The sequence below is a fragment of the Panicum virgatum genome, chromosome 2N, assembly GCF_016808335.1.
Source record: "Panicum virgatum strain AP13 chromosome 2N, P.virgatum_v5, whole genome shotgun sequence".
NCBI lineage: Eukaryota > Viridiplantae > Streptophyta > Magnoliopsida > Poales > Poaceae > Panicum > Panicum virgatum.
In genome coordinates this window covers 61,580,541-61,647,138 of record NC_053146.1, presented here as the reverse complement: position 1 = coordinate 61,647,138, position 66,598 = coordinate 61,580,541, and the positions used below count along the sequence as shown (strand labels likewise).

Below are 66,598 nucleotides of genomic sequence, written 5' to 3'. Positions count from 1 at the left end.
GGCTTATCCCTGATGAAGTATATATCCAGAGACCATTCACTAGGTACATCCTGTACCTTCTCATAATCATTGTGATGATTCACATGATTGGCTGGCTTGAGATAAAGTGGGCAGGGATCACATGGCTGGACTACTGGCTCAATGAGCAGTTCTTCATGATCAGCTCAACAAGCGCATACCCGGCAGCAGTGCTGCACATGGCGGTGAACCTCCTCACAAAGAAGGGCATACACTTCAGGGTCACTTCCAAGCAAACAACTGCTGACACCAATGACAAGTATGCCGACTTGTATGACTTTCTATGGGTGCCAATGCTCATCCCGACAATGGCGGTTCTGATTTGCAATGTTGGTGCCATTGGTGTAGCCCTAGGTAAAACCATAGTATACATTGGAACATGGACAGTGTCAAAGAAAATGCACGCAGCGCGCTGGGTCTGCTGTTCAACTTATGGATCATGTTTCTGTTGAATTCTTTATGACCTCTAGGAGTAGATCGGCGGGATTTTCTATACTGAGAGACATACCTTTCACTGTTATTGTCGTCCACGATTCCGGCGCGACCTCGTCCGGCGATGGAGGCTGCGCACAGGCAGCGACGGGTGGTGCAGTACAGCGACGGGTGGTGCAGTACGGGGACGACGGCGTCGTGGTGCTGTGGCGGCGGCTTCCCGTCGCTTCCAGCGCCTCCCTCTAGATTGGGTTAGGGTATAGGACGGTGGGAGCTATAGCGGCGGCGAACCTCATATCACATGCCGCATTCCCCACCTCCTCTATATATGGCACTACGCGACGGGGGCCCACCAGCTGCCTATTGGGCTGGGCGTCCCCGATCAGGACGCGAGTCAAGGGCCCAGTTCGCCGTTGGGCCAACTGGTGGAGATCAATACTAACATTCTCCCCCTTGATCTCACCTTACACTTTTAAACTTCTCAACTTGAACTTAACTTAACTCTTTACTTTCTCTTTAGTTACTTTGCTATTGGCCTCATCTCATTGCATATCAGTACGTAGAGCGTGCCTCATCATGACAGTTATTAGTTATCGTCAGACTTAACAGCCACAATGTACCTTTCTGTATTGAAACAAGACCTTAACCTTTCTTTGGGCCCTTTAGTAATCCAGAAATCATAGGCTTCCCGTAAAACCCATGTCGACTTGGGCGGTATGCCTTTTGGTAAGCGGATCCGCAAACACTTGTTTGATACTTTGGTGCTCCATGATTACATATGATTCTGGATTTTCTCCTTTGCAACATATAAGCCATTGTCAATGTGTTTGGCAGCACACTTAACATGTTGCCATAGGAGTGAAAACATTCGAATGGTATATTGCTGTTGTCTACCATTATCAATTCCGGGTAATGGTTTTCTTAACCATGTTGCCTGTCCTGTAGCCACATATCATGCTAAACTTTGGGTACACAACCCATGAACCACAACTATTTTGCTTTGGAGCTTTTCCACAATAAAACTCCAAGCGCGAGTGTTAGCTACTACTGTGGGCTTCACTAAACATCTCGCCAAAACCTAATTCTTTTTACTCACAACCTTTTGAGAGTACATGTTCCTTTCTTACTTAGCATGAGGCTGACAATATTTTGCAAAATTGCAAAACATTCTATAACTCCATTCCAGTGATCTATTGCTGACTGGACTTCTGCCAAAATGTCCCGGATACTTGCGCTATGTTAGGGTAAATTCTTTTGAGCACTAATTTTGCTTCCAACAGCTGAAGCACATGGAACCTTTTTTCTTTTGATCGATCATATAACGGTTCCTGGAAACCTAAAAATTCCAAAACTATTACCCTTGACAATAGGACAGGCGTAGGTTACTCGCATGCATACTATATATCTTTAGAACTCTTTTCTTAGTATGCTCTCTGCGATAGTCCTGATACCCCTTTTTTCTTTTATCTCAGTAAATTTCCATTCCTAGAACGAATGGTTCTTCACCGAGATTATCTAATCAGAACTAGAGATCATAATAACCTTCTTTGAACTTTGCGGGAAAAGAATTTCCCATCTTTGAACTTTGCACATTCGCGATTTGTCATCTTTACTTAAAACCCAAAACTTTCCTTTGTTCTCACAAAACTTTTGATACACTGTTCTGTGATCTGATTTCATCAGGTGGTATCACAATGTTCTTTTCTTTCCACAATGAAACCATTTGATTATGTCAGGTACATACTTTCTCGTACAAATCTATGTTAGGAGATGTTGCTCCAACATCCATCTGATCAATTGTCAAATTAGTATGCACCAATGCCATTATGATTCTAAAAGAATCCTTTCATGAGACTGAATAAAATTCCTTTCATGAGACTGAATAAAATGTCTCGTTATAACTTATTCTTTTCTTTGCACAAAACTTTTGCCATAAGTCGCGCTTAGCAACTTTTCATGTTCCCTCTGGAGTCACGTTTTAATCTTGTAGACCCACTATAGCCTACTGTCTTGACTCCATTAAGAACTTATTCTATGTTCCAAAATAAATTTGGAACTTTTAGGTCTCATGATATCTTTCATGGCTTCTTGCCACATTGATGAATGAGACACCTCAATTTCTGCCATTCATACAATGCCAACACATATGTTGAGACAATTGAGTGCTTGAATTATGGGAGTGAACGTACAATCTCACTTCTCTTCTAGCTTTAGTTGACAGCATATTTTACTCCCCAGATTATCTCATCTATCGTAAAGATGAAATATCTCCAAGCTTTTATTTGGGTTTAATCTTTACTAGTCTCATAAGGTGCTATCAGCATCATCTTTTCTTTCAGTTGCTTTGAGACTCGACTATTTTTTTCTTCCTATTTGGAGCTGAAAAAACTACAAGAATTTCACTTATTTCTGTAATTGGGGTATCAATGTTTGGGGTATCATTGTTATGACCGTTGTACTCCCTTTTCGGTTATATTCTTCTTTAATAGATCATTCTTGCTTTAAAAATGCATCACATTTAACTTTGCGGGGAAATTCTCTCTCTCTAAATCTTAATCTTTCTTATCTTTTAATCTTTCTCCCCCTCGAAATATGGCACAACCTTTGCTGCCATAATTTCGAAACTATTTGTAACACTTGTGAACGAGGAGCCTTTATTACTTAATTTATTCACATGATCAAGTCATGCAAAACAATGGGAGTACCATTTCCTCATTCCATTTCAAGAGCTCCTCAGAGTTCTTAATTTGTTGCACTTTCAAGAACTCATCAAGTTCTTCATTTTGCTAAACTTTTGCAAATCATTCTTGCAATATTGGTTAGCATACAACTTTCTTTTGTCCTTCGATTCTTTTCAAGTCACTATCCAACATGTCACTATAGTAGTGCATAGGAATTGTTGGAATAACTTTAAAAGCTCCCCTAGATTTCTTCACTTTTATGTGATACTCATGTCGCACGTGAGTCATCACAAAAACTTTCCCTGTCATGCAGGATATGAATTGCACAAGTGCCAAAACTTTTCCGACTTGCGGTAATAAATTTTAAATGCATTGGTAACACATGTTTAATTCAACGTTGGTCAAATTGAACATGCATCAAACTCATTTCAACCATTATCTTTACTGTTGTTGAAGGACGAGATAACACTTTATAGTGATAAAATTTTAGTCACAATGACTAAAACATGTGCATATACTTTCTTTTCTGATTAAATCTTCCCGTTGGTTCCAATTTAATCAGTAAATCTAACGACAGTAAAACTTTAGTGAGAGAAACCAAAAACTTCTCGAAAACAGTTGCATCTCTTTCCATATCAACTAAAAGTCAGAATGGAACCAGCACTTTTCTTTCTTAACCTCAACTCTACAGCTGAGTAACCTCAAAACTTTATCTGTGGCTTTGATCGGAATCAACTTTTGTCTGTTAATTTCTCTCTACTTGGGAAGAATTGTATGTCTTAATTTAACGTTGGTCAAAATTAAAACATACAACTTTCCTTTACTTTCAATTCTACATCACCGTTGGGCAGAAATAGAACACATGACTGGAATAAAAAATTATAATATTGCCATCATCAACTTTGGTCAGAAAATGACAATATCATAATAAACTTTAAATTTCTTTTCTTTTAAGAGCAAGCTAATGCTCAACTTGATACTTACAATGGCAAAATGGTGCCAAAACATTCTTTCTTTGACATACAACAGCGGAACCTTTTCTTAACCTTAAACATAGAGACTCCTTTTTCGCACAGGGAAAAACTCATCTGAGTCTATCTTTCTTTATTGCAGCGGAAAACTTTTCTTTCTTTTCAGAAACAATTCTTTGTCTTTCTCTTTTCTCTGAAAAAATGATCATTCTGATGCCAAAAATCAGAGATTAATCATTGAACTTAAAATTATAATATTGTTATCATTAACGTTGGTCAGAAAATAACAATATCATAAATTAACTTTAAACAAATATCTTTCTACTCCTCTATTTAAATTTTCCTGTTGGTTCCAATTTAAATAGAGGATGAGACTTTTACTTTGCAGCGGAAACAAGACAAAGATTCTATGTCCAGAGGCATCACTATACTCTTTTATTCTCCTAAGCAATATACACGTAGGTGCAAAATTGAATGGAGAACAAACTATGAACATAACCATAAAAAAAACATTCAAAATACCTCTAAAAAAAACGTTCACTGTGAATTTGGTCCAGCAGGGAAAACAGCCCGTGTAGCTTGGCTCGCTGGGTCACCTTCACGCGGCCCATCTCGCCAGCGGTTCAGCCCGCTTCGGCCCCGCCTCCTGGACCGGCGGCCCAACTCTTTGCTCCATCCCCTTCCCCGGCCCGCCTGATCGCAGACGTCCGATCTGGATCGAACGGAGGAGCGTGGTTCTCGAAGGTATAAAACCGCCAGTGCATTCCCTTGGAACCCTAACGCCCCCCTGCCTTCTCTCCCGGTCTGAGCCGGCGGCGGCGGCGGCACCGGCGGCTCTCCCTCGCCGGCGTGCCTCCAGGGTTGGCCGCCGCGCCATGGCCGCGCCATGGCTGCGCGCAGACCTGGGCTTCCCTTCTCTGATTTCTTTCACTCCCTTTCTTTTCCTCTGCGAGCACACCGAAAACGGCGGTGGCGGCGGGGTGGCCTGGCCCGCCACGGCTCGCGGCCGCAGTCCTCCCCCTTGGCTCTACACGGAGCGCGGCACCAAGGAGAGAAGGCGGCGACGGCAAGGGGTGGTGGCGCCGCTGCGTATCCTCTCGCCGGCGTGTGCGCTCACACGAGGGTGAGCACGGAGCAGTGCGCCGGCGCCTCTGTTCGTCTTTCCCGCACGGCGTCGAGCGACCGGCGGCGCGAGTCCCATCTAGATCCCGCCAGTCCTTTTCTTCAGTAGGGTTAGGGTACGGGTCTTTTCTTTTCTTCTTTCAACATCGATTCTAGATCGAATTGCTTTCTTTTGTTTCTGTTTCTTTCGATTCGCGAACAAATCCTTTTTCCCATGTCGATCTACTCTCTAGAGAAGGCTCTTGATACCATTGTTGAATTCTTTATGACCTCTAGGAGTAGATCGGCGGGATTTTCTATACTGAGAGACATACCTTTCACTGTTATTGTCGTCCACGATTCCGGCGCGACCTCGTCCGGCGATGGAGGCTGCGCACAGGCAGCGACGGGTGGTGCAGTACAGCGACGGGTGGTGCAGTACGGGGACGACGGCGTCGTGGTGCTGTGGCGGCGGCTTCCCGTCGCTTCCAGCGCCTCCCTCTAGATCGGGTTAGGGTTTAGGACGGTGGGAACTGTAGCGGCGGCGAACCTCATATCACATGCCGCATTCCCCATCTCCTCTATATATGGCACTGCGCGACGGGCTATTGGGCTGGGCGTCCCCACCAGCCGCCTATTGGGCTGGGCGTCCCCGATCAGGACGCGAGTCAAGGGCCCAGTTCGCCGTTGGGCCAACTGGTGGAGATCAATACTAACAGTTTCTACTCTACCCATTTGCACTAGCAAACATGGGACGGTGGGCAAAGAGGCCGATCATCCTTGTAGACTTGTTACCGTTTATTTTTGTACTTGTTGCCCTATTGTATGTAGGTCTCCATATCTTACTTTCCAGTGTTATCCCATTCTAGGTGGTACAGTAAAAACAATGTAATTTCTTGTGTAGTTACAAAGGGACCAATTATGTCCCATTGTATCAAATAAATTGATGCATTCTTACTAGGTAATAATGAAAAATGGTACTAATTTGAATGCAGACCATTTGAATTTCAGCCTCATACAGCCCTGTTCATCGACGGCAGGGCAAATGTATGTTTGGCAGCTAATGTTAGCAGTTGTTTTTGCTTTGAACTAGGCATAATTTATTTGCTACCTGATATAACTGGATATATACTGTATAGGTCTCAATTCATCCATACTATTGCTCTAGTACCAAGCTGTTCATAATTCACTTTTCTTCGCAACCTACTTAATAAGCCCTATATATCCTTTGTAATGCCAAGAATACATGACCTATAGATTCCACAAAATGGGACAGAACTTCTCAAACTGAATTTCAGCCAAGAACAGACAGCAAGACGGAGGGAACACGTGGATGTCTAGCACCAGGTATCTAGAATGGAGCCAAACTAGATAAATAGAGAACTAACACGAGTTCTGACGTTCTAGTGGGAAAACACACCACCAGTTCATGCAGGCATTTGATCGAACAGAGGATACAGCACGGGACAGCAGGATCTCACTCGGACCAAGCATTGATTTCATTCAACTAGAGGCGGAGGATGCAGAGGGTTACTCGTGGAAGGAGAAGACGGAATGCAATGTAGACGTCAGGGGCAAGGGATCGGATAGCGGCCGTGCCGGCGGCGACGTTGCCGGAGACGAACGCCACAAGCTCTCTCTACGTGCGTAATGAACGCTTCAGAGCCAGATGCGCGGCCACTTTTGGCATCGGGCAACGGCTTCGTGGGCTTGATTGTTGTGAGAATTTGAAACAGATCTCTACGTTGATAGGCTTTCAGATCAGATGCTTCTTCTTCATAGGCTTTCATTGTTTTCAAGATATTTTTGAGGGGCCTTGTACGTTAGTGGCCCGAGTGGCCTTGGACGACGACCGGCCCGGCTGACACCAGCAACTGGGCTCCCAATGGGCTGTACAAAGAAAGGATAGTCTATGCCTCGTATTTTAGGCCCAAGCTGGACTAAGCATATTCTATATCTTTTTCTTTCCTTTTAAAGAGAGAAGCGTGGAAGTTGACCAACTGTATATGCAAAAAAAGGGTCTAGATTCTTATGCTGAATTGCTGATTACTTTATCTGTTCAGAGTTTCTTGAGGTGCATCTGATCACACTATTTGATATAAGCGATTGTAGTCATAAAATATCTCACAAGAAACTTTTTTTTTTGAAAAAGGAGTAGAAGTGGCAATAGTAATTTCTGTTGAATCTACTAATACTATCGCATTTAGGAGATTGCGTAAAAGATATTCACGCCTCAAAACTAAGGTCTACATTGGACTAGGTATATAGACTAAAATACAACAAGTGTATACCAAATTGAACAAAACATAACAAAAATACCAGTAAGGCAGAAACATACAAGGCAGAATACCAGATAGTAAACAACTAACGTAAATGAAATGGAATACCAGGTCTAGATTCTAAAAATTTAGCTACAATCTTTGTAAAATTAACTAATATTCCTTGCATCGCTATTTTCCTACTTCAAGAAATTCTATCGTTGATTTCTAGTCTTTTTTAATAATTTTCTAAGAGTATATTGTTGAATTTGAATTAATAATAGATTGTTGGATTTCACGGAGTATTGTTTTTCCTTTTGAGGGTTAAGCTGTGTTGACTTGAGGGAAAGTTGATTTTTGATCCATAAGCTCTTTGTGATAGTAAGATTACTATCTAACACGTATATTTTTCTTATGCAAATTATTAGTACAGGCAGAAAGTAGGCACTCATTTTGCTACTATGAAAGTGAATGTCACATTGTAAATATGCTCTCTTCATTTTTCTTAAAAAACATTGCGATGATTCCAGATTGAGCGCTACATCAAACTGAGCGCTACATCAAATGTGCCAATATGCTTTTATAATATGGTGGGATTTCCAAACTAAAGGCAAGATATTAAGCTTAGAGCTATATTGTCATATGCGAGGCCCTGTATTTTTTTTAATATTACAGAAGGTCCCCAACTTACAAGTTACATGAGTTTTTCTTGAGAAATTCTTAAGATTTATTTAACCTTTTAGTTGATTAGTTGATATCATTCTATAGATAACCCCACTCATTTTCATATAGTAGCTGGTTGCTGGTGCTTTGAAAGGAGACTGATAAGAGTATATGAACAAGAACCAATATTTTTGTTGATTAGTACATGGGCGTAAATAATTGGCACTAGTCATCCGTGATAGCTACTTCTGCGTTGTTTCTTCTCTGCAGATCACCAATTACCTTTGAATATTGTTGCGAGGTGTTTGGAGTAGTAGTGTAGAATGGAGATATTGAAGGCTAAATCTTTCTGAACAATATAATGCAGATCACTATTATATTCGTTATTGTCCTATATTACTTTGAAAGAACTGAAAGATGTACACAACCTCGTGATTGCAGAGAACAATAATAAAGTAATCATGCAATGTCTGTTTACATGATATCAAACCACAGTAACTATTGTGAGAGGAAAATAATTCTTCTCCTCTGTTCTAATATTATTTGTGATTTACTCATATATATGTGTATGGTATCATTGAATGATTTTTTTATTTTGCTTGACTTTATTGACTAAATTTTTATAAAGATAAAGGTTTCTAAAACACGTGCATGTAGCACGTGCATCTGCACTAGTAACGAAAATACCAGAAAGGCAGAAACATACTAGGAGGAATACCAGATAGTAAACAATTAACGTAAATGTAACCATGCATGCCCTTTACTAACGGCCGACTACAAAGACGCAAGACCCATTCACGATAAATCAACGCCAGTCACCAGCCACCAGCCAATCAACAGTATTTTTCTCACAACAAATTAGCACTAGCCATCAGCCACAGCCAGCCGAACAGTGTGACACTGCTTCCTCTTCATTCTAAAAGGACAATATGAAAAATTTGGACCTAGGTATACTGGGAAGGACAAGCTGAAAGTGAGAGTTTAGAGATTTGCCAAGTTTGCAGACACTAGAATTTCTACTTCAAGTACAGGGACTCCAGATCAGTCTACTCTTATTTCTTCCAATTATTATCTGACAAACTTAATTTTTTCAACAAATATGATTGGTCAAATGAAAAAGATTCAGGGGCATTTTTTTCCTTGCGGTGACAATCAAACAAAAAGTACAGAGATTTTCTGCCTGATTGTACTTCTTTTTTAGGCAACATTCTTCAGAAAGACTTCACAAGCCAAGGTGCACTGAAATATCAGTGGGCGAGCTGAGCTGGTGTTGGATACATGGAGACCGCAGCCGTTGGTTGGGCGGTTGGGCCGCTGGTTTCACCATTCTCTATCGAGAGTTGGGCAGTCCGCCACTCCCAACAGTGCTCCGAAACCGATTCACCACTTCGCCTGACGCCGGAATCTTGTGCTTCTCAAAGTTCTCACACCCACAGCGAGTCAAGAACAGTACCATCCACAGGAGACTTGGTAAAAGAAGTCCAAGAACTTGCTGTTCACTGCACAATTGAGCGGCACAATGCGTTCTCCCGTGGCTTTCAGCCCAGCTGAGCTGTAGGCACATCGATCAAAACAACAAGCTAATAACCCTTGGGTAGAGTGCACGTTTGTGCAAAGATGTCACATCCATCCGTGTGGAAAATTTCCAAAGACGCGAGCCGAATAACATTTTTATTTAGCAAGAAGGTGACTTTTGGCCTGTAGATTTTGATGGGTCAGAAGCTAACTGATTGCTGTAGTGCACTAGATAGGCTGGTCTGAAGAATGGAAAACAATAAAGGCAGCAGTTGCTGTATTTTGACCATGACAAAGAACAAAAATGATACTCCTCTCCGCCTACGAACTTCGCTTTCCCGCCCTATATAAACCCCAGGCGGCAAGCACCAACTTGACACGCACTAGGAGAGCTTCACCGTCCGAGATGGCGGCAGCAGTGGCAGTGACTCGCCGGATCAATGCCAGCCTCCACGTCGAGACAACCGGCAATGGCGCAGCCGACGGGGAGAGCCGGCGTGACAGCGCTGCAGCTTACTCGCCCGCGGCCAAGCGGATCAACGACGCCAAGGACAGTGATGTCTGGGTGGCCGTCCAGGAGGGAGACATGCCTGGCGACTCTACCCAGGCCCTGCTGTTCCGGACCATGAAGATCAAGGGCAGCATCCTGCATCCTTACAGGTTGATTTGGCCATCCATCGTGGACTGTCTCTAGCACAAACTTTGCATCAATGATCTCCTAATTAACTGGCTAACTCGATAGCAAAACTTGCCACCATTATTACATGCTCTTGTGAAACTAACTGTTATCAAAGTTGTCTGTGACTTTGCCCGCGGCTAGATATACTGATGTCTGCCCGTTATCTGTCAGGTTCGTGATTCTTCTGCGGTTGATCGCGGTCATCGCATTCTTCATATGGCGCATTCGGCACAGGAACCATGACGGGGTGTGGCTCTGGTTCATGTCCATGGTTGGGGACGTCTGGTTCGGCTTCTCATGGGTTCTCAACCAGCTCCCGAAGCTCAACCCCATGAAGCGTGTTCCAGACATCACTGCCATCAGAGATCAGTACGAATGCTCCACCTCCGGCGAATCCAAGCTGCCTGGCATTGATGTCTTTGTCACCACCGTCGACCCGGTGGATGAGCCTATACTTTACACGGTGAACTCCATCCTCTCCATCCTTGCCACTGATTACCCAGTGGAGAAGTATGCCTGCTACCTTTCAGATGATGGTGGAACGTTAATCCACTATGAGGCAATGTTTGAAGTTGCAAATTTTGCTAAGTTGTGGGTTCCCTTTTGCCGGAAGCATTGCATAGAGCCAAGAGCCCCAGAGAACTACTTTGGGGTGAAGAAGCAACCATACATGGGAAGTATGCAAGAAGAGTTCATGAGTGATCACAGGCGTGTGCGCAGAGAATACGAAGAATTCAAGGTGAGGATAGACTCTCTTTTTAACACCATCTACCAAAGATCTGAGGCATACAACAGCAAGAATACCAAACAAGATGGTGTCAAGGCAACTTGGATGGCTGATGGAACACAATGGCCTGGCACATGGATTGAGCAAGCTGAGAACCATAGAAAAGGACAACATGCTGGAATTGTAAAGGTATAAGCTGCACTTTTTCATAATGATTTTATTAAATGGAATTTCCACTAGATATTGGGAATTAACATGCTCTTTGACAGGTCATACTAAACCATCCAAGCCATAAGAAACAACTCGGACCGCCAGCAAGCATTGACAATCCATTTGACTTTAGCAACGTTGACATGCGCCTCCCCATGCTTGTCTATTTATCCCGCGAAAAGCGCCCTGGCTATAACCACCAAAAGAAGGCTGGTGCCATGGATGCGATGCTCCGTGTCTCTGCCTTGCTCTCCAACGCACCCTTTCTCATCAACTTCGACTGTGATCACTATATCAACAATTCACAAGCTTTTCGAGCCGCCATGTGCTTTATGCTTGACCCCCGTGATGGCCAAAACACCGCCTTTGTCCAATTTCCACAACGCTTTGATGATGTCGACCCAACAGACCGGTATGCCAACCACAACCGTGTCTTCTTTGATGGCACCATGCTCTCCCTCAATGGTCTACAAGGGCCTTCCTACCTTGGCACTGGAACTATGTTCCGTCGTGCTGCACTCTACGGCATGGAGCCACCACGATGGAGAGCAGACACCATCAAGGTAATAAGCAAGGCCAAAGAATTTGGCCAATCAACATTATTCATAAACTCAATGATAGATGGTGTGAACCAAGAACTGTCTATCACACCAATATTCCTTGAAGAGTCGGTCAACAATGAGTTGAGTACCCTGATGACATGTGCTTATGAGGATGGGACTCCATGGGGGAGAGATGTTGGATGGGTGTACAACATCGCAACGGAGGATGTGGTGACAGGATTTCGCATGCACCGGCAAGGTTGGCGCTCCATCTACTGCTCCATAGAACCAGCTGCATTCCGTGGCACTGCTCCAATCAACCTCACTGAGCGTCTCCTCCAAGTATTACGCTGGTCAGGTGGCTCCCTTGAAATGTTCTTCTCCCATAGCAATGCATTCCTTGCTGGTCCTCGGATGCAGCACCTGCAGCGCATTGCATACCTGAACATGTCAACCTATCCAATCGTCACAATATTCATCCTAGCCTACAACCTATTTCCCGTTATGTGGCTCATCTCTGAGCAATTCTACATCCAAAGGCCCTTCGGCCCATATATCTTATACCTCGTAATAATCATTGCAATGATCCATGTGATCGGCATGTTCGAGGTGAAATGGGCAGGCATCACCTTGCTGGACTGGTGCCGCAACGAGCAGTTTTACATGATTGGCGCAACTGGTGTGTACCCGACAGCAGTGTTTTACATGGTGTTGAAGCTCATCACAGGGAAGGGTATTCACTTCAGGCTCACATCGAAGCAGACAGAAGCTTGCTCCAATGATAATTTTGCTGACTTGTACGTCGTGAGGTGGGTGCCGTTGTTAATCCCAACCATTGCAGTTCTGGTTGTGAATGTCGCAGCTGTTGGAGTGGCAATAGGTAAGGCCGCAACCTGGGGGCTGTTCACAGAACAGGCACAGCACGCAATGCTTGGAATGGTGTTCAACGTGTGGATCCTTGTGCTTCTATACCCATTTGCACTCGGGATCATGGGACAGTGGGGGAAGAAACCTGCCATCCTGTTTATTCTGCAGCTGATGTCCATTTGTTCAGTCGCTATCATGTATATCACTTTCCGCGTGCCAAATACCCTTCAGACTGGTCAGAAATTGCAACTTCTTTTGGTAAAGCGGAATTAATGACTGGATCATCTATGGTGGAATAATTTGGAAGCTTTCATCTATGGTTTTAGATCAATCAAGGGCTGTATTATCCATCGTGACATGTTGACATGAAAACTTTCAAGATTTTTCTTGTCCTTGCTTTGTATTCTAACTTATGTGTATGTGATATCAGATCAAACTAGACCCGTGAGGCTGTAGCCTAGCAACATCTCTGCCACTTGTTAAGTCCTCTGCACAATTAATTAACCACACGCCTAATCATGATTGAAATATTAATTTAATCGCTCCAGTAGCATTTGGCAATAAGATGACCTCCCAAAAGTTTTCATTAGCTTGAGAAGATTTATTCTGTAGGCTTTTGCACTTGCAGTTGCAGAACAGCTTAATTAGAGTAATTAAAAAGCAAGCACGAATAAAGTATAACGTAGAGTAACTCTAACACTGTATCTACAATATTCGACCATAGCTGCATCTAGTTTCCACAGCATATTGCTAGTCCCTTGCTCTTGTAAATAATATCTATACTAGTTGCAATTGGTTTCAGATGTTGGCAAGAGTAAATGCATTATGTGACGGTGTTTTCAGGGAAATATGCACAGCAATTAAGAGTAGAGAAAATCAACATGAATTTTGAAATCGGTTTTGTGAACAGAGTAAATTTACTGAGTTAGAGGAGTTATACCACTTACCGCTTATGAAACCGCAACAGCAATGATCGGGGGCACAACTGAGACTGAGGTACTCGTCCACTTAGCAGTCCAAAAGGCGATGTCAGGAATCCTTCTCCTCACTGCACGTGCTGTGCCATGACCTTGACGGCTTAACCACTTCACCTTCGCAGCACCAGCTCTTTACGTTATAGTAATCCATGCAGCTCTCAAGCTTTTTGCTTCACAAAGACGCATGACGCTCGTATCAGCCTTCTGTTAGGCAAAACAACAAACAGCATGGGCGCGTGCATGACTGCAGAGTGCAGAGGAAGGGCGATCGTAGTGTCGTACCATGGGGCCGGTGGCCGGTGGCCGGCGGCGGGAGTCAAGCTACGGGCACGCCGGCCACCAGATCAGAGGCTCACGGGAAACCAAACCGGAGGCTATACTGCGCGTGCTGGTGCGGGCGCCGCGCGCGGCCAGCGTCGGAGCCGCCGAGCCAGGAGGAGAACTGGAGAAGAGCAGACGGCCCGGTCCGCACCTGGAGCTGACGAATATGCGGTTGACTGTCAGTTTCCAAACTCTACCAAACTCACGGTCGACGTGCGGCACGCTGCTTCGCATTTCTCTTTCTTGGCCCGTCGCGCACCTGGCCCAGCGGCCCATACTATTTTTCTTCTGGATCCCACTTTTATTGCCGTTGCCATCTATTTTTTTTTGCATCGCGCCCTTTTTTTTCATTAGCCGGCGCTCATTCCATTCCCCCATTTTCTGCTCGGTCGTATTCCATTGCGCCTGTTCTTCAGGTCTTTCTCCTTCCCCGCACAGTTTTTTCCCATCGCTTGCTCGCTCTCTCTCTCTCTCTCATTCTTCCTTGCTCCCCAGCGCGAGCCCTCATCCTCTCTCATGTTTGTATTTGAAGCGTATAACAGGGTTGGAGCAGTCTTCGATTTGGAATCAACATTAGTAAGAGGTTCGTGCCGATTCTCGTTTCCTTTTTATTTGATTTCGAGTTTGCGCAACTAATAACAAGGGGAGTAGTTGATTTGCGCAATTAGTAAGATGTTCGTGTCGCACCCATCATCTGCTTTGTTTAGTCCTAGTTATCGTCCTAGTGCTCCCGGTTTGACCTCTATTTTTTTCCGAATCTGAGCCTCAATCTGAGACCTAGTCGATTTAGGGAGTTGGTCGTATTCAGGTTTTATGGAACTCGCAGCCCTAGTATTTCCGCGCGATCTCGTTTAGTTTTTTGTTCGCTAGGCGCTCGATTTAGGGTTTGTACAGTTCCGCTTCGTTTGTTCGGTTTTGATTCGATTTTTTTGGTGCCTCTTTTCGATTACATGCATGTTTTGTTCGCCCCGCTGTCTTATGCTTCAACCCCATTACACCTGTTTCCAATCCTAGTGTATTTTTTTCAGTTGTATTTTTTGTTGAATCCTTTTATTTTTCTAATCAAATTTATTGCACTTTTTTTAATAGGAAAAAGCAGACGGCATGAATGTTATCAGCGAAAGCGATCCTAACGGATCAAGCAGTGAAGACAAAGCTTCTAATACTAACTCTAAGGTTGTTGATTATTTCTCCTTTTCATACTATTTTTTGTGTCACTTTTTTTTCACTACATATTTTGTTCGTGCTCAATTTTTGATATATTAATTTGCACCACATTTTTTTTCTGCTGATATACTGTTATTTTGTTCTTGTTAGGTTTAGATTCTAAGTATCTTATAATGAGTATTTTTTAAAGCGCTTGCTTCTGTTTTAAATTGTTCCTCATGTAGGATAATTAGTACTTACACAGAACTTTTTCTTACGTTTTATTTATCTTCTAAATGCCTATAACATTACAAATATTTCAGTATTCTCCTAGTGGTGGCATTTCTAAGTCTCATATGCCTATACTCATGGTTCTTTGCCTCGGAAAGCACAAGATTGACAGATTATCAGATTACCAGCTAGATTATCATGTGTGGAATTTTTGTTTTTGTGCTTATACCTTTTGCCCAGCTTATGAACCATCTATGAACCATCTGATCTCGATTTCACCAACTGGTCACACTTAATTTATTAATTAATTGGATTGCAGAAGAAAGCTTCTACAGTTTAATTCTTGCGATGCCGGCTTCTGAATGTGTCAACTCTACTTTTTTAATCAACCATTTAATTACGCTGCTACTACCTATGTGTTCTTTTACCATAGATGTAGTTGTGGTGTGGTGACATTCTACTAGGTGGCATGTGCCAAGCAATTACATAGAATTTTTCTTTTTTTTAGAGAACTGCAGTAACAGCAGCTGCTACTGCTTTTTTTAAGGTCTTAGTTATGATTAGGCTAATTTTTTTAACAAGGTCAACTTGGGGCAGTTTTTTAACACATGCAAAACCATGATATGGCTGGGCTTATATTTTTGTCTGGTACATCACATGCAGTACTTTTTTTTGTGTTATATGCATGTTCTTTTTTTTCCTTGTTTTTCAGGGGGGCACCTCAAATGGAAACGCTGATGCAAGCCACAGTGATAGCGGTGACAGTCATCTATCTCCGCCAAGCAAGCTAAAGAAATGCTCCGTATGTAATTCACCTGTGGTATTCTACTCCCCTCATACACACCTCTCTGTGTGTCGTTTTTTTATATTCTGTGTTAATTTGTTTTTTCTGCTTCCACAGAAATTTAGTTCTCAATTCAATATTGCAAAGATGGTCAAATTGATTGGAAGATTGACTGGTCCTAAAAAAAGATACAGTTACAAGCTGTGGGTTTGGTTCAATCCTCTCCCTCAAATGTACATCAATCCCAAATGCACTGGTCTTATGGATTGCCAAGCATTATGATCCAAAGAGTAGACAGTTCAAGAGTTTTGGCAGCTCATCTTTTAAGATTGATGCAGTTACTGTCCATCAGATCCTTGGTATTCCATTTGGAGGAAAGAAAGTCCCAAACAAATCATCTAGTTGTGCAAAGTCTGGCATTCTGAAAGATACAAATCAGCAAAACCAAGCTGCCAAAATTGATGACCTGATAGCTATGATCACCCCTCAGCTGAATGGTGACAAGTTTGTTAGGATTTTCTTGCTCGTAACTCTTGGCATCTTTTTGTGTCCAAAAAGTAGCGCCACAGTTAGTCATCAGTCCTATGAGAGCATATATTTTGTTAAAGGAATTAGAGATTATGATTGGTGCAGTTCTGTAGCAGATTGCTTGCACCTTGGTGTAATGAATTTCCAGAATAATGCAAGGAAAGGAAACAGTACTGCGAAGGCAACACTCGGTGGGTGTCTTTTCGTTCTTGTGGTAACTACGAACCTTTTTCTATTTAACAACTACCAGACACTCCAGCTCAATTTTTGACTGAACTTTTTTTCTCCTTTCTATTTTTTCCCCATGCAGGCTGCATATTTTGATTACTTGGTTGTGGATCGTACCATTATTCAACCAACTCTGCCCAGGATTCTTGTGTGGGATGACAATGCTATACTTAATTACAATGGTGCTCAGTCAGCAACCAAAGACATTCAGGTACCCCCTGTGTATTTTTTTTCATCATGTCAAAATTTATCTTCTATTTGTTTTTCATTCATTGTTTTTCTAAATTTTTTTTATGAATTAATGTTTTCTATAATAGTTCAAGAGAGTTGAGGACACACTATTCAATGAACACCAAATGGACCCTTCTACACTGCGTGGATTTAATGGGACAGATGTCACCAACGCTCCTCATGAACCTGGAACGCACGGTGGCAATTTTGCTACAAATGTCCAATATGGTACACACAATACCAATGAGCAACACGAGGTATATAAAAACACTAGTGACTTGTATTTCATTCAGCTATCCTTTTTTTCATATACATCATTTTTTCATTCTGATATAATAACTAATCTATACACAAACAAAAAAATAGGCAAATTCCCCAATGTCACCACTTTTAAGGCCAACCAGCTCAGTTCGTGGCCAGAGTTACACTGTTGATCTTGAGTCTGCACGTAAAGTGTTGCCAGGTGCAAGTCAGTTGTCACTGCAAGTTTTATGTGGGGAATCCATGCACCCAGATGTTGATGCATTTATAAAATCCACATTAGGCTCTGAAGCTCCTGCAGAGGTGCACATCCTTTTCTCTCCCCACCTTTCCACTTCATTCAATTCTGCCTAAAATTGTGGCTCTAGTTTTTTATTTATACATTTTTTTCTCACAGGTGCACCAGCATTTGAGGATCTTGTGCTTGAGTTTTTTCAAGGATTCTGTTCAGCAATATGTCAAATCTATCGAACCTTTGCTTGTGAGCCAGTGTTGTGATATGGTGAAATCTTTTTGTACTGGCTTGGAGCAATCAAAAACTGCTACTCAGAATGTTTCTAAGGAAGCCTCCAGAGCAGCTTTATTTCACACACCAACAGCTGATCCAAATAGTGCAAATGAAGTCCCAGCTCAGACTGACATGCATCCATGCAGTAATTCTCCCGCCCCCAAAGATTCAGCTACTGTAAATGAAGCAGCCATTAACACCACAAACAACTTGCAGCAAGCCAAGTCCTTTGCTTCCAGAACCGAAAATGGCCACAGTGATGAGCAGCAGGCACCCAGTCCTATTGTCATCAGTAAGGAAATGTCACCAGTTATCTCACCAACCTCCCAGATCATCAAAGATGTTGTTGGTGATTTATCATGCACACACGATGATGATTCCAATGCTACACGCACAAATATTGATGGTTCTGTTCTCAGGTCAACTCCTTCTTTAGCACATCCTGAACAAGTTGATACTGGTCTACTTGGAGACAAAAAGGCCATTTCTGATGTTGTTGTCAGGCAAACATCTGACGGGTCTGAGATGGAAAAGAAAGGGTCTTCAACAATGTCTCCAGCAAACCACACCACATCTGAGAGTCAAGTTGATGCTCATTCAATCAGCATTTCAGCTGGGAAATCAAAAAGGAATAGCCCCCTGGCTGCTAATATTTCTGGTACAGAGCTGTGTGGATCACCAGTCAAGAAACTAAAAGTTGCTACAACTAAGTCCTCAGATGATGGAACATCAAAAGATTCAGTAACCAGTGTGCATAGATCTGAACCAAATACAGATGTTCCAGCGACATTGACAGAGACAACACCCCTGGAGATTGTTTTACCAGAGACAAGTACAAAGACAACCATGAAGGATCTTTCTGGATTGGGCCATAAGAAACGTGCTTTGAGGATTCTGGAATCATTCCTAAAAGGTGAGAAGGCAAAGGCTCCAAAAGTTGTGCTCTCAGAGTTTGAAAAAGAAGTCTACCACATTGCCACAAAACGGATTAGGGATACAGATCCCAAGTAAGTTTCTTTTTCGGTTCCCCAATGGCATAGAATAGTTGTTATCATCATTTTTTCGCGCTGCAGAGATAAAGGCCCTAACATTTTTGTGCTACTTTTTTTCTTCAATTTTGAAAACAGTCCAGAATGTGTGCAAATTGGGCGAATGTCTATCACTGTCAGAGAGTTTGGTGATACCATGAGGCCAAAGAAATGGCTCGGTGAGGAATGTTGAGTACTCTATCCTGCCTGTGATGAGTGAATTATCAACCGTGCGGTGTGATCGTTCGCTTGGTCTTTGGTTGCAGGTACACGGGCGTCAAGTGTCGACGGAGAGCTGCTGTGGAGGAGCACAGGCCGGGCGGCAGCTGTGGCATACACTCCTAGATCGAGGGCACAAGCGACGACGGAAGGCGGGTTTCTTGGTTTGCGCCACAAAACCAAGCAAGCGGACGGTGGTTGAAGACGCCAAGTCGTGGAGGCACGGGCGTCGGTCTCGGGACTAGCGAAGGCGACGGGCGTCGACGGCATTTAGGGCCTCGCTGCGGGCGAGGAGGTGACGGGCGTCGGGCGGCGTCTAGGGCCGTCAGGAGGCCGAGGCGGGAACGGCTTCTAGGGCCACGGCGTGGAGGTGAGAATCTTCCCGCGCGTGGAGTTTTGGTGATTTTCTCAAAACCGGCCATCTACCCGGGTTTCGCGGACCCTCAAAAATTGCGGACCGGATCTTCGTCAACGTGGAGGCATCACAGGGAAGACTTCGAGTCGAAGAAAGAAACTCCACCGTTGATTGAGGACGTGTACAGGGCTGCTGCAGACCCGACCGGTCTGACCGGTCTGGCCGCAGCAGCTGGGTATAAATACCCCCACCAGCCCGTGGCTGGGTGAGTCTCTTGAGCCTTTTGAGTCATTTTCGATTTTTCCTTCCCCTCCCCCCTGCTCCAGGTTAGGGCCAAGGTCTCCAACGCAAAGGAAGGTTAGATTATAGCTAATCTCTCCAATCTAGAGGGTGGATGATGGTGTGGTAGGCTCTAGTCTTTGTATAGGTGAATTCCTCTGAGATTAATGAATGAAATTCGTTTGAGATTCACCTTTGGGCACTGAGTATCCGTCCTCCCCTTTCTCTTTTGCGTTTTGGACTTGATTTCTCCTTTTTTGGGATGTTTCGTGTTTAGAGGAATCAAGCCCGTGAATTCGTGTTTTGCCGAACTCTTTGTGATGATTCCTATGCATCTAGCCTAGTGCCAAACCCCCTGGAATTGCGAGTTCTCACGAATTGGAGTTTTTGTGTTTTTGAGAAAACCCCAATCCACTTTGATCTTCCCCCGAATTCTCAAGATCCTTTAATCTTTTGGGAGAGATCTCTTGGGGATATGTTCACGGGACAGATGTGAAGGTATCCTCCAGGTTTCATTGGATTTGGACTTCATTTGCTCGAGATTCAACATTTGAAGCTTTGTTTGCGGGCTGTCTGGGAGCAACCGGTCTGACCGGTCGGTGAAACCGGTCTGACCGGTCTGGGATTTCAATTCCAGCCCAACCAGTCTGACCGGTCTATGTAGGCGGTCTGACCGGTCTGCGTCTGCCAGGTCTGCTGATTTTCTCGTTTGCCTCCGAGTTTTCGCTCGCTCGTTCTAGGGCTTGTTTGTGATGGTTTAGCTCCTTCATAGCTATTCCAAACTTCACCTAGAACTCTTGAAGGCTTATGGTGATTTTGGGATATAGGCCGACGGATCGATTTCAGAAGAAATTTTGATCGGCTCCCATTCACCCCCCCTCTGGTCGCCGGTTTCGGTCCCTCACTCGGCACATTTGTGATGAACGTATTCACTGAAGCACTTATGCATGATCAAAGCAAAGTTTCAAAACCAAAAATAACCAAGGGCTTCTTGACATCTGCTGAAGTTGTAAGTTAATTATTCACTTTTATTTTTTCCTTTTTTTTTTCTCTTTTTTTCTTTTTGCAATGTATGATTGACTTTTAAAAATTGACAATTTTTTTACTAGGATCACATGAAAATAAATGGTCTTGACATTGAACTGCTTAAGAAGAAGCTCCATCATTCCACCATCAAATTCAGTTTGAATAAAGTTGATATGGTTTGTGTCTTTATTCCGGATCTTTTCATATTCTTTGTGAGGTCATATTTTTATCACTCATTTTTTCTATTCTGAATATTTTTGTTGTCTCCTTTTTTTTCCCAGGTTATGATTCCTGTTCTACATGGTGGCCATTGGTGGCTTCAAGTGGTAAACATGAGAGACACTCGTTTTGATGTGTTAAGCTCCACCAAATTAACTGATGAGATGAAAGAAGTTACTAGCGCTGTGGTATGCTTCCATATATTCTGTCAAACTGTATTTCTGTTGATGTATTTTTTTATACTAGAGTAATCTGATTTAGATGTCTCATATTTAGTTTGTTTTCTTTTTTCATTGCAAGTATGTATTTTTGATTAGTGAACAAATTTTGTTTTAGCATGAATTTTTGGTTCTCATAACCCCTTTTTTTATTTTCTTTCTGTGTTCAAATTTATAGAAAACAAATTTTGTAAGGGCCTTTCAAGCAATGTACGATTCAGACGGGCGCATAAACATAGCTGATTTCAGAACAGCCTACCAAGATGCACCACAGCAGAGTTCAAAGTACGCATAATATATATCTTCATATATACATCTCCTTCTTTTGTTTGTGTGGAGCTAACACACATCCCCATGTTCAAGCCTAATCCTTTTTTTCATTTCTTTTTTTTTGGCAGTTTTGACTGTGGAATTTTTGTTATGAATTTCATGAGGTCATGGAATGGGAGGAGGGCGGCTCCACTTGATAACATAATGTCTGATTTCTTTGTTTTTTGCACCCATATATTCTAAAAACATTCAATGTAATGAATTTTAATGTTTTTATATTTATGGTCAAATGTTTATGCCCACACTGCAGGAACAAATGTATAATCTCAGAGCACAAGCAGCTGTTTACATGCTTTGTCACGAGGGCAATCTTGCCATCCTTCCAAGTATCAAGAAGCTTCTCAAAAAAAAACAAAGGTAAGTATCCTGTCGTGTTTTTTTTTCACTTAAAAATTGAGCAGTACATAGCATCATCATACTCAGATATTGCATTTTTCTTTAAACACAACAATATCCTAAAAATCTATAGCTATAGACAATGTCTTCATGTTTGTATTATCAAAGAAACATCAGCATTGTTGTAGCATGTGTAGCAGCCGAGTTCACCTTCCCTTTCAGTTCAGCCTGTATATTCAAAATTTGTTTTGAAAAAAACGGTTACTTTCTATACTCATCTATTAGGACATTAGTAAAGATAGACAACAATGAAAGGAACTTCAGCATTGTTTGTAGTATCTTACTTACTTCAGCCTGCACATTCATTTTCATCTACTGTATTTCTTGTGATCAAAGGAACTTCATCATCATTGTAGTCTCTACATATTTTCAAAAAAAGCATATTAATATATATTTTGCCTCAACTGACCAAAATAATATATGGTCAACCAAAACATATAATTGTATAATCAATTTTTTGCACAATGAAATCACCTGTGGTAGCTGTAGCATCTTTCCAATTTCTAGGCATGACTTTTTGTCATGCATTGTGCTTTTACACTCACTGCACCTCTTCACTGTAGGTGCCTTTTTCACTTTATTTTTCTTTGCTTCCTATGCCCTCATCTGGTTTTCCACCTTCTCTCTAATTGGAATTTTTCTCTTTGTGTTCGACTTCTTCTTAATCACACGTGGGGGGTCTTTGTAGATTGGGGTTTCACGTGCTGGTTCGTTCTCTTGGTTGCTTCCAGCAGGGCTCCCTTGGCCTCCTATCATGTTCTCTGGGTTGGTTTGAGCATTGCCTTCAGAATTTTTTTTCATTTCTTCTGTAATTTTTTCCTTTAGTTTTTCAAACTCTGTAGCAAATAAAGTAACTGCCTTCTTGTCACCAGCAATGCTTGAACAATAGTTTGCAATGTCAACCATCATTATGCAGTATTGAATAGATTCACTTGCTTTGCTTCCGCCAACTACTAGGTCTTGACCTGTAGCTAACGAAACATCATGGTCTGCTCTTTTTGTCCACCTATACTTAACAAAGCTTTCTGGTAATACCAAAAGGTCTAACCTTTCAGCAATCTTAATAACATGACAACAATGAATGCCATCCCTATCTAGTTTCCTGCAAGTGCAACTGAACTCTTTCTTGTTATCTGCGACCTCCACAGTGAACAAATCTTTATGAAATTCAAGATCCTTGTACTCAGTTTTCCTTTTCACCTCATATAACCTTCCATTAATTATTTCTGCAACCCCATACGCTGTGCTGTTCCTGAATTCCTTTTGAATTTTCCTGAAAATTGCGTTTGTATATATCTTCGAAGCATCCTCCTCCAAACAATTGTATGACCATTGGTTGGGTTTTTTCAACTCAGAATCAAATCTGCACCTGTCCAACGATGACAAACTCTTCTCCTGTATGTTTTCATAAGCAGCAAAAAAATTTACAATTGTGTCCTTATGGGCGACATATCCTTTGAACATTGCATTTGTGCTCTCACTTCGTCCAGTAGTACTTGAAAAAGGGTAAAAACAGTCCATAAAGTATGCTGGCACCCAGTACCTCCTTATGTTATACAAGTAATTTAATCTGTTGTTGTCTGTAGCATTGTATTTTGTTAGAACTTCATGCCACCTTTGCTCAAACTCACTTGGTGTGAATGAGTCCTTCACAGCTCGTTTGATTTCTCTGTACAAACCTTTACGAGCCTTAAAGTATGCATACTGTTTCTGCTTCATTACCTTAATGATATGCCAGTAGCAGAACCTTCGTACTGAATATGGAAATTTAGAATTCAGTGCAATTGCAATTGCCTGGTCCTGGTCTGTTATTATTGTCTTTGGTATTTTGCCATCATTAGCAGCCAAGAATGTGTCAAACAACCACTCAAAACTCTCAGCTGTCTGATCTTTCAGAAGACCACATCCAAATAGAATTGTCTTGCCATGGTTGTCCACTCCCACTATTGGTGCAAATGGCATGTCATAGACGTTAGTGCTAAACGTGGTGTCAAATGATATGTACACTCCATAAACCTTGTAGTTTGACCTGCCAACTGCATCTGTCCAAAACACACTACGTACTGTTCCATCTTCATTTGTCTGCAAGCTATAGTAAAATCCTGGTATTCTCTTCTGCCTATCTTTGAACAATGTCAGCAACTCATCAACATACTTGTTCCTATGCTTCTTATTTTCTTGGCTTTTCAAATTTGTGACATCTCTTGCATCGAAACCCACAGCTCGAAGATGGATCCTCAGCATTCTGAATATGGACATTACTTTTCTTGGAGGCACCCTGCTGTTCTGCAATATTTCGATAAACTTCTTCTCAGCTGGTGTCATGCTTTTGTGGCATTTCATGAAATGAACAAGCCATTTTGATGGGGCTAGTTCATGGTTGCGCTCCAAGTTGAGACCAATAATCTTCCACTGGTTTGAATCTAGTTTCACACGCATTGAGACTTTGCATTCTGTGCGCATGACAACGTTGCTCCTTCGCTTTCTTCCTGGGTCATCATTCAGCACACCTCTGCCCTGTCTGTTGCACACAAACACCTGTCTATGTAACAATCCAGTCACTCTTGACTTGTATGTGTGTCTTTCCTGATTGCAAAACCAATCTTCCTAGCATACACTTTAAAGAAATGATATTCCTCATCTTTACTAGCAAAACACATGCCAATTTCTGGTTCTTTTGCGTTTTCTATTTCAGTCAGTGTTGGGTAGTTGGTTTCATCAAACATATTGTCCATATCTGTTTCTTCTACGGCATCATCATCTTCTTCTAAAAGTACATCTTCAGCAATGTCATTGCACCACAATTCTGTGCTAACTGCATGTATTCCACCATCATCTAGCAAATCATCAACTACTTGCACATTCATCACGTGGCCTTGTCATTCACCTTCTCCTTGCTTAAAGCCCTCACCCTCCACTGCTTGTATTACCTACAGGAAAAAATGCACTGAAACACTTTTTTTTATTTGACAGTGATTTAATTTGCACATAACTTCATTTCCAAACCTCATTCAAATCAAAATGTTTTGAGTTCAGATCAAATCCACGGTCAACTGCACGTTGCACTTCTTGAACAACTCTTTATGTAGGTCTTCCATCCTCGAGCAGCATAGCTTCGACTTGTGCCAAAGCTTCATTTCTTTCCTTCTCGCGACGATCATAAACCCGATTCGCAAAAACCTGAAAGAAGAACATTACTTATATCTAGTGTGCTGTAATCTGTGTGTTTCTTCGTGTTTATTTCCTAATCATAGAGAAACAAACCTGTACAAATTTTCGAGAAACATATTCAACATCCATATATTAGCTTCATCCATGTTTTTCACAAACACTTTTCCTGCATATGAAAATTTCACTTACAGTTCAGTTTTACCTTTTTTTCCTTAGTAAACACATGCATTTTTGATCAGTTTACGATTTTGTTTTCCACAGGTCAGAAGATCAAGTAAACAAAGGAAAAAACTACCGTATGAGAACAGCAATGCTACAGAATTAAGGATGTCTGTAAGGCTTGTAAGGTGAACAGCAATCCGGCAGTTCTACTGTTCCTTTTTAATGGATACTTTTGATGTGCTATGTGTCTTGGTGGCGTCACATGTTGTGAATAGACTAGATCCCCGGACATATGTCACAAACGAAATCATGCTTTTATCACAAGAACATAATTCTATGCCTTTGTGTTAACTAAGATTCATTTCTCTGTCAAATCTTTTATCCCGACATTTCAAAGACGTACCTGGGGCGCTCTCCTTGTGTATCAAGGGAAAATAGTAGGGGCGATCATATTTTCCTTGTGGCCGCAAGGAGAAACCGGGCAGCTGAGGGGATGTAGGATTCTTTTTTGCTGCGACGATTAGCCGCCGCAAAGGAAGCGCACGAGACTACTGCCGGCGATAGCACGACGGTTCGGGGAGGCGGCGCGGCAGGCGAGGCGGAATGGACTGGATCGATGGAGTTTTCTTAGGTTTTGGGTGTTTGTTTTTTCTGCCTCCCATGACAGAAAGAAATCATGGGCCTTACACATTTTCTTATTGACAAGCACATTTGTGAGACAAGTCTGCTCGGCCTTTTTTTTATATACAACAATTTGGGACCATCTAACTTTCCAAGTTTTCTCCATTCATTAATTTTTACGGACAAACTTTTTTTCAAAAGTTTTTTTCCGTTCAATTTTTATCACTCTTTTCCACAACAAAGTATACAATATTTTGCATCTTACCTCTTGAAATTTTTTCCTTTTCCAAAATTTCTATGTATCTTATATTTTTAATAAAATTATTCTTTGATAATTTTCTCTCTCTTATTTTTTCTACAAAATCATCAAATCAAAAATTTTAGTTTAATTAAATTTTTTTACCTCAAAAGTTTTCTAATCATCTCTTTTTTCCCTGTACGAAATGTTTTTTGTTGATAATATATGCTTGTTCAAAAAATGTTTACTTTCAAAAAAAAATTCATATTAAAATTTTCTAGTATAAAATTTTGTCCTAAACTTTTTTGTCCTGCTCTTTTTTTGTTGACAATAGTGCTTCTTTAAAGTTTACTTTAAAAAGTTTCCTTATACAATATTTTTTCATCTTACCTCTTGAAAATTTTTCTATCCAAATTTTCTATCTATCTAATTTCTTTTTTTAAAAAAAAATTCTTTGAAAAATTTTCATTCCCTAATTTTTCCTACAAAATCATAAAAATTACATTAATTATATTTTTTACCTCAAAAGTTTTGTCATCATCTCTTTTTTCCCGTACGAAATGTTTTTTTGTTGAGAATATATACTTGTTCAAAAAAAATGTGTACCTTCAAATTTTTTTCCTGATTAAAAGTTTCTAGTATAAAGTTTTTTTCCTCAATTTGTTTGTACTGCTCTTTTTTTGTTGACAATATGCTTCTTGAAAAAAGTCTAATTTAAAAATTTCCTCGTTATAATTTTCTAGAGCAAAATTTTTATATATCTTTTTTGCCCACCCTTTTTATTTGTTTCTCATCTTGTTTTTTTCAACTAATATTTTTTCTACTTATTTTTTTAGAAAAATATCTTTTCCAGATTGTTTTCATGTTATCAAAATGTTTCCTTGAAAATTTTTGTCTTAATATTTTCTCTTAATTATATTTTATACCCAAAGGTTTTGTCATCACCTTTTTTTGTTATCAAAAGTTTACATTAAATTATTTTTTCTTATCATTAAATGTTTTTGCCCAATCAATTTTATCCAACAGTACAATATTTTTGTCAACATTTTTTTGTTTTGTCTTTCTTCGTTCTTCACCAAGACCATATACTTTTGTATAATGGTTTTTTACTATATAATAAGGATGACCTGCCATACTGATTACGGTCAATTACGTCATAGTGTCATTCTCGTCCTAATTGATTAGGGCCAATCTTTTTGAACAAGACACAATCGTCCCAACTGGTAGAGTCAATCTCGTTTAACTTCTTGCCATACTCATCCTAACTGATTAGTATCAGTCACGTCATACTGTCATACCCGGCCCAACGATTTAGGGTGCTCTGGAATTTTTTTAGGGTTCGACTCCATGGCCATATACTTTTGTATAATGGGTTTTTACTATATACTAAGGATGACCTACCATACTGATTAGGGTCAGTCACATAGTACTACCATTCTCGTCCTAACTGATTATGATCAGTCACGTCATACTGTCATACTCGGCCATATACTAACAGTGACATGCTATACTGATTAGGGTTAATCACGTAGTACTGCCATTCTCGTCCTAACTGGTTAGGGTCAGTCACGTAATACTGCTATTCTCGTCCTAACTGGTTAGGGTCAGTCACGTCATATTGTCATACTCGGCCCAACGAGTTAGGGTGCGCTAGATTTTTTAGGATTCCGCTAGATTTTTTTAGGATTCTACTCCATGACCATATACTTTTTGTATAATGGGTTTTAACTATATACTAATGATGACATGCTATACTGGTTAGGGTCGGTCATGTAGTACTGCCATTCTCGTCCTAACTGGTTAGGGTCAGTCACGTAGTACTTCCATTATCGTCCTAAATGGTTAGGGTCAGTCACGTAATACTGCCATAGTCATCCTAACTGGTTAGGGTCAGTCACATCATCCTACCATACTACGACCCAACTGATTAGGGCCAATCATTTTTACACTAGCCATAATCTCCCCAACTGATTAGGCCCCACCTCGTTAACTTGCCATACTCGGCCCAACTGATTAGGGTTAATCACGTCATACTGCCGTACTTGGCCCAATGAGTTAGGGTGCATACTTTTTTGTTGACAATTCATGCTTCTTGCAAAATGTTTACTTCAAAAGTTTTTCCTTGCTAAAATTTTCTAGTGCAAAATTTTTACATATTTTCTAGTGCAAATTATTTTTCTTTTCCATTAAATATTTTAGTGCAACAATTTTTTACTAATTTTTTTTGTTTCTTTAAACTTTTTTCACGCTAATCTTTTTTTTTTGCCCAACGAATACTTTTCAACTCTACAATATTTTTATTTAAAATTTTCCCAATCAATTTTATTGAACATAGTTTTCAACTCTACAATATTTTTATTTAAAATTTTCCCAATCAATTTTAATGAACAGTACAATGTTTTCGTCAACATTTTTTCTTATATTGTTCTTATAGTAATTTGTTTCCTAATAATTTTTTTTGTTCTTATATTGTTCTTATAGTATTTTTTTCACCTGTCATAATTGTCCCAACTGATTATAGCTAATCTCGTTAACTTTTTTTTTGCCATACCCGACCCAAGTTATTAGAGTCAATCAAGTCATACTTGTGTGCAATCTTCTTTTTTATCGATTGTGTCAGAAGACTCAACCTCCTGGTGATGGTCTTGCTAGTGCGGGTCTTTTCACACAAGTGAACTTACTTGTCTGGAATCAATGGAGGCAAAGGTTAAACTTGGGCGTACATTAGATTCTTTTTCAGTTATAACTTTTTGGTCTCTTTAACTCTCTGTAAAGCAAATAGGGGGGCTTGCCCCCCCCCCCCCACACACCACCTCCCAGGAAAATGCATACCTCACAATGTCCACCAACGTGTCGTAGCATCAAAATTGAGAAGCAACTGCATTATCTGAAGATTTTATATACATGTTACCTCTGTATAATAGTAGCGGACAACCAAATGTGTGCTCATCCGCAAGCTGCTTCCCAGAAAAGATGAGCCTTTGATTAGTCCCAAATTATTTTCAACAAGCCATAATCGTCCTGGGTCAGATCACATTTCTCTTTCCCCGACTAATTAGGGCTATTTTTTTAGACAAAAAACATGATTATATTTTTTATGTCATAAATTTTTTCCTCAAAAAAAATTCTGACATAAAGTTGGTCGTCCTGGGTCAGATCACATTTCTCTTTCCCTGACTAACAACATTTCGCACCGCCTCCTGATCCGTCTCCCTCACCATTCCTGGCGACGGGGCGCGGCGGCCGCGCTGCTCCCTATAGCGTCGAATCTTCGGCAACTCCGGTAGCGGTTACTATCATTCGCGTTGTTCATGGGTAAGTCAACTCTCTAGCTGCACCTCCCCCCCTCTCCGTGTGCCTAATTTCTAGCAGGCTAGCTCTCCGCACTCCATGACTCGCCCCATATGCCGTGCGAGTGCTCCAAACTCTTGCTACTGGCTAATCCCTTTTCTTCACCTTCTTTTCATACTTTTTAGTACAATTTTTTCACACCCATCGTCGAACGAACTGATGCAAGGCTTCGAATATGACAAACCCTAAACGAATCTAGTTTGCTTGGGGGTGGCCGGGGTGGGGGTGGGGGGTTGGGTGGGGGGGTCGGGGTGGGGGATCTGGTGAATTCAACCAAATCGAGGTTCACAGCACTCCTTTTTTTTGTTTTGTCACCGTAATTAGTTTATCATCTAAATGTTGCTGTATCTAACAGTTTCCTTTCTATTAGTAACTCCAAGGGAATTTTATAGTTTTTAACTGTATGGTACTTTTTTTTTGCACATTCATTTTTTTTGCATCATCAATATCATGCAGGTAGTTACAGTTATCTTAATTTTCAATCACTGAGTTATATGTTGGTCTTTTTTTTTGACATACGGAATATCATTGAGTGATCTGACATTTCTTTTACTGCACTTGTCAAAACAATTTTTATACATTCATGCTACAACATTAGTGATTCAAATAGTATCAAATATTCTCACCTTTTTTCCCTATGATCTTCTATGTATGCTGCAACTTTAATAAATTGTTTTTCGAATCTTCCATGTATGTTCCATGTTTTTTTTACCTTATATCTTTTCATTGTTATAAAGGTCACCAAAAAATGAAGTCAGCAACAGCACAAGTTGACTGCCATACCAATGTTGATAAGAGGATTGTCGAAGATGAATTGGTACAAAAACCCACTCATATGATATTTTTTATATTCACTTTTTTTTGCATATCAAATGATTGGTTTATATTATTCAATCTTTTTCCTCTGCTATATTTATTAACAGCAATCTTTCACAACCAAGTTATCATTACAAAAGTTTCTTGAAGTTACTGCTGCACTGGATTCAAAACAGAAGGAACTTGTCAAAAGCATTGGGTTCCATCATCTACTGGACTTGGCATGCAATAGTTTGCCGAAACAAATCATCTTTTGGCTTGTCAATCATTTTGATACCCCCACAAGGACATTTTTCTTTCCTAATGGTCATAGTTTTACACTATCAAGCCAACACATACATCATGTTCTTGGGACCCCAATTGGTGGCCAACCTCTCCCCAAAATTTGCAGTGAAGATGCAAAAAATCTTGTTCAGCAGGAAACAATTTGCCAGGGAAACCATCCAACTATCAATGATCTGAAAGCATTAATCACCCCTGATCTTGCTGGTCATAAGTTTATGAGAATCTTTGCTCTTTTTGCACTAACATCTCTTCTGTGCCCAACCAGTAGTGATTGTGCAAGCCCTGAGTTTTATGAAGCTATATATGAGCCAGAAAAGATCATTTCATATGATTGGTCAACTATCATCACAGACAAGCTTGTGTCATCTATTTCCAAATTCCAGCAAGCTCGCAAACAGTGCACTACTGCTTCATTAGGGGGCTGCACAATCGCAATACTGGTATGTTGCAAAAACGTATATATGCGTTTCTTGTTTCCTTCACAATGCCCCTGATTTTTTTTGTCTCCTTCCACAGATAATATATCTTGATCTTCTTGATACCTCAGAGATAAGCCTTCCAAATTATATGCCTCGTCTAAGTATTTGGTCACCAGAAATCATTATGGCATATGTTGAGCTTGACAAAATGAATGATGATGGCACAAATTTTGGAAGAATCCCTGTATGATTTTCTTACACAGATGTCTTCAGTGCATGTTTCATCTTTGTATCAACTATTTTTCAAAGAAATTTCAGCATATGTTTTCCTCATTTTTTTGGCAGCTGAGAGATATCAGGAGGTCATGTTTTTTCACTCACTATCCCATCTCGGATGGCATTTTCATCGATACAAACAGTGACATGGAACACAAGTTGTCAATTCTTCCAGAGGACTATTACACTAAGGTCAATAGTTCACAACCCACCCCCCCCCCCCCCGTTCCTTACACACCATCTTCTTTTCTGTTCATTCTGCTCTAATGTACAATAATGCTATTCTTTTTTTTAGCTATTTATTTATGCTTTTGTTATTTTTCATAGGCAAGGAAACAGTTACACCTAATGTACAATGAATCATGGAAACATTACATCAACTCAATGAAACCATTGTTGCTCTCACAGATAAGCCAAGCTGCAAGAATTATCCGCGACACAAACAACAGCTCCATGTGCAAATTGACAAACATTTCAAATGACAAGTGTTCCACCCAGGTTCCTGTTTCTTTATCAGCAATTGAAACTAGAGCAATTAGTGCACTTGCAGTGGCATTTGATCAGTCAAATTCAACATCTGCAACAACTTTGCAGAGTAATGATCCACATGACAATGGAAAAACCAAGTTAGTTACACCCGCTGAACCTCTTGATGCTGCAGTCAATTATGAAATGGCATGTCACAATGAGCATTTGCCTTCAAAATACATGCTCCCCCCACTAGAGTTTCAAGTCCCTGAAATCATTGATGCTCAAACTGAAGCTCTAGAAATTTTTGAGAATTTCATTGATGAATTGGAGCCAATACATTCAGAGGATGCTGTTGATATTTGCTCTAGTCAAACCTCTTTTATGGCAGATCTGCAGAAACTAATTTTTGGCACTCAGCAGTTGGATCTTGCACCACAACAGGAGTCAGCCAACCTCAGTGATTTTACCTTTTCATTAGTAAAATTAAGCATGGAGTATGGTTCAGTTGATGGACATTTACCTCCTGTAGAACAGAAAGTGCAGCTTCAAGGTGACAATGTTTCATGTCGGTCATCTTCAATAAACAGTGCACCATTGAAGAAAAGACCATTACCAGCATCATTGCTCAGAATGTCTGGTAGTGGTAGTATCAAGGAAGATGAAACAAGTGTGAAAAAACTAGATTTCCATCATTAAATGATTTGCAGCTAGAAAAGATCAGCAAATTGCTTGCAGCTCGCAAGAAGAAACTTCAATTTGCGACACCTCAGCACACCCAAGTCTTGGTTGATTCTATGGATAACAAAAAATCAGATGACCACCACCTATCAGAATCAGATATTCTCATCTCTACAGATTTTGTTCACAAGCATCCCACAAATGAAGATATCCAATTGAACAACTTGAAACACAGCACTACGACACAAGCTTCTCAGCACCTATTGCTGATTTAAATATAGACACTGATGGTATGTGTTCTGATCTTGATGACATGATCTGGAATGAGGAAACTATAAGACAAGTTGATGACTCAATTGCAACATTTAGAAACTCACAACAGACTCCAACCGAAAGCATGATACCAATGAATCCTCTTGTGTACTGCCATATCTTTGTTTCAATGCCTGTTCAAAGAGCTGTACACCAACATATTGTGAGCAACATACCGCCTCCCTTCCCTGCAAGAAGATATATATATATATATATATATATATATATATATATATATATATATATATATATATATATATATATATATATATATATATATATATATATATAGCTGCAGACATGCATAATATCCCCCCCCCCCTCCCCACCAAGTGCCCTGCTGTCCCTGTTTTCTATTCATTTATGATTAACATACATCTAATATACATTTTTTTTGTTCTCTTTCTCTATTCATTACCCATATAAAGCCCAAGGATTGTCAAAATGGTTTCTGTCAATTGGGTTGATCATCGGACATTTGGTCTTTCAATGCAAGTATATGGTTCTGTATCTCATCATGTCATGAACATCATGGGTGTTGCTATCATGGAAACGCAGTACACAAAACATATTCGCGGACTCTTACACGATGATGAGTGCGGCAAGCTCATCATCCATAATGACTTAGCAGTAAGCTGACACGCTGCAGTAACAACTCTTTTTCTTTTTCTCTTTTTAATTTCTGCAAATTTTATTATGAATCAATGTATTTTTTTCACAGGTTATGCTTCAAGATACTGAATCGATACCTGCTGACATAGTTGTTAGTCTTTCAAAGAAGAAAATTGGATTCAGACTAGACAATGCGGATTTGGTGAAAATAAACACAGTTTTTAATTATTTTGTTTTCAATTTTTTTATACACCTGAAAAATAAAACAACAACTTTTCACTTTTCTTTTTATTTTTTTGTTACTGTTGGTGTTTGTGCCCCTAAGAAATACAGCTACTAGTATATTGTTGTAGCCAATTTCAGAGATGGTAGATTCGAAGTCATATGCCCTTTCAAGGATATAGCAATAATACAATCAGATGCCTTCAATGTTATTTGCAAATTCAGAAAAGTCTTCAAAGCAGTTCATTCAAGATCTACAAGGGTTGACATATACGACATGCCCACTGTTTTTGGAAGTGTCTCCAACCAGACCAACCAGTTGAGTAATTCTCCACCGCAAGTCTATTTTTTCTGCAAAACCTTTTTTTTGAGTTGCTATGAATTTTTTCTCTCCACATAACATATTAGTAACTTTTTATATATCATGTCAGCAATGACAGTGGGGTTTTTGTTCTACAACTTCTTCTAGCGTACGATGGCAAGACACATTTCCACTTCAAAGAGGTTACTTTTTTGTTGTTGTTATTGTTAAATGTCTCCATGCTTATTTTTTAATCAAAAAGCAGCACCATTCTCTAGCTCAGTTTTTTGAACCTCCCGTTCATCAACAGGAGCATGCGAAGCCATTGCGTGAATCTATAACATATTATCTATGCACTCATGAGGAGAACGAATTGATCATGCCAGAAATAAAGGACATTGCAAGACAACATATAAGACCACTTTTTATCACTCAGAAATTTTGTGGAGACCACCTTTTTTTAAATATTATTTTTGTCATAGCCAAAATTTTGATGTAGCCTTTTTTTTATAAAAATAAAATAGGGAACTGAAGTTGAGAATTACAAAGCCATGGGTAAAAGGTAAGAAACGTTTTTGTAATTCTATTATATTCACAAATTTTTTTTACTTATTTTATTTTATTTGTTCTTATTTCTTGCTGAGCAGCACAAGCAGAAAGTAACTGTTCATCTACACGGCAGTCAAGAAAAAAGTTTTTTTGTCAGCTGAAAAATTTTTAGTTCATTTTTTTAAATGTCAGCTGTATAAATATTTGCTATGCTAAACAATATTTGGAAAAGATCATATATCTTATTCATGTATTTTTTTCATAGTTTTTTTAATGATCTTTTTATATGTGTTAATAAAATTGAAACAAAACTTACTTTTATCCCCCCACCCAAAAATACACCCTCATTCCCATGTTCCCGAAATATTTAGCTTCTCAAAAGAAAATCTGGAAGCAAGAAAGAGAATGAAAACGGCCCACTGAAAACAGCCCACAGAAAATTCAATCTGGAAGCAAGAAAGAGAATGAAAACGGCCCACTTAAAGACAAATACATGGCATGTTCGGAGGTGGACGTTGGTTTGCTGCATGTCAAATTCGGAATCGCGCGGCGGGGCTCCATTCCAGATATGGAAATATGCTATGTCGGGAAATCGACCGCACGGATCCATTCCGCACGGTTAACCACAAATTAGCGGTGCCCGAGCTGACGGCGCGACGGTGGGAAGCGGTCCTGAACAGCCTCTCACTAAAGGTGTCTGCGCACGCCGCCGCATTGGCAGAATTGGTGACTGCTGAGTCGCTGTTTGGTAGAATATTGGTGGTCGAAGTTTGCGGGTCGCTCGATATGGAGAGGGTGGACGGAACCGTGGGGTTGCCTGAGGTGATGGAGGTGGTCGTCGAGAGGCCGAGGAAGGGGGGCGGAAACGCCGGACGCTTCGCTTGTGTTGCTGCCGCGCCGTCCCCGTGAGTGAGATGAAGGCAAGAAGGGTGCACCCACGGTGCGTCAACATTGAGAGGGCAGAGGAGGAAGAAGAAAGGATTCAGCAGGATGACATGCAGGTCTGTGCGATCTTTGTTCCCTTTTGCCACGTTGTTTGGGTGGCGTGGCACCACCTTTGAAATGAGTTTGGGAGTTGGAAAAGGAAAACGAATTTGTGAGTCCAAGAGAGAAAAAAACTAAATATATATGACCATATGAGAGAATAAATAATATATCTTTTTTTTCCAAACTAATGGATTGCTTGTAGTATACCGTAGTCCAGCCCAGAACCAAAATGAGAGAGGTGTAGTAATATATCATATGACTTGCCAAATGGGCTAGGTTCGATGGGCCAGCACTAGCACGGACAGAAAAAACACGCGGTTTTTTTTATATTTAAAAAAAATCAAAATTTCAAAAATATATGTCCGTTTTGAAAAATATCAAAAATACCCTCCGGTCGCGTCCCTATAGGGTGACAGGCCCTAAGTGTAATTTTTTTCAAATTCGCAACGAGGTCCCTGGCCAAAAAAAAAATGCAAGGGGGCCTGTCGCCCCCCCAACGGGCGACAGGGTCCCTCCCCTATATATAACCCCTGGCCGCCATTCCCTTGTCATTTGAGCCTAAAAATTCAGGAAAAAAGAGGGGTGAGGAGAAGAAAAGCGGCGAAGCTCTGCCGAATTCCGCACTTGTGATCTACCGGTAACTTCTGTATGAATCCGTTGATATTGTATAACAATTTTATTTAATTAGCGGATTAGCTGAATTAGATTTGGTGCTTTAGAACACTCATTTAGTATTACAATTTGAGTACTATTACAGACTTGTTTTTAAATTAATTATGCATTAGAATAGAATTGAATCCGTTGATATTGTATAACAATTTTATTTAATTAGCGGATTAGCTGAATTAGATTTGGTGTTTTAGAACACTCGTTTAGTATTACAATTTGAGTACTATTACAGACTTGTTTTTAAATTAATTATGCATTAGAATAGAATTATTGTAAGGATCACCGGGGTGTCCGACCCTAGAGGGGGAGGGGGTGAATAGGGTCGCTAATCGCTTTTTAACCTAGGGCTCAAACTACTTGCATAAGATAAACCTAACACGTCCTACGCATGCTAGTTATGACTAAGGTTTATCTATGCTACTCTCTACTTACCCCTAAAAAGACTTGCAACCTAGCTAATCCTAATCAAACTAACTAGGAAAGTAAAGGTATGCAAGGTAGAGTAAGTGCGGAAACGTAATGCGGTAAGTAAAGAGGTAAGTGCAAGAGGGATGCAAACTCCCGAGTAGACACGGTCATGTAACGTGGTTCGGCATAAACGCCTACGTCCACGGGACACCGAGGCTCTTCCGATCACCGTCTTGCACTACGCCACCAATGGCGATGCCGGCAAGCAAAGGCAAGTGCCCACAAGACACCGAGTCTCGTGCACCGCCACCGTCTCTCTCGGTCACCCGGCCGAAATCCACTACGGAGCTTCTCCACCAAGGAGGGGGCCTCCTCTTCCCCCGCACAAAGTGTCGTTGCCACTCCACACCAAGACGGAGGGTCACACGACGGATCACAAGTTGCTTGCCGCAGCAAGACTTCTCTCAAGGGAGCTCTCGCAAGAACTAATCCCTAAACAAGCACTAAGCACTCTCACAAGTGTGCTTAAGCCTATATGATGTACAATGAAGCTCTATGGTGGTTGGAGATGTTCTTGGGTGTGTTTGGGATGTTCAGCAACTCCAGCACACTTCAAATGGACGGGGTGAGGCGTATATATAGGCCACCAAGTCTTGTAGCCGTTGCTCCAACGGTCAGCTGAAAAACTGCGTATCACCGGAAGAACCGATGCCTCTTGGTGGGGTAGCGTCGGTTCATCCGGTCACTCACAACATGAAGTAGCCGTTGAAGTCCTGACAGCAGACGCAGAGACCACCGGTTGAACCGATGCAATGCACCGATGCCTCACCGGTTCAACCGGTGCTGAAAGAATCTTCTCCTGGACGTTGACGTCATTACACCGGTGGTATGCACCGATGCACAGTCGGTTGAACCGGTGCTGAAGAAACTTCTCCTGGGCACTTGACATCGTCTCTGGTACAAAGGACGGCCAATGCACCGACGGTATGCTCCGATGCACCGTCGGTTGAACCGGTGCTGAAGAAACTTCTCCTGGGCGCTTGACATCGTCTCTGGTACATAGGACGCCCAATGCACCGATGCCCTATTTTGGACCGTCGGTTCAACCGGTAACCCCCGTAGGGGGCGGCCCTTTGGGCCTAGCTACGCCTATCTTCTCTTTGTCATCACTTGAACCTAAAAGCCTGAGAATGGTCATCTTTAAAAATCATATTAGTCCAAGTGTTGTGTGTGTCATCAATCGCCAAAACATTATATTGAAATATGGCATGAGAGGCCATTTTCGCTACAATTATGACAGTACCTTATTGATATTGCAGCATAAGACAATAGAATTATGACAGTACCTATATTTTCACGCATCGATTTGGTATACGATATGTGCATTATTTAAATCATTGTTCGTCATTTGGCGCACCACACTATAGCGCCAATGTCTTCGTCAGGATCAACCTACATTCCTTGGAGCAAGTGTGTAGCCACCGTACCTGAAGGAATTGATGTGCCAATGTGCTTCTGCAGTTCGTTATGCAAGTTCATGCAATCTGAGGTTTTAGGAGATGACTACGGCATGAGGTTCTTTATGTGTGAGAACTACGAATATGATCCACCTAAGCGATACGGCAAAGACCGGGCCAAGATAGCAGGACAACATACACTATTTTTCTTTGTGACCTAACATTGAGTTATGATTCTAATTTTTGTTGGACAAAGTCTCCTCCGCCTCTTTGTGATTTTATGCAGTGGTTCGACACCGTGCAGTCGCAGCAGGCAAAGGACTTTGTGGAACAACAAGTAAGGTGGGCTGCAGAACGTTGACGCCGAATGAAGCACGAGGAACAGCAAGAGGAGAAGCGCAAGAAGAGATCCGCAAGAGGATGGAGGAGGTGGATCGTAAGGCGGCGGCCGAACGTGAAGCTGACAGGGAGAGAAAGCGAGAGAGGGCACGCCGTACGAAGGAAGCCGGCCCCGAAGCAATTAGGAAGGGCAAATATCCTCGGTGCACTCGGTAGAGTAGTACCATGTAATCCCGGCATTTTACATTCCATAAGGCATTGTAGGTTTAGATGCAACAAGAAATTACCTTGTCGCGTGCACATGCCACTGCAATTAGTTGTTTATGTTTTCCGTTGAGAGCTTGACTCTGTGTGTTGTAACTTTTACCATTAATTTGCAGTTGTAGCCGGGAATCTATGAAATGTTTGAACTTGTCCTTAATATTTTCGGAGCTTTTTATGTCACTAGAATACTAAAAAGCACATATTTAATTAATATAACGATAAGAAATAAGAACTAAGAAATGCATTACATTAATGTGAACCATCAAATTTTACATCATAATACAACGATAATGAAACACACATCACACATGCAGTGGCATGGCAGAACCCATTGCAAACTACGGTAAACAGATTCCGGACTAACCTAACATGCCTTAGGTAATTTAAAAAAAAAACACAACAAACACAACGATGCAGCATGTCACTAGCACTAGGGTAGTCCTAGTAGTCGTACCCCCACGTAGCAAACTGCGTTGATCCTTCTCCGCAGTATCCACCCATTGCAGATGGTGCAGGCGGTGGTGCCGGAGGCACAGGGCCCTTCTTCTTGTGACAAGGACAGTTGCAGTAAGGAATAGTGCATGGTTCATCCTGTGAACCGGCAGCATTGCCGGTATCATCATCTCCGTCGTCTTTGTTACCCTCGCTCAGAGTCAGTAGACCGGCCTCACGTAACCTGCAATAAACAAAATTGTCGAAACAAAGGAATACCGACGAATACATAAGTGATAAACAATAATATTTCATTACATACCTGTCACACCAATCGTGGTGTATAGAGATCGCCTCCCCGGGTGGATGAGGACGTAGCACCTCTAGGGCTCGGTGCTCAACTGCTGCAAAGTAAGACCTGTGGCTCGAGTCGATAATTGGGTCTAGCAAGGAGTCCATCTCCATACCTGCATTCAAAAATATATGAGAACACATAGGTACATATATGTTTCATACAAACTAGACGCGTAATATTTATACATTACAGATAGGTTCGATACAAACTCCACGCACGATTACTATATATTACAGATAGGTTCGATACAAACTCCACGCACGATATTTATACATTACAGATATGTTCCATACAAACTGCACGTACGATTACTACATATTACAAATATGTTCGATACAATTGTGGATCATGACACCGAATGCATTCCACGAGCAATTCTCGCCGATGGTCGTCTGAACGTAGGAGGTGCTCCATCTCTGGGATTTCCGGAAGGACCGACGTCAGCAGCATCGTGAACTGCATTCTGAGGACACTTCTTGTAGTTGTGACCCAATGCTCCACATTGGCTGCAACGCTTTTGTGCCTTGCTTGCTTCGGACTCATCCATACCATTCCGAATACGACGTGTCTGACGGCGGCCTTTGCCTTTCTTAGTGGCTGGATCAGGAATAAACATCTTATTCTCATTATCCTGAATGAAAGGCCCCACTATTCCAATCCCGTATACCTCATGTCCCCAGGTGGATACAGCTGCTTCCTTGCTGAAGTAAGGTGAAACAAATACTCCTGGCTGCAACCCAGACTCTGCACATGCCGCAATGAGATGCGAGCATGACAAATGCAATAACTTAGGCTTCATGCAGGTGCAGAAGGCTTTGCCATCTACTGTAATCAAACTCTCCTGTACCACCCTATCTCTACGGATACCACGACCAGTTCTATCCTTGCATAGAACCTCAAATCTATGCTCCATTGTACCTGTCGATATGACGCGGTGCAGTTTGGCCTTTTCAATCTTCTCTTGCATACATTGTGCCACTCTTCTGCAAAACTGAATTTGGGAGTTGCTGATGTTTATGCTTGCAGCCATGTAACGCTCTCTGAAATACTTCATGCACCCATACATGATGAACTCAACAATTCCCACAAGAGGAAAGGCACGACAAGAACGCATAACCATATTGAAACACTCTGCATGGTTCGTTGTCTGAATACCATACCGTATTCCGTTGGTATCATAAAGGAATGACCATTTCTCCTTAGGTGCACCTCGAATCTAGTGTGAAAATGGCTTCTCAATTGAATCCCTAGCCTCTGCAGCCTGACTCGTGCCTGTTCCTGCTGCCCTTACCTTCGCTAGCTCTGCAGTCAACTGATCAAGCATCTGCCATAATGCATTGAATTTTCTCTGTTGATTTTGGGTGCACAACCTCTTAAACAAGTTCTTAAGATCCTTATTCTTGAAGTGGTCATAGAAGTTTGCACCCATATGCCTAATGCACCACCTGTTTTGGACATCGGGCCACAATGGAGGCGTTGTCGCAGTTCCACGTTGCAATTTCAGTATTGATTGCAGCAGACCTGCATGCCTATCACAAATAAGGCACACATCTGGATGTGCAGTAACAACATGAACCTTCACTCGTTCAATGAACCAATACCAACTGTCTAAGTTCTCATTCTCAACAAATGCAAATGCGAGCGGAACTATTTGGTTGTTGCAATCTACCCCGATTGCGGTGAGTATCTGACATTTATACCTTCCAGTCAGAAATGTGCCATCAATGCAGATCATCTGAAGACAACACTGAAATGCTCTAACACAAGCACCTATGCAAAAGAAGGCTCGTTGCATAATTTTTTGCCCCCTAGTCACGGCTGGTACGAGGTATGTGTCATAAAAGCTTCCAGGATTTCTAGCAGCAACCTGGGATAACATACGAGGTAGGTTATCATATGATGCCTCGTATGTGCCGAACCGCATCTCGAACACCCTTTGTTTAGCCCGCCATGCCTTCAAATAACTAATGGTGTACTGGTAAGTCTGCTCAATGTGTCGAACAATCATTTTTGTCTCATAATTTAGGTTGTCCATAATCAACCCATATATTTGTTTTGCAACAAAGTCGCATGATATATTGCGATGCGAGGGAAGAACTTCTGACAGCAAACAAGTGTGCTCTGTCACAATGGAACATTTCCACTCCGACTTCCATTTTCCCTTAAATGCATGTACTCGTCATGGACATCCATCATTCACACACTTCACCTCATATTCTTTACTGCCAGACTTTACGACTCTGAATTCTCGTTACAATGATATTGCCCATAGTCTCACAGCATCTTTTACGGCTTCAATGTTTGGATATGTTGCACCTTGCACTACCTCATTCCCTCTGTACTCCCACTCCTGATTTCGTACGTCTTCTGCGACATGACTGCCAAAACCATGCTCATTCCACTCTTTTGGCAATGAGTACTGCTCGTCATCAGATGAGCCCTCATATTCTTCCATTTCTATTGCGGTTTGGTCTTCTGCCTCCATCTCGTCCACAATGTTATGTATCCTCTATCTCCCTCATCAGCAAGGCCCTGTGGTCCCATGTTTTGGTTCTCTGTCTCTTCTGACTCATCTTGCTCAACATAATTGGTCTCTCTTCGAATACTCGGAGTTGCTTGATCTGCACCATGTTGGATTTCATTTTGTGTCTTCTCCCGGATTTGAACAAGAATGGCCAGAGGCCACCCCAACTCTAGAGCTGCTTGCATGTACTTCTACCAGTCATCAGTGTTGTGTATCATCATCAATTCTCATAAATCACTTTCTACCTCCCAATTAACAAGAGACTGGACGGTGATCACATGTGTCAACGGATCAACACGGAACCCACGCTGCAGCCACTTACATATGGAACCAAAACTCCTTTCCAGAGGTTTATCTATGGCGCTAGATGTGCACTTAAAGGCAGAAAGATCTACTCCATTTGGCCCATACAAAACATTGTAGTCACCATAAAATACTTGAAACTGCATCTTGCTCGACATATCTATATATCACAGAATACTTATCGAGTTATACTCTTTACTTCACTACCTTATTTAATAATCCGTAAAAACTAAGTATGAAATTCAACTACAACGTATAAGTATTCATAACTACGTGATGACACTCAAATTCTATACTGCATATGCCAAATTCTATTCTAAATCATAATTAATTTATAAACACGTCTCTAATAGTACTGCAATTGTAATAATAAATGCGTAGTAGTAATTTTCTAAACTAATTTACTACTACGTAACTAAAAACTAAAGTATCATTAAACTCCTACTTAAATGGTTCTACTATAGCACTAATTAAATTAAATTACTCTACAATACCAATGGAAAAATATATAAACTAAATGTACTAACCTGCAGATCACAAGTGCTGAATCCGGCAGGGCTTCGCCGCTTCCCTTCTCCTCACCCCTCTCTTTTTTTCTGGATTTTTGGTGGAATTTTCAGGCTCAAATGAGGAGGGAATGGGGGTCGGATGCTTATATAGGGGCGGGTACCCCGGTCGCCCGAGGGGGGAGCAACAGGCCCCCTGCCGCGCCTGTGGGCGGGGCCCAGTGGTCGCCCGAGGGGGGCGACAGGCCCACTTGCATTTTTTTTTGGCCAGGGACCTCGTTGCGAATTTGAAAAAAATTACACTTAGAGCATGTCGCCCTATGGGGGGCCGACCGGGGGGTATTTTTGATATTTTTCAAAACGGCCATATATTTTTGAAATTTTGATTTTTTTGAAATATAAAAAGAAAAAAGCGCGAAAAAACACAGTCCAAGAATAGTCCGGCCCGTGACCGATCGAGCTAGTAATGTACCCGTGCCAGGCCTAGTGGCGTGCTTGGGCTGTATCCGCGGCACGCGGCCCGAGCATGGGCACCACCCGTTTAATGGGCTAGCATGAGGGCGGCCCGTTTAACAGTCCAAAGTTAATAAATCCTAATCTCCACTCCCTCCCCCCTCTCTCTTCACTCCATCCTCTCTCTTGCGCCGCGGGCTGCAGTGTTGCTCCCCCGTCGTCGCTTGCGCCGGTCGTCCCCACCTCCACGGCCGCCGTTGTCGCCCCCGGCCGCCGCCTGCGCCGATCGTCCCCGCCTCCCTAGCCACCGTCGTCACCCCCGCTCAGGCCGCCGCTGCCCCTCCGGCCTGTCGTGCTGTCGTGCCTCTGGGCCAATGCGCGGGCTGCCGTGCCACAGCGTGCGGGCTTCGCCAGGCTAGTGTCATGTTGTGCCTGGGTGGCCGGTATGGCCAAGTATAATATGATTATATATGATAGAGATAGTGATATATTATATGCTCGTATGGTAAACTGCTAGTAAGGAATAATCTTGAGTTGGATGAGACATCATGCACGCATCATGTGCAGGTCAGTTAATTAGTCACCTTAATCATCTGTAGTGGCCGAGTGCACCTCAAAGCTCTCGGTTTCATTAGAGCAACTCCAGCAGGATCTCTACTTGGATCACTACTTTCAAAGTAGGGGTAACTTGAATCCCTTAGGTAGGGAGGCACCCAAATTCTCCAACCCGGTCCCTATTGTTTTCCCTCCCTCATGGAGCTCGAGCTCAAGCTCGAGCACCCCGCCGTCGAGCTGCCATTGCCCTAAGCTCTTGTGCGCCGCCACCGTGGACTGGGCTGGCAGCGCCGCCCCTGCTCTTGCACGCCGCCGCTGTGAACCGGTCCGCTGCCACCCCGAAGAGCTCCACAGCCGCTGCCCCAATCTCCAGGACCCCTGATGGGGGTGAAAATAACAAGTACCCCCCCCCTAAGTGCCTATCAACACTGGAGCGCCAGAATGATTAGAGTAGCGTGGCCCAACAAGGGGCTGACCCGAGTCAGTCGCAGCCCATCTAGTGTGGCCCAAGACAAGCCAAGATGGCCCATCAGCGGCGGCCTCTACCTCGTCCGACCCTTGAGGGAGCGTTTTCCTCGGGCCGACCCCCGCGGGGAGGCCTCCGCCTCGCCCGACCCTCATAGAACGAGGGGATTACACCACCACGTGGCGACCTGCCAGCTCCGTAGTACAGAGATCATCATTGGTCAAAAAAAGGGCCCATGCGGGCCGACGTGACTGATCGCTCATGCCTCAGCACGAGCCGGGGCAGCAACGACGGGATCCGGATGTGACAACACCTCACCGATTGGACGGTGCACAACCACTCCCCTGGAAGTCAGCTCCAAGGATGGGATGACCGTCCGGACGGACGTGCGGACTGGACAGTCATCCCCCGCTGACACCAACGTGATCGACGGGGTGTCCACTAACACCAGCACTGTCGACGGGGCATCACCTACACTGCCAGGGCATTTCCCGTCCATCGTGACTGCTACAGGGCGTGAAATGGGGAAGGATGACTGTCATCATCGTCAGCAAGGACCGTGGACCCCACCTTGATTGCCGGATGAGGAAGGAGGGGTCGGGTCACGTCCAACCCCCACGACTTCCTCCTTTTTACCTTTCCACCATTTTGTATCTGACCCCCCCTTTCCCTAGGACTATAAAGGGAGAGGGGTACCGGGGACCGAACCTTCACACACACACACACACATTTTCACGCATCCAGAGACTTGGGAGCCCGTTTTCTCTCTCGCCCGTTTGTAACCCCTACTGCAAACTTGACATAGGGATATTCTGCCCGAACCAGTATAAACCCTTGTGTCGAATCCTTGCATTACCATCCGAAGTAGTGACGCGTACACAAATTTACTAGCCGGTGATACGTAACACCAACAACCCCCTTCCCTCCTGACGTGAGGTCGCCTTTTGGATCTGCATCGAGCTCGATTCACCGCACTGCCGCCCTCTACCAAGCCCGGGATCTGCTGCCGCCCCTGATTCTCTGCGCCACTGCAAGCTCTGCGCTACCGCAAGCTCTCCGCTTTCCTCGCGCCCGCGCTCTTGATTCGCCGCGTCGCGACTCGGAGCCCCGCGCATTACCACGTCCACCACTAGCACTACTCCGACTTCTCCGACCTCGCCTCCCCGAGCGGCGCCGGGGTTAGCGGCAGCGGCGAGGAGCTGCTCCAATGGGGTTAGAACAGCAGCCGTCGTGACGTCGTGTTTGTGGACGGTGCCTCGTCGCAGCGTCGGTCCGTTGCCAAGATCCAACGCCGCTCGCCCACACCCACGCCCCCGAGCCGAACGGCCTAAACCCGTGGGTCCAACCTCCGTGCCACCTCACCCCTCCTGTCACGCTCCAGCGCCGGCATAGGCTCCAGCGTTGCTGTCTCCCCTTCCCCCTCCAGGCATCTTGGCGAAGAAAAAAAGTCTCGCCTGTCATAGGAGAGTAGGGGCTAAAATATAGGAACTGTTCTGGGGTTAAAGGTAAAAGTCCTCCAGAAAATAGAAGGAACCCCTCTTCATAAAAGTAGGAGGAAGAAGTAGAGGCTATAACCGAAGATGCTCTTGGCCGGTAATTTTTCTTTCGTCCCAGACGCCTCACCGACACTCTCCGCCCGCAACAAGCTAAGTGTGTGTTTAGTTGGTGAAAAAGTTTGGATTTTGACACTGTAGCATATTTTGTTGTTATTTTACAAATATTTCGTGGTAATCAGTTATACTGTGTAATTAGTTATTTTTTCAACTGCATTTAATGTTTCATATATATGTCCGAAGATTCGATATGATAGGTATTATGTAAACTTTTTTTTGAAACTAAACAGGACCTAAGCCACTTGCGGCGGTAGTGCCAGAGCCAGCGCGCAGCTTGTCCCGCTCGCGCACAAAAGGAACCCCGCCAGTGGACGCAATGATGACGCGGCACGCCGGGGCCGAGGGGCCGAGCCGGTGGCGGGCAGCTTCATCGGGCCACGACGATCGATCGGCGGCGAGAGAGCACGCGAGCAAAGCTGGCCTGACGACGGGTGCATTGCTGCTGTCGTCAGCAGATGTGATGGGCCGTCTGCCCCGGAATTGAATTTGGCCTGATATATCAATGGTGGCGCATGCAGGCGCCACCGGCGTGATGCGGATGCGCAATCCGATCGGTGGTCCGTCGCGTGCTAGTACTCCGTATTAGTTAACCAGCGCTGATGCCCCGTCAAGTACTCACATGCTGCGTCAATTAAGGGACTAAAGCGGAATTAGTATTTGATTCTTCACTGCACTTTCTTATCTTGTCCGAGTCAAGCCGATCCGAAGGTAGCAAAGCCGTGGCTTGCCTGAGGAATACCATGGGCTCTGCATGGTGGATTGTAAATTAAAGGTGCTGGAGTGCAGTTCTATACTATATATGCCGCCAAAGGCGCATTTGGGCTGCATCAGTGCGCCCCCGCCCACACTACAGGCGGACTGCCTGTGGATCAGTGGATCCAAATGCTATCGGATTTACTTCTAAAACCGTGGATTGGATTTCGATCAGATCTGCCGTGTCTTGAATGGAAGCATCACATGCATGCCAAGGACGAGGAGAGGAGAACAGGGAAAATTCGACCTCTCCAATCACGGAATTTATTCCAATCGCGTCTGATGTTTGCTGCCCAAGTCTGTTGGCGACCGGATCGCAGAACAGAACAACATGCAGTGCAGCTGCTTGCTGTGCATCCATGTGTGACGTACTACTAGTAGCATGCATGATGGTACAAGCTACATGCAGCATGTGTTGTACGCTAGCTCTACAGCAACTCTGCCGAAGAAGCAATTCAATATTCTTCAGATTCAGTCACTACGTCAGTGTGCAAGAGCTGGACTGCTGGCTGGAGTAGTATGCAGAGATGCAGTCGTCTGCGCTCTGCAATGACATGGACGATTGCCGTTCCGAGCCACCATCTGCAGTTCTGCATGCGAGGGTTTTTGTTTCCTAGCGTCGATCCGTTAGGCGGCATCAATCGGCCTCCATGCAAAATTGCAAATCTCCATCGTCACATAGTCACACACTGTAAGCAGGGCGGAAAAAATGAGGTGCGCCCCCTAATGATCGTTGCCACATGTCCCTGCAACCGCATCTGACACCCCGAATGGATACACGGCCAGCTCGGCTCCACCTCTCAGCTCCGCTCGGCTTCAACATCCGGCTCCCACACGTGATCCTGCGCTCCGATGGAACTCAAACGGCATCAGGACCAGGGGCGTACTGGTTCACAAATTTCTTTGTTAATGAAAAAGCAAAATTGTAACAGGCGTGCTGTTTGGGTGATGCGATCTTGGCTGTGTAATTGCTTGAAATAGATCCATGATTGATCCATTGATTGGTCGATCGATCAGGATATATTATCTGCCTGGCATGCATCCTGTTTTATTTAGTACAAATCAAAATACATTGTGCTACGAATTATTAGGTTTCTTAAAGGGAAAATATAAAAGAGATTTTTTTTATTTGATTTGTCATTCAGCCGTAATGTATTCAACTCTTGTTGCTGAACAGAACGGAACGCATGGCAATAATCTACTGGTCCTGTGGATGCTGCCATTGTCGCTGCAACTTAAATGATATTGTAAGCTGGTCCACCCTGTAGAGCACTGTAGCTTCGTGCGCCCCCGTGATGCACGCCGATTGGCCGTCGACGAGGCCGGCCGACAGCCCGCGCGAGGGGTCTTCTTCTTCGACCGCGCGCGGGACCGACGATGGAATTAGTGCTCAGATCAGCACGCGCGTTTTTTTTTTTTTTTTGCTCCACCCCTCCTTGGTAGGCAAGTGAGCAGAGCACGCATATATCTCTTCACACTCCTCTTCCTAGTGCTGCACCGAGCGAGTGAACTAGCCACCCAGCAGGTGCCTCATCATTTAGCTTGGGGAACATAGCCCAGCTAATTCAGTCGCTAGCAGGCAGGAGGCATGGCTCCTCGGGCGCCGGCGGCGACGGCGGTGCCGGGAATGGTGGCGTTTCTGCCGACGGTGCGGCGCCGTCGTCGGGGAACGACGGTGCCGGCCATCACGGGGGCAGCAGCGAGAATAACGGCGGTGTTGCCCGCGGCACGACGACGGCGCTGCCGTCGGTGGCGGCGAACGGCAACGGCAAGCGGCACGGCAGGAGGAAGAGGCGGCCAGCGGTCAATCCGAAGGACAAGTACTGGACGCCCATCGACGAGAAGGAGGCGGCGGCGGCCGTGGAGGACGGCGGCGAGGACGGCCGGTGGCCGCTGCTGTTCCGGACGTACAGGGTCAAGGGCATCCTCCTGCACCCCTACAGGTGTGTGTACTACCATCGTATCCGCCGTCCAACTTGATCACTGCGCCCACGCTTCAGTTACGCTCCCACCTCTGTCCTCTGTATTTCTACTTCTGTCCCAGCCCGTGGTTACCATTTTTGGGAGCGTCAACTATTATCAGTTACGCTTACGCTTACGCACACCCATTTCTCGTGCAGTCGTGCTGACCTAATAGGATGGACCGACCGTCTTGTCTACGGCCAGTAGTAGTACCAGTAGAATTGTACCCTCTTTAAAGGGCTAGTAAAGTTCTACTACGAAAGTAAAAGTAGGATACTAGATTGCACCATTTTTAAAAGGCTACTAGTACTAAGTTAGAAGTTACCAATAAAAAAATAAAAATAATCATCTATTAAGCCTTTAGTCGTCACTTCCATGCTGGCTACCAGTAAGGAAGTTATTAATTGATAGAGGTTTCCCTACACTCTAGAGGGAAGGAACATACAAAGCTTCTTTTTAAGACTCTTTGAAAATAAGTCTGTTCCAGCTTTTCTGTTAGAGCGGCTTCTTTAGTATAGTTGAAGCCATTTTAGAAAATATTTAGCAAAATAGCTTTACATTGCCTTTCATAAATGGATTGAAAAGGAGGAGCCGGTTGGAGCCACATTTAGGCCCCGTTTGGTAGGGCTTCGGCTCTTCCAAAAACAGCTCCGGCTCTTCCAAAAACAGCTCCGGCTCTGGCTCCTCAGATGGAGCGGCTTTTCTGGTGAAGTTGGAGCCGTTTTAGAAAATATTTGGCAAAACAGCTTCACTTGTTAGATTGATGTGTAAGCCGCGTGAAGCCACGATTTCATGGCTTCACCTTGCCTGTGTAAGCCGCCGACAGCTTCAGAACTGGCTTTACACGTGAAGCCAGTCCTGAAACAAACGTTTGGGAGGGCTTCACCTGAAGCCGCTCGTGAAGCCGCCGGTGAAGCCCTCCCAAACGGGGCCTTAGTGGCTCACCACCACAGTATAACTTGTTTTGAGCTACACCGACAACTTCTTGCCTAGATCTGCTCCAAAATAATCTTTTGGCACGACTCCGTGCGACCATGCCCGAGCCGGCTTTGGAGCCTATTTTTTAGCCTGGGCAAAGGAGCTCTAGGAGAGTTCTTTAGTAGTGGACTAATTAATTAATGGTAGGCTGATTTAGTTTTTTTTCTTGAGGGGTGGTAGGCTGATTTATTTGTGTAGTAAACAATACCGGATTTGTATTTTTCTATTCGACACAATAGAAACTGGGCCGACTAGATGCAAAGCCCGCCTGCTGGTTCTCGTCACAGGGCCTTTTTAAGCAGCCTGCTTACTGGCGCCCCCCCGGAAATCATATCCATCTTACAGAAGATTTAAATTTATATATCTTCCACTGTTTGAGATTCGTGCAACATAAATCGGACGCGTGAGATTGTATATGAGTAGGCAGACTGCACATCACAGCAAAGCATATGGGCACGAACGTAGAAGGGACAGTTGTCACAATACTATAGGAGGGAGAGAGATGGGATAGTAAACGGACGTCAATCTTCAAATAATCTTTCCTCTTAAATCATACATCCAATTTGAAATCCGTTTAAACCACTGTATCTATTGGAATTAATTGAATAAAATAAGATGCAATATGTTATTTAAAATTTTTATTTTTTACTTTTCGACATTTCAATATAGTAGTTCAACATTTTCAACATGTCGTTCCAACATTTGTAATATTCTATTCCAACATTTTTTGAGTAAATATTGAATTAATTGTTCCAAAGTATCGAAGTAGTTTTCACAAATGTTGAATTGATTTGACACAGATGTTGAATCTGGTAGTACAAGAGTTAGAATAGAAAAACAAAACAAAAACATAAGAAACAAAAAACAAAGGATTATCACATGTCGATTCTCCCTTTGCTGATGATAAGGATTAGCGATGCAGCATCGTTGCTTTTGCTGTACTACGTACTGCCTGTGCTCTGCTGGTGCGTTAGCAATATGTGATTTGAGTTTTATTGTACGGGATAAATGGCTATGATGGGCCGTGCGATGTCTGCCTTATCTAACTTCCGGAAGCCGCATAGGGACTCCCCCCTACACACACTCTCCTCGGCCCCAACCCAAACACACGGCCAAGTGCCAACTTGGCGATGACCGATGGCGGGCGACGAGCAAGCAATGGCGATAGCAGCGGGGCGGCGATGTTGCGCTCCGCCCCTCGGCCCACGGTCCCATATCCCAGCTTCCGCCGTCTAGTCCGAGGGCTCTCCAGGGCAATCTGCCTCCACTGCTCTCAGCACCGCCTCTTACAGGTCGTTGGGGAGTGCTCGGCCGATGTGCTTCCTCCATGGCGCGTTCCTCCAGGTCCTTGGCTTTGGATTTTGTAATTTCTGCATCTCCTATGCAATAATTGTGGCTGAGAGTTGAGATGTCCCATGCGCATTTTGCAATACAAGTATGCGAATGCGAGTGACTAACTGAATATTTCCATCCATCACCACAGGAGTATGGATGAATGCGAGTGACTATGAAATGAATTTACATAATTGTTATCTTGGACGGGATAGCACAATTTATTGGTGATATATTACAATATTTAGGTGCGGTGACACTAGTCATTCATACTGTAACATTCCAGCCATTCTAATTTCAATTATTTCTAGCAATTTTCCCTGTCTAGATGTTCTAATTTTGTTTCTTGTTTTTGTGCAACAGGTTGCTGACCTTTCTCAGGTTGATTGCTATCATCCTATTTTTCATATGGCGTATTAGGCACCCACACGCCGATGGCATGTGGCTTTGGTGGATATCGATTGTTGGGGATTTCTGGTTTGGTGTCACTTGGCTGCTAAATCGAGTTGCAAAGCTCAACCCTATCAAGCGTGTCCCGGACCTTGCCCTCTTGAAACAACAGTTTGATGATCTCCCTGATGGCAACTCCAATCTACCTAGACTTGATGTTTTTATCAATACTGTCGATCCAATAAATGAGCCTATGATATACACTATGAACTCTATCCTATCCATTCTTTCTGTAGACTACCCAGTTGATAGGACTGCTACCTACCTCTCTGATGATGGCGGGTCAATAATCCATTATGAAGGCTTGCTTGAGACTGCAAATTTTGCTGCATTGTGGGTTCCTTTTTGCAGAAAGCATTGCATTGGCTGTGTTTAGATCCGCGAAAAGCGGGTAAAAATGGGCACATCGGACACTGTAGCATACTGTAGCACTTTTGTTTATTTGTGGTAAATATTGTCCTGTTATAGGCTAATTAGGCTCAAAAGATTCGTCTCGCAACGTACATCAAAACTATGCAATCAGTTTTTTTATTTACCTACATTTAGTACTCCATGCATGAGTCATTTGCTATATTTAATGTTTTGATGTGATGGAAAGTTTGGAGAAATTGGAGAAATTGGAGGGAAGTGAACACAGCCATTGAGCCAAGAGCTCCTGAGAGCTATTTGTTAGAATCAGTGAGGGTTCTAGGATCGACTAGACACGGATCAAGAGGGGTATCTTCCATCTTTTCTTTTCACGAGTGCAAAAGGGTTCCTAGATCTAGAACATAGAGTACATTAGAGTATAGAGAGAGGAAGAGAGAGACCATCACCACCGAAGGAGCTTGAGGCGGCCATCACAGGTTCGCTGATGAAGATCTGCTCTAGGGCAGCGACTAGCGATGCAGCAGCTTCACGGTCGTGGCGGCGTTGTCGTGGACGACGGCGCCAACGACGACGAACCAGGGTTGATGGTGGCGGCGGTGAGACTTCCCACTGCTCCAGCGCCTCTCTCTAGATCGGCTAGGGTTAGGGAACGTGGGTGAGGGTGCTGGCGGCGCGGCAAACCTCGTGTCGTGTGCCCCGGCCCCTCACCCCCTTTTTATTCTGGCGCTGTGCAGCGGGGGCCCACCAACCATCAAGGGTTGGGCGCCCCCGATCAGAGCGCGAATTAAGACCCTAATAGACCGTTGTGTCTATTAGGAAGGAGATCAACCTAACACTATTTTGCCGTAAAGTCGCGCCCATACACTGGAAATGCACCAGATGAGTTTGTTAATGATCACAGGCATGAGTTCAAGGTGCGTCTAGATGCACTGTTTACTAAAATCCCCGAACGCTCAGATGCATACAATGCAGAGGTCAAAGAAGGTGCAAAAGCAACCTGGATGGCAGATGGAACACAGTGGCCAGGGACATGGTTTGACCCTGCTGAGAACCACAAGAAAGGACAACATGCTGGAATTGTTAAGGTATATAATGTTACTCACTTTTATTTGTGGAAAAAGCTTAGTTTCTAATACCGGCATCTTGTACTTGGCATAGTCATACATGAGTAACCTAAGAAAGTAAATATTCATCTATTTACATTTACCCCTAACATGACTGTCTCAACAGGTTATGCTGAATCACCCAGGAGATGAACCTCAATTTGGTGCTCCAGCAAGCTCTGCAAACCCTCTAGACTTCAGTGCTGTTGACGTACGGCTCCCAATGCTCATCTACATCTCCCGTGAGAAGAGCCCATCCTATGACCATCAAAAGAAAGCAGGTGCCATGAATGTGCAGTTGCGGGTCTCTGCCCTTCTGACTAATGCACCCTTCATCATCAACTTTGATGGCGACCACTATGTCAACAACTCACTGGCCTTCCGTGCTGCAATGTGCATCACGTCGCACCACACCGCACCGCACCGGCACCTGCACGTCTATATCATGCACGTCACGTCTTTTGGTGATGATTTCATTATATACCTCATAGATGATACACCCAGAACCATTGAAGAGGCATATTCATCTCCTGATGCTGACTATTGGAAGGAAGCAGTAAGGAGTGAGATGGATTCTATTATGTCTAATGGAACCTGGGAGGTCGTTGAACGTCCTTATGGATGTAAACCGGTTGGATGCAAGTAGGTGTTCAAGAAAAAGTTTAGGCCAGATGATACTATTGAAAAGTACAAGGCTAGGCTTGTGGCCAAGGGTTATACCCAAAAAGAAGGAGAAGATTTCTTTGACACTTATTCACCAGTTGCCCGATTGACCACAATTCGAGTGTTACTTTCCCTGGCAGCCTCTTATGGTCTTCTCGTTCATCAGATGGACGTTAAGACGGCTTTCCTCAATGGAGAGTTAGAAGAGGAGATCTATATGGATCAGCCGGATGGGTTTGTATCAAAGGGTCAAGAAGGAATGGTTTGTAAGTTGTTAAAATCTTTATATGGTCTCAAGCAAGCGCCTAAGCAGTGGCATGAAAAGTTTGATAGAACTTTGACCTCTGCCGGCTTTGTTGTGAACGAAGCTGACAGATGTGTGTACTATCGCTATGGTGGGGCTGAAGGAGTGATTTTGTGCTTGTATGTGGATGACATACTGATCTTTGGCACTAGCCTTAATGTGATTAAGGAAGTCAAAGAGTTTTTATCTCAAAATTTTGAGATGAAGGATCTGGGAGAAGCTGATGTTATCCTTAATATAAAACTGGTAAAAGAGATCAATGGTGGGGTGATTCTTACACAGTCTCACTATGTGGAGAAGGTGTTAAGTCGCTTTGGTTATAGCGACTATAAACCTGTCTCAACACCATATGGTGCCAGTTTAATTCTTAGAAAGAACAAAAGGATAATGCGAGATCAGCTGAGATATTCTCAGATCATTGGTTCATTAATGTATTTAGCGAGCGCTACAAGACCTGACATCTCGTTTGCTGTAAGCAAACTGAGCCGGTTTGTTTCAAACCCGGGAGATGATCATTGGAAGGCTCTTGAAAGAGTAATGCGCTATCTGAAGGGAACAATGAACTATGGAATTCACTACACCGGGTACCTAAGGGTACTAGAAGGGTATAGTGATTCAAATTGGATTTCTGATGCTGATGAGATAAAGGCCACAAGTGGATATGTGTTTACACTTGGTGGTGGAGCTGTTTCCTGGAAGTCTTGCAAGCAGACCATCTTAACGAGGTCAACTATGGAAGCATAACTCACAGCATTAGATACCGCCACTGTTGAGGCTGAGTGGCTTCGTGAGCTCCTTATGGACTTGCCGATAGTTGAAAAACCGTTACCGGCAATCCTAATGAACTGTGACAATCAAACGGTAATTGTCAAGGTGAATAGTTCAAAGGATAACATGAAGTCATCTAGACATGTGAAAAGGCGGTTGAAATCTGTCAGAAAATTGAGAAACTCCGGAGTTATAGCCCTGGACTATGTTCAGACGGCTAAAAATCTGGCAGATCAGTTTACAAAGGGTCTTTCACGAAATGTGATATACAATGCATCTATAGAATTGGGCTTGAGACCCACGTGAGTCATTCTATAGTGGAAACATGTCCTATGTGATCGGAGATCCCGTGAATTAGGATGGTGAAACAAACTAAAGTCTGACTGTGAGAATAGAACCTTTGTGAAAAGGGCTCATTCCGTGTATAAGGTGCATTTCTCTTCTAATCTGTATGGCAGGTTGGTCTATACCTTAATGTGTGCCAGGTGGTTTCTTTTAAACAAATGAGTTGTTTTCTTGAAACAAAGATGTTGTCCTACAGAACATCTGAAAGGAACACACCTATATGAGTTTGACCACTGGTCATGGTCTATGAGAATTGGGTATTCTCTAGAAACTCATGAAGGGTCTGGAGTATGACTTATAAGCTCCAAACCGCGGGGATGCTTTTGCAGCCTAGTACTAGTGTAGGGCTCTGGTCAAACTTGTTTGCACAAAACTGGCAATTCAAGGCATAGTCCATTGCACAGTTGTGAATAAGTGTAGCCTTTGTCCTAGATGGAAGTTCAACTTAACAGTCTCTGTCGAATACTGGTATATCAATGAGGGAATGAGGGTATTTCTAGTGTGGCTTGAATTTCTTGGTGGGGATTGTTGGAGTAAAGGGCTTGGCCCATTACTTCTAAAGCATTAAAAGAATTTAAAGCCCACTATTAATGCTAGGGAATCAATGCTTAATTCCGTACCGGGAATTGAGGAGGATCTCAACCGACTTAAAAGGTGGACTTCGTGTACACCACTTGTGAAGCCGGTAAGAGGAGGACGGTGAACCACACGCGCGCGCGCTCGCTCGCCTCGCCGAGCCGTGGCCGTGGCCGAGGCCGAGACGAGGCGAGGCGCGGCGCGGCTCGGTGCGGCCGGACGGGCGGTGCGGTGCGCGTGCGCATGCGCGTGCGCGGCCGGACGTGACGTGCAGGTGCCGGTGCGGTGCGGTGCGGTGCGGTGCGACGTGATGTGCTGAGATGAGAAGGATGTTTTGCAGTAAAGAGTATTAAAACAGAGGGTTAATGTCGTCACTAATGACCGGACATTGAAGGCTCTTTACGACGTCCAGGTTCGTTGAACCTGAGGCACATTAACTGCCGCTCATCAAAGCCATTCATGATGTCCAGGTTCGTTGAACCTGAGGCATATCGTGCCTATATAAACCAGCACCCTCTCCTCTCATCCTCACTCATCTCAAGCACTCATCCAGGTACTCCTCTTCAGGAGACCTCTCCCTTCTCCCTCAGCTGCTTTCTGCCTCAAGCACTCATCCAGGTACTCCTCTTCAGGAGACCTCTCCCTTCTCCCTCAGCTGCTTTCTGCCTTCCCCACCGCTAGCACTGCGCGCACAGGTCTAGCGAGAGCAGGGCCTCCGGAACCTCTGCTCGCGGAAGGTCCTGCACGGGACGCGGGCAATTAGGTTTTTGGGGAGCGTCTTGACGCGACTGCTCGCTCCCTGAACGACTCCTTCGTCTACTTCCCGGCGTAACCGTTCGTGGGACTGCACTGCGAACATCTTCCTGCATCGACATAGTTCGGCTACTTCGAGCAAGACCAGTCGAATAGCATGTCTATTCCAGCTGGTAACGGCGCAACTGGTGCCTCCGGCACTGGTCCCGCCTTGGGGTACTTACTAAACCTACTCTGGTTTAATTCTTTGTTCGTGCTTATTAGTGAGAATAACATGAACACATACACATATCTTGTACACACATTATCACTCATCTATATCATGAAATTGATATTAATATTTGGAATTAAAATATACCGAAAATTGCCTAGATATCTAACAGACCCAACAGACAGGTATTGCAATCACAACCGCGTCTTCTTCGATGCCACCTTACTTGGTCTAAATGGCATCCAGGGACCTTCCTATGTTGGCACTGGTTGCATGTTCCAACGAATTGTTGTCTATGGTATTGACCCACCTCGTTGGAGATGTGATGACTTCAAGATAATGGACAACTCCAACAAGTTTGGCAACTCAATGTCCTTCATCAACTCCATACCATCAGCTGCAAACCAAGAATGGTCCATGACATCACCACCAGCAGATGAGGAATCAATCAAAGAAGAGCTCAATAATGTCATGAAGTGTGCATAAGAGAATGATACTGAGTTTGGCAAAGAAGTAGGCTGGGTGTACAACATTGCTACGGAGGATGTGGCGACCGGCTTCCGACTGCATCGTATAGAACCAGATGCTTTCCGTGGCACTGCACCAATCAACCTCACTGAGCGCCTTTACCAGATTCTGCGGTGGTCAGGCGGTTCCCTTGAAATGTTCTTCTCGCACTGCCCACTCCTTAGTCCTTGCTGGTCGTCGACTCAACTTCATGCAACGAATTGCCTACACCAACATGACAGCCTACCCAATCTCATCAGTCTTCCTTGTTTTCTATCTTCTCTTCCCAGTCATTTGGATCTTCTGTGGCGAGTTCTACATACAGAAGCCATTCCCCACATATGTTCTGTACCTTGTCATTGTGATTGCGATGACAGAACTGATTGGTATGGTCGAAATCAAGTGGGCAGGCCTCACTTTGCTGGATTGGATCCGCAATGAGCAGTTTTATATCATTGGGGCAACAGCTGTGTATCCATTAGCAACGCTGCACATAGTGTTGAAGCTAGTCCTTCGTGGGAAGGGTGTCTCATTCAAGCTGACTGCGAAGCAGGCTACAAGCACCGTGAACGAGAAGTATGCCGAGATGTATATAGTGCAATGGGCGGCGCTGCTGATCCCCACAATAGTGGTCATTATCGTGAATGTTGGCGCGATTGGGGCGGCAATTGGCAAGGCGATTGTTGGGGGATGGTCACTCCTGCAGATGGCGGACGCGTCCCTCGGACTGGTGTTCAACGCGTGGATCCTGCGGCTGATCTACCCGTTTGCGCTTGGGATAATGGGGCAGTGGAGCAAGATGCCTTATATCCTGTTCATCTTATTTGTGATTGTGTTTGTTGTAGTCGCAGCAGTGGTTGTTGCAATCCATGCTGCGCGGACGGGCTCTGTTCGATTCCACTTCAGACATTCCGGTGGTGCTAGTTTCCCTACAAGCTGGGGTTTTTAGCTTGTGGTTATCTTTTGAGTAGTGATGCCAGTCATGGTAAATTCCCCTAGCTGAGAGTTTTTTTCTTCGTTGTGAAGTTTTTACATGATGTAAATCATGCATCGGTCGTACAAGTTTGTTCAGTGACTGAAAAAATATCCATTTGTATGGGAACAATACAAAAGTTGTGTTAGAGTAAAACATTCTTCTTTCCCTTCTTCTTTATGGTGGAACAAAGGACATGTGGCTATTGTTGTTCATTACGTTGGTTATTCTGTTTTAGTCGCATTGGTAGCGTGAGGGACCGAAAAGGCGACCAGAGGGGGTGAATGAGAGCCGATTAAAAATTCTCGCAAGCAGAAGTTCGGCCTATGATCCCAAGTGCGCACCCAACCCAGGATTCCTAGGTGAAGTGTGGAATAGCTATAGAGGAGCTACACCAACACAAAACAACCCTAGGAACAAACGAGAATAAACGCGGAAGCAAACGCGAAGAACAGCACAAGATTCAGCACGATATATATCACCGGTTGATCCGACGTACAAAGACTTAAGTACGCCGGTTTAACCGATGATACAGAGCATGCAGCACGATAAAACAGTGCACCGGTTAAACCGACAAAATCAACAATTAACGCCGGTGCAGTTGTCCAGAGAGGCAGCAAAACACCGTAGTGAATACCGATTAAACCGACGTGCACAGGGAGCACCTCGTCGGTTAAACCGATGCCCAGAATAGGACAAAACACAGAACCACTCACCGGTTAAACCGATGAGGGACAAAATGAACTCGTCGGTGCAACGGTTCAACACCCAGAGATGCTGTCACAAAAACAAATACACCGGATGATCCGACGTTGTTGTAGCGGCGCAACAGAGAAGCATCGGTTCAATTCGTCAAAAACCCTAACAGTCGAAACACCTACTTTCCAGTTGATCCGATGAGTATATGTTTAAACACGTCGGTTCATCCGTTGATAGGGAGAATTCTGTTCGAGTCCAGAAACGTTTTTCCATCCCGCGTCCTTTGGAAAACTCGATGATTGGAGGATCAAATCAAGTCTAGAGGGGCTCAAATTTTGTAGGCATGATCACAAAGACTTTGTGAACATGTCCACGAAAGGAATCGACGAATTACTCCATGATTTGAGAGGAATCGAGGAATTCCCGAGCAAGAATGGGGTTTTCTCAAGAACGCAAAAACTTCGTTTCGAAGGAGCTCGTGAATCCTAGTGTAAGGAACATGGCACCATTTATGCCATTTCGAGTGATTTTGGTGATCGAATGACAACACAACACTTGGACTAATATGATTGTTAAGATGACCATTCTCAGGCATTTAGGTTCAAGTGATGACAAAGAGAAAGAAAAGATAGGCGTAGCAAGGCCTGAAGGGCCGCCCCTACGGGGGTTCCGCTGGTCAGTAGCACCGGAAGAACCGACGCCAAGGGCATCGGTGCATCCGATGGTACTCGAAAGAACCGACGCTATGGAATTCTGGTGCAGAAGGGAATCGAAGCCAAGTCAGCCTATAGGCACCGGTTGAACCGACGGGTCAAAAAGGGGCATCGGTGCATTGGGCGTCCTATGTTCCAGAGACGATATCAAGAGCCCAGGAGAAGATTCTTCAGCACCGGTTCAACCGACGGTGCATCGGAGTATTCCGTCGGTGCAATGACGTCAGCGCCAAGGAGAAGATTCTTAAGCACCGGATGAACCGGTGATGCATCGGTACAAAGCATCGGTTCAACCGGTGATCACTGCGTCAGCTGTCAAGAGTACAACGGCTACTTCGGGTTATGAGTGACTGGAAGAACCGACGCTACCTCAGCCAGAGGCATCGGTTCTTCCGGTGATACGCAGATTTTCAGCTGACCATTGGAACAACGGCTACAAGACTTGGTGGCCTATATATATACGCCTCACCCCGGCCATTTGAAGATTGCTGGAGTTGCTGGACATCCCACACACACCCAAGAACATCTCCAAGCCATACAAAAACATCAAGATCATATCCTTAGCCCTTAGCACACTTTGAGAGTGTTGTGTAAAGGATTAGCTCTTAGTGAGTGAGATTGCAAGGCCTTGAGCCTTTGTGCTGTGGTTCTCTAGTGAACCAAAACAAGAGCTTGGTGCGCCGGCAACGTCATCGACCCTCCGACTTGGTGTGGAGCGGCGACGACATCTTTGTGCGGGGGACGTGGAGACCCCCATCCTTTGTGGAGAAGCTCCTTAGTGGAACCCGGGGCCAAGGTGACCGTGATTGTCTTCACGGAAGAGACTTGGTGGCCGAGTAGCAATACTCTTAGTGAGTGCTACAACAACGTGGATGTAGGTGTGCCTTTGTGGCTAACCGAACCACGGGATAAATACCCGCGTCAAGAGTTTGCTATCTCCTATCCCGCTCTTTAAGCTTCCGCATTTTTTACTTGCAACCTTTGTGCCCTTACTTTCATAGAGTAGTTTATTGTTAGGAAAGGTTATAGGGTGCATAACTCTTTTGGGATAGGGGTTTCACACTAGAACAACCTAGTTGCACATCTAGATAGTTTGTTTTAGTTTAAGTTTTGTGCAAACTAGTTAGAGCCATAGGTCAAAGTTTTTATTAGTGCCTAATTCACCCCCTCCCCCTCTTAGGCTAGAGCACCCGATTCCTTACACCTAAGCGTTGTGTACTAAGTATAGAGCGATGGATTCACCACAAAGAGCTCAGAGAAGAACTACGATCTCGTGCTTCATGATTATACACACGAAAACCAAAAATCGTCACAAACAAAGCACAAGACATACGAAAATGAGACGAAATCAAACACCACGAGGGCACAAGGAGGGAAAAGCCTCCTTTCCCATTTAATCTCAGTACAAGTTCTCAAAAATCCATTACTCACCCTAGAGAGGAGAGGAAGGAAGAACCGAGAAGGAGAACGAGAGAGAGAGAGAGAGCACGGGAGAGCAAGGGAGGGGGCGTGCGTTCTGGCTCCTGGGAAAAGCCCCCTTTTCTCTACTGGCCTCCCCTCCTCTCTTATCCTCCTAACCTCCCTCTAAAGACTAAAATACCCCTAAAAGCTGAAATTAAACTAGAAGGCCCATAGGGGCAAAACAGGAAAAATCTACATGATCTCAGCCGACGGCCGAGGTTCTTTCTTCGAATCGAAGTCTTCTTTGTGATGCCGCCATGTAGATGAAGATCCGGTCTGTAGTTTTGGAGGGTCCGCGAAACTCGGGTAGGTGGCCGGTTTTGAGAAAACCGCCAAAACTCCACGCGCGGGAAGATTCCCGCCTCCACGCCGTGGCCCTGGACGCCGTTCCCGCCTCGGCCTTTTGACGGCCCTAGATGCCGCCCGACGCCCGTCACCTCCTCGCCCGCAGCGAGGCCCTAGACGCCGTCGACGCCCGTTCCTCCACCAGTCCCAAGACCGACGCCCGTGCCTCCACGACTTGGCGTCTTCAACCGCCGTCCGCCAGCTTGGTTTTGTGGCGCAAACCAAGAAACCCTCCATCCACCGGTGCTTGCGCCCTCGATCTAGAAGTGGACGCCACAGCTGCCGCCCGGCCCGAGCTCCGGTCCCGGCTGCCCTTCACCGTCGTCCACCGCACGGTCAATCGGCCACAACACCTCCACGGCAGCTCTCCGTCGACACTCGATGCCCGTGTACCTGCAACCAAAGACCAAGCACACGATCACACCACACGGTTGACAATTCACTCATCACAACTAGGAGTGAGTACTCCACATTCCTCAATCTCCCCCTTGATGAGTGCATTGTCAACACACCACAATCAAACCAAAACAAACGAAGAGTGAAGCAAAAAACCGAGAAGAACAAAGAAGATGAAGAACTTGAACAAGTGACAAAAGCTTGAAAGAATCAATAACAAGTCACTTGACCAAGCAAAAAATCGATTCCCTAAGACAAGGGCAACGGCTCGACACAATCGATCAAACACAAGCATGACTCCTCAAAGACAGAGGCAAGGCTCGACACAGTCATGCCAGAAGCGAGAAGGAAACCAGGAGCTAAACAAAGCAGAAACTCCCACTAAAATGCATTTCCCCCTCACCAGTGCAACTCTCACCACATGTATGCACTCTGAAAGCCCTGTGCACAACAAGTTTTTGAAACTCTCAAAAATCAAACAATTCTCCCCCTTGTTCGATCACTAAACTTCTCCCCCTTGTTGGCACATGCACACATCAAGGCTAAACAGACATAAAACTCCCCCTGAAAATATGCTATGCAATGAATGCAATGCAGGAGGTGTAAGTGAAAGCATTCAGGGATACAAGGATATGAGCAACATCTAGTCACAAGCATGTGTGCATCCATAAACAAGACCTACATCTAGCTCAACAGGGTATATCAAATCATGTCTAGAGCTTAGCAAGTTCAGTTTAGCAGAAATAAAAGCATCACCCATGATCTAGCACTAACATGTAGGGAATGGAAATCAGTGCTAATCAAACTCATACAGGTGAGCCAAAAACATCCAAGACATGTTGCAAACATCTATTATGCAACCAACTTATATCAAGCAATTATTAATGCCAGGGGTTGAAAGCTTGTCATGCTTTACTTAGCAACGAGGCCAAGCCTATGCCAAAGGCAATCAGAAGCTTAAGACACTCGTTTCAGTCATGCACAGCCTTGCCCGGGTTCTCACAAGTGTAAAGTGAGCCGTCCCGAAAACTCGATCAGTGCGATAAGCAATCCCACCTAGATCTTTCCGTTCCATTTCAAGAACAATTCAAGCAATTTTATCAATTTTAGAGCATGTCAAGTATGAATTGCTGAACCAGGATGAATTGCAACAAGTTAAGTATCAAGAAGCTACACTAGCATGAATAAGATAGCAAAGCATATCAACACGCCCTAACATGCTAGTAGCCAAGACAGGGTGGCCATGTTTTCGAATTTTCAAATTAAAATAGCTTAACTCAGAGGATATCATATACACAGTGGGGCAAGCTATTCATGATCACGTTTATAAACTCATACTAGCAAGCACTAGGAGGTCATAGCAATGTATACAAGAATGCTAGTGCAAGTGAGGCAATGCAAAAATGCTGAAATGTACAATGCAAGTGCAAAATGTAGCTACCAAACCTAGAAAAAACGAAGAGAAAAAGAATCAAGCCCTACAAAGCTATCCAAAGAAAAACTAGCAACTAAAAGGGGTAACAAACCCTAAGCTCCCCTCGCAAGCGAGCAAAAGTCTCAAACTCAAGTGGTTTGGTAAAGATATCTACTGTTTGTCTCTCGGATGGTACATGGATCATGTCTATGTGGCCTCTCTCATGGTTATGTTGCAGGAAATAGAACATGATGTCTATGTGTTTGGTTCTGGAGTGGAGCACTGGGTTCTTTGCAATGCAAATGGAAGACATGTTATCTACAAAGATGGGAACCCTACCAAAACTCAACCCATAATCCTACATGGTTTGTTTCATCCAAAGAATCTGAGAGTAGCAGCTAGCAGCGGCAACGTATTCGGCTTCTGTGGAAGAGAGCGCTACACTAGCTTGCTTGCGAGAGGACCACAAAAACCAGCAATGTACCAAGAAAGTGACATGGACCGGAAGTCGACTTGCGATCCAGCCAACACCCGCCAAAATCGGCATCCGAAAAGCCAACCAAGACAAGAGATGAATCCGCAGAATACCAAAGACCGAACTCAGGAGTGAACTTGAGGTACCTGAAGATGCGTTTCGCCACTTGCTTGTGGGAGGTGCGCGGCGAAGCCTGATACCACGCACAGAGGCCGACACCGAACTGAATGTCCGGCCGCGTCGCCGTCAGGTACAGGAGGGAGCCGATCATGCTCCTATACTCCTTCTGGTCCACCGCCTCGCCGTCCAAGTCTGCATCAAGCGCCGTCGATGTGCTGATCGGAGTCGGCTGAGGAGACAAGTCACTCATGTCGAACTTCCGCAGCAAGTTCTTGGTGTATTTAAATTCATGCCATTATCAAGGATAAACTAGGGATAAAATGGGTACTTAAGGAGCGCCAACAACCATTACATTTGTCTTGTGACCTATTAAGTATTTTCACGGTGGAGCTCATGTATCCGTGACCGGAAGGAGTAGCTGATTCGTGGCGCCCAGAGTTCCTTGTTTTTCATTCCGGTGTCTTTCACGTGATGTGAATTAAAGCATGATCACTTGTAAAAGTTTATTGTCGAGTGAAATTTTGACCATTTGCCTGTAAAGGCATTAGAACAAACTAATGCCAGTCCAACAGTTGAGAAGATTTGGGGGTGAAGAACCGTGGGGATCTGCGAACACGATTGTAGCTGCAGATGTGACAATTAATCATATACACATGAAGAGTTGACGATGACTAATCTGTAACAGCCCTATGTTGATTAGCTAGTTAAACATGTCATCATGTGCATCTTAAAGCATTAAGCATAATTAGCTCGCAATTAAGGAGAGAATTAAACCTTAGACTAATCAACTATTTTGGTAGTGGCGGACAGTCCGCCCCTATACGGCGGACGGTCCACGACCTTGCCACATGGCCGACCACGGTTCACCTCGGGCACATCGAATTCACTGCCACGTCACCCTACCCGCAGACAGTCCGCGCATCACTCGCGGACGGTCCGCTAGCGCATCTCCGATGCGTGTCACACGCGCAGAGTCTGGGCGCCACGTCTCACCCCCGACCCCACCCGTCAGCCCGACCCTCCATCCCCTAGGAGCCTTCTCCCAGCTCTCTCCCCCTCCCACTCTCCCCAAACACACACACTCTCTCTCTAGCAAAGCCATGGAGGAGCTCCCCTTCCTCCACTCTCACCATTGAAGCCCTACCTCGCCGGAGCCTCGCCGGAGCATCGCCGGAGATCGACACCGATGGGCTACACCACCTCGACTTCATCTTCTTTCTTTGGGAAGAGCTTCCCCAACAAGCTTCTTCCTCTACATCATCCTCTTCCTCAAGCCCAAGCAAGGAGGACGACCCCGAGCTACTCCAAGTCTTCCACGACGACTTGAAGCCCTTACCGGTGACCCACTCGACGCCGGTGAGTGTTTCCCCTCCCCGATCCATCCGCATTGCCCTAGGATTCGAAGCCAAGAGCACACCTAGAGCACAAATCACCATTGATGACCTAGAGCTTCGAAACCCTAATGCATGTGCGATTCAGTTACCAAAGTGAACTCCCTAGACTCCTAGGCACCTCTAGGAACAAACCCCACCCCAAACCGTGGCCGGAATTGCCGGCGGCGAACTCGCCGGTGAGCCTCGGCCGTGTCGCGGACGGTCCGCCCGACATGGCCGGACGGTCCGCCAGCTCCTGACCAAAACCAACTGAGCCTCTGCACGAGTTCTGGCCTTTCAAGATTTGAAAGGCAGACAGTCCGCTCATCCCACGCTGACGGTCTGCGATTTAGTCAGAGAGCATGTTTTCCACCCAGCACGGTCCGCGACTGACCGGCGGACGGTCCGCCACTCGGTCCGCCGTTCAGACCGGACGGTCCGCTTACCTAAACCGGACGGTCCGCAATTACCTGTTCAGCACCCTTTCACTCATTCACGTATCACCCACCTTTGTACCTTATGTCCAGTCTCTATACCATAGTTTAGCCCTGTTAAAGCATGCATTCTCCTATCACTAGCAATCATTGCACGCATTCATAGCATGCTCATTTCTCAAGCATCATTTGCATTCGTGTAGAGACCGTGACACAGGAACAAGAGGAGGGTGAGCCGAAACCCGTGGAAGACGACGCTTCTTTTGAGACTCAAGGCAGGCCCCTAAGCATTTCTTACACCCTATTTTGGATCAATGAAGTATATGTGTCTTGTTTGCGCATGAGTTACTATATATATATATATATATATATCATTGATTGCGTAGAACCTATTTGATACATTATCAACCTTGATTAGGATATCATCTTTAGATGAGTATGCTTGAATAGGTGTCACGAACTATATCCTTAGCCATGCTTAGCTATGGTACGAGACGAGAGGTGGCAAGGTCACCACCACTCACGAGCTATAGGATATTTGATTAATTTACATGAGTAGTCAAGAGTGGATAAAAGTTGAGCAAATATGAAAGATGATTCGGACTTGGGCAAGTATGATAGGGCCATATTGGGATGGAGCTCACATGGTTAGTCTTGCTTGAGTTGATTAAGGACCGATGCGTAATCGCTTTGATACTTGAGCACCTTTCCGTACAAACCACATACTATATAATGGAACGGTAAGCCAACTAGCATAAGTCATACCTTGCCTTGATCGGATTCGGTGCGAGTTGTGATGGAGTGCGATCGGCGTTTCTGGTGCACTTGTCCTTCTCGACCGTTCACTCATAGTCAGTTGTGTTTGTGCAAAAGGTTGAGGCATGAATCAACACTTATCCTTGGCCGTGAGTATGGTCGTTGGTCTTGTTCTCGTGTGGGAAAATTGTACACCCCTGCCGGGTTTTCGATCTATTGCAATAGCCGCGCTCTCAGACATTGAGCACGCTCTTGTACTTTGACTTTAACGTAGAGTTACCGAGGAAGTTCATGGAAGATTGAGCTTATGATTTATGAACACATTACTTATGTAATTGTTTGATGCATGCTTTAGAGATCATATATGCTCTGTCTTTTGTTTATTACAACTTGATCAAAGTTAGATGTTTTTATGCAAAAGTTAAATACCGTATCCTATTCTTGCCACTAACCAAATGCATTCTCCTTGAGGTCGGGATATTATATACCCATATCGGATAAGCCCTGCGAGTACCTTTTGTACTCATGGTGCTATCGTTAAAGTTATTGCAGGTGATGCGCAGCCGGAGGCCGTGTTCGGCTACTTTTACCCCGCGGACGG

General features: G+C 44.0%; 5 protein-coding genes, 3 long non-coding RNA genes and 2 pseudogenes across 8 annotated transcripts; 9 read left to right on the top strand and 1 right to left on the bottom strand.

Moving 5' to 3' along the window:
* Positions 1-9,928: 9,928 nt before the first annotated feature.
* Positions 9,929-13,130, top strand: LOC120661631 (annotated as a pseudogene).
* Positions 13,131-15,031: 1,901 nt separating this feature from the next.
* Positions 15,032-16,755, top strand: LOC120661633. The gene is made up of 3 exons (XM_039940537.1): positions 15,032-15,138; positions 16,052-16,141; positions 16,241-16,755. Exons 1-3 carry the CDS (start codon positions 15,067-15,069, stop codon positions 16,403-16,405), a joined length of 327 nt encoding a protein of 108 aa, XP_039796471.1. The 5' UTR covers positions 15,032-15,066; the 3' UTR covers positions 16,406-16,755.
* Positions 16,756-16,955: 200 nt separating this feature from the next.
* Positions 16,956-19,100, top strand: LOC120662866. The gene is made up of 5 exons (XM_039941927.1): positions 16,956-17,090; positions 17,197-17,367; positions 17,477-17,674; positions 17,769-18,886; positions 19,007-19,100. Exons 1-5 carry the CDS (start codon positions 16,956-16,958, stop codon positions 19,098-19,100), a joined length of 1,716 nt encoding a protein of 571 aa, XP_039797861.1.
* Positions 19,101-20,670: 1,570 nt separating this feature from the next.
* Positions 20,671-21,266, top strand: LOC120662865. Its single transcript, XM_039941926.1, has 4 exons — positions 20,671-20,769; positions 20,870-20,962; positions 21,068-21,193; positions 21,252-21,266. Exons 1-4 carry the CDS (start codon positions 20,680-20,682, stop codon positions 21,264-21,266), a joined length of 324 nt encoding a protein of 107 aa, XP_039797860.1. The 5' UTR covers positions 20,671-20,679.
* A 1,277-nt stretch (positions 21,267-22,543) lies between these two features.
* Positions 22,544-24,816, bottom strand: LOC120662864 (protein FAR1-RELATED SEQUENCE 5-like). The gene is made up of 3 exons (XM_039941925.1): positions 24,566-24,816; positions 22,998-24,470; positions 22,544-22,826 (listed from the first exon to the last, which is right to left on the bottom strand). Exons 1-3 carry the CDS (start codon positions 24,814-24,816, stop codon positions 22,544-22,546), a joined length of 2,007 nt encoding a protein of 668 aa, XP_039797859.1.
* Positions 24,817-30,312: 5,496 nt separating this feature from the next.
* Positions 30,313-31,345, top strand: LOC120658974. The gene is made up of 2 exons (XR_005668898.1): positions 30,313-31,033; positions 31,110-31,345. It is a non-coding gene; the product is annotated as an uncharacterized LOC120658974 (long non-coding RNA).
* Positions 31,346-31,457: 112 nt separating this feature from the next.
* LOC120658971 lies at positions 31,458-32,523 on the top strand. The gene is made up of 2 exons (XM_039937072.1): positions 31,458-31,480; positions 31,616-32,523. Exon 2 carries the CDS (start codon positions 31,637-31,639, stop codon positions 32,453-32,455), a length of 819 nt encoding a protein of 272 aa, XP_039793006.1. The 5' UTR covers positions 31,458-31,480; positions 31,616-31,636; the 3' UTR covers positions 32,456-32,523.
* Positions 32,524-32,678: 155 nt separating this feature from the next.
* LOC120658972 lies at positions 32,679-33,571 on the top strand. Its single transcript, XR_005668897.1, has 3 exons — positions 32,679-32,727; positions 33,178-33,379; positions 33,471-33,571. It is a non-coding gene; the product is annotated as an uncharacterized LOC120658972 (long non-coding RNA).
* A 122-nt stretch (positions 33,572-33,693) lies between these two features.
* LOC120658970 lies at positions 33,694-34,343 on the top strand. The gene is made up of 3 exons (XR_005668896.1): positions 33,694-33,901; positions 34,015-34,087; positions 34,195-34,343. It is a non-coding gene; the product is annotated as an uncharacterized LOC120658970 (long non-coding RNA).
* A 13,683-nt stretch (positions 34,344-48,026) lies between these two features.
* On the top strand, positions 48,027-57,996 carry LOC120662863 (annotated as a pseudogene).
* Positions 57,997-66,598: the final 8,602 nt, after the last annotated feature.

What these genes read in the sequence shown, in the direction of transcription:
- LOC120662866 (XM_039941927.1), top strand. Translation starts at nt 16,956, where the DNA reads ATGCAGGCTGCATATTTTGATTACTTGGTTGTGGATCGTACCATTATT. An exon ending in CAGCAACCAAAGACATTCAG is followed by an intron (nt 17,091 to 17,196) that starts GTACCCCCTGTG and finishes TTTCTATAATAG; the next exon opens with TTCAAGAGAGTTGAGGACAC. An exon ending in GCTCTGAAGCTCCTGCAGAG is followed by an intron (nt 17,675 to 17,768) that starts GTGCACATCCTT and finishes TTTTTCTCACAG; the next exon opens with GTGCACCAGCATTTGAGGAT.
- LOC120662864 (XM_039941925.1), bottom strand. Translation starts at nt 24,816, where the DNA reads ATGAATGTGCAAGTAGTTGATGATTTGCTAGATGATGGTGGAATACAT. An exon ending in GAATATCATTTCTTTAAAGT is followed by an intron (nt 24,471 to 24,565) that starts GTATGCTAGGAA and finishes TGTGTGCAACAG; the next exon opens with ACAGGGCAGAGGTGTGCTGA. An exon ending in GTTATTAAGATTGCTGAAAG is followed by an intron (nt 22,827 to 22,997) that starts GTTAGACCTTTT and finishes CTATTGTTCAAG; the next exon opens with CATTGCTGGTGACAAGAAGG.
- LOC120658971 (XM_039937072.1), top strand. Translation starts at nt 31,637, where the DNA reads ATGTACAATGAATCATGGAAACATTACATCAACTCAATGAAACCATTG.
- LOC120662865 (XM_039941926.1), top strand. Translation starts at nt 20,680, where the DNA reads ATGAACGTATTCACTGAAGCACTTATGCATGATCAAAGCAAAGTTTCA. An exon ending in TCTTGACATCTGCTGAAGTT is followed by an intron (nt 20,770 to 20,869) that starts GTAAGTTAATTA and finishes TTTTTTTACTAG; the next exon opens with GATCACATGAAAATAAATGG. An exon ending in GTTTGAATAAAGTTGATATG is followed by an intron (nt 20,963 to 21,067) that starts GTTTGTGTCTTT and finishes TTTTTTTCCCAG; the next exon opens with GTTATGATTCCTGTTCTACA.
- LOC120661633 (XM_039940537.1), top strand. Translation starts at nt 15,067, where the DNA reads ATGAATGTTATCAGCGAAAGCGATCCTAACGGATCAAGCAGTGAAGAC. An exon ending in CTTCTAATACTAACTCTAAG is followed by an intron (nt 15,139 to 16,051) that starts GTTGTTGATTAT and finishes CTTGTTTTTCAG; the next exon opens with GGGGGCACCTCAAATGGAAA. An exon ending in GCAAGCTAAAGAAATGCTCC is followed by an intron (nt 16,142 to 16,240) that starts GTATGTAATTCA and finishes CTGCTTCCACAG; the next exon opens with AAATTTAGTTCTCAATTCAA.